Below are 64,223 nucleotides of genomic sequence, written 5' to 3' on the forward strand. Positions count from 1 at the left end.
TCACAAGGGATTCTGGAGCGAAAATGGAGTAAACCTTTACCGGGATTTGTTAAATGCAATGTGGGTTCCTCGTGGCATGGTCAATCTCACTTGTCAGGCGGTGCGTGGATTGTACGGGACGAGGCTGGACAGGTTCTATATCATGCGAGAGATGCATGTCCAGGAAATGCTTCACAATTCTTAGCGGATCTTCACTGCTTATCTTGGGCGATAGAAGCTTTGAGTATTCTTCAGATTACTAAAGTAGAATTTGCTATGGACAGCGCTATGGTCATTGAAGCGATCAAGAATCCATCAGCTTGGCCGCGGTTCAGTATCTTGTTAAGCAACATTCATGAGACCTCTCTAAATTTGTGACTTGGAAGGCCACATCAATCGCAAGTACTGCAAATTCAGTCGCAGGGGCAATAGCAAAAAGTGTTTCAAGGGATGGCAGATTACAGTCTTATCTATCACTTGGAGGGCCTTCTTGGCTTCAGCATCAAGTGACAAATGAGGCAGCATAATCGTTTGAGTTTATCTTTATTTTCTTCTCTTTATGTATAACTCTCGCTTTGTTTTGGAATTTTTCAGACAAAAAAAAAAAGTCTATATGAATACAATAGAGATGAGCTATTCTTATATTTTTGTTTTTAAATCCATGTTTTGAAGTGCAGATAATTAGCAGTCTCAAATATTTTCTCTTACGCATTTGTTTCTTTGATTAATGTTTCAAAAGCTCTGACCACAAAACTAACACGGATTATTGTTTGTGTGCTTCCGTCTCTTACGTATGAGACGGTAGACTTTCCTTCTCTAACCTATGAGACGGTAGGTATAAAAGTGAGGTGCGTAGCATGGTAGACATACAATTGAGGAGTTTTGACAAAAAAAAAAAACAATTGAGGTGTATAAAAGTGAAGATCTTGCATACATGCTATGCACACATACATTGTCAAATCCAGAGAGACTAATGAAAGTCTTAGCAAATAAGACTATATGTTTTTCAAATTTTCGATTTAATTTTAGGAAAACAACAATCACATAACTTCTCTTTTTATTTATCTTTGTAGGAGACAAAGATCCATGCTTGTGTGAAAAAGAACAAACATCTGTTTCAAGAGGCAAATAACAGAAGTGAATCCATAGAAAACTTTGGTCTAATGCACTTATCCTTATAATGTAATGTTCATAAAATTTTCATGAGCTAAAGAACTCTCATATGTTAATGAGAGAGATTAGTTCTTTATTGTCTCCTTCAGACCAAACATGTCGCAATCCATGTGCCTATATTATTTGTAGAGCATGTAAGAAACCTAGAGCCTCTACTTGTAATGATGAGTGAGTAGGTTCTAGCTTCGCACAGCCTGCCAATATTACCTTGCTGTTGCTATCTCGGAGTAGCCAACCTGTATTTCTAAAAGGTCGGTTTTGCTGGTAACCACTGTCAAAATTACACTTGAGCCATCCTTGTGATGGTGGTATCCATCAAGGCATCGACTGCATCGGTCATTTCCACGACAATATCAAGGCTATGCAAATATGTACAGTAATGTCAAGTACAATTTTGAAATTTCTATTAAGCAATTATCTGTTAAGTTATTTTTTTAAGATTAAGAAAATCTATACTAAATAAAAGTAGGAGTTATAAGCTTTCAGGTTGTCCACATAGGATTTTAAACAACCTATCGAGATTTGATATGTCACTCATTAACATTTATTAAAATTTCCAGAATTTTCTATATTAAAAATTATTTTAAAACAACCTATCAGGATTTGACATGTCATTCATTAACATTTTTTTAAATTTCCAGAATATTTTATAAAAATGAAAATTTTAAATTTATGGAAATCAAAAATTTCTTATGAGCTATAAAACATATTTTTGTGTATGATTTTATAGATGAGTTGATATTCTTTCATTAATATTTTATTTTCGGGTCTAAGGAAGAATGATTGACATCCCAAGACCTTGATTTGATGTTTGAGTCAAGTTTTGGAGTTTAAAGAAGAAAGATGGACAACAAACATACATGTTTTATTAGCTATACATAGGCATGACCAGGGTTATGGTTGTCACGATTATGGTTTATTAACCATCGGTTGTGGTTAGAAATTTTGTTTAACTTTAACTATAATCGTTTAATAAACAAATAAACGGTTACGTTTAAATACGGTTTAGGTTCAAGCGGTTACGGTTATATACGGTTACGGTTATTTGAGAATATGATATAGTTGATATTATTTGATGATATAATATATAATTGATATTATTTATTTATAATTAATATGTTCTTATAGTATACTCATATTTCTATATATCATATGATTCATATTAAATAAATTATTATTAGTATATTTTATTATGTTTTAAAAATATTATAAACCAAGTAAGGATTTTGGTTGGAGAAGATTCTAAACGTGTGGATCTAAAACAAAATAAGCATATGGATAAAATTATCAATAATTGGATGCACGTGTTGACTATGCTGCTTTTCATGAATTTTACAAATTTTATGAGAAAAGAAATAATTTTGTTCTTGGAGTTTGATGGGTTAACAAGTTTTGTGGTAGGCTTACAAAAAAGTTTTTCAGTAGAAGAATGTAAAAAGTTGACGAGAAAGAAGAAGAAAAAGATTATAACGAAGAACCAGACGGTAAAAGTAACAATAAAAATTACCACAAATTTTGACAATGAAAATAATAATATTAATTTATTTTTTTATAAGATAATATTGTATTATTGTCATCAATCATATATAATTTTCATCAAAATATATCTAATAAACACATGTGTAGCGTGGGTTCAAAACCTAGTACGATGAATATGAATAGTTAATATCTTAGAGATCGTAAGCATAATTAATCGACATAACATCGTTGACTTTGAGTTTCTAGTAGTTGATATGGATATGTGAATATCTTATGTCATTCGAATTTAATATTCGATAAATTAAACTCTAGTTTCTTTTGTTCGTACGTTTGTATAGATACTAGATTTTAACCCACGCAATACATCCCGGATAATATTTTTAAACTAACATTTAAATATTAAATTATATTTATTTGTAAGTTTTATTACTTTTTTTTTAGAGTTTGAGATCATATATTGTATTTTGATTGTTATTTTTAAGATTTAACCCGCATTATATTACGAATAATATATATCTAATATTCTAAATTTTTAATATTAATATTGATTTTTTAATCAAACAATTATTGAAGGTATGGGTTCAATTCCTAATATATTCTAGAAATCTCTCTTTTTTCTTAATGAAGGATATCCTAAATTTTAAAGGATCCTTCCTAAACATCATCTAATCTTTTCTTAATCGTTTTTTCATCTAGCGTGGTCTTTTTACATGTTTATTGTTCTATTTTCCTCAAATGGAAAGCTTGAGTTATTTGTTACGCTTTATTAGACAATTCTTAAAGGGTTTGTGGTTTGATTTGTGGCAGAGGCAAAAAATGCTATTTTTTATTTAAAAAACCTAAAATTTGAAGGATCCTTCCTAAACATCATGAAATCCTTCATGAATTTAAAGGAGACCCAAAACATTTTTTATGAATGTCATCATAAGCTCTCAAGATATCTTTCCTGAATTTCATGAAACCAAGAAATCATTCCTAAATATTTGGGAATTCTTCCTAATTTTCAAGGAATCTTTCCTGAATTTAAATTATTTATAACTTAAAACCAACTCAAACACTATTTCTAACTTGTGGCTACACAATCTGTTCAAGACTCTTCACTGTGGAATAGACATTATAACTTGTGACTATATATTATTTTCATGAAGATCATCCTGAATTGTAAGGAGTTATTCCTGGATATTATTGAGTCCTTCCTAAATTCTTTAAACATTGCTTTTAACTTAGTTGTTGTATTATACCCAGAAATAGCATGAACAATCATTATACTTGAGTGGGCGTTCGGTTTTTCGGTTTGGTTTCGGTTTGGTTTTTTCGGTTTATGGTTTTTTGGTTTTATAAAATTGAAACCATATAGAAACCAGATATATTTTGGTTTGGTTACGGTTTGGTTTTTTCGGTTACAGTTTTTTTGGTTTTATAAAAATGAAAACATATAAAAACCATATGTATCTTGGTTCGGTTTGGTTTCGGTTTAGTTTCGGTTTGGTTACGGTTTTATTAGGTTACCCTATATTTTACAAAAAAAAGTTATGTTGATTGCATAAAAAAAATAGATATAATATATCAGTTAATAACATATCCATAACTTTAAAAAATATAATCTAAATCTAGTTTCGAAAACTCAAAACTTCCAAATAATTTAATAAGTAAAATTTATAGAAAATAATTCAAATAACTATAAATCCAATAAAATAATCTTAAAGACAATATTAAATATATAATATAAGCTGCACATATATCTATATATATAAAGTTAACTTTTCTCTCTTCTCCTTCCTTCACATCATCATCCACCTAATCAATATTTTTTTTGTTTTTGCATTAAAAAATACTATTCTAAATAATCATTAATTGCTTATTTATTATTTATAATTAATAATACTTAAAAATAAATAAAACAAATTAAATAAAATTAATTAAATTTTAAAATAGTATAAACAATAACATAATTTTTTAGTAAATAATAAAAATAGTAACTTTATAAAAATGAATTAAGTAAAATAAATGAAAATTTTAAAATATTAAAAATAATACTATGAATTTGTTATAGTAATAGTGTTATTATTCAAATTATAACCAAAAAATGATCATATGCCAAAATTTATAATGGGTTAATGAGTTTTAAAATGAAAGTAAGATTTTAATGCATGGTGGAGTAAAAAAATAATTTATGTAATTGTATTGATAAAAATCCAAATAGAAAATTAAAATTGAAGTGGAACATTAGTTTCTAAAAAGCATATACTACAAAGATTTATTATTAAATTTCACTTATAAACAATAAAAAATTAGGGAAATATCTTTAGTCAAGTGGACAAACAATTTTTCACTTGACTAAATATTTTTCCCTAATTTACCCACCAGAGTTCGACTCCATTAAGTCGTGTTACCATGCGTAGTAGAGATTGGTCTCGTTGATTCAATGATGACAAAAAAAAAAATTTACTTCACTCAATTTAAAAGTTTTAATCTAAAACAAAGATATTGTAAGGGTCACATTTTTTTTTGGGAAAACTATGAAAAAACAAAATCAATGGTCAGAAAATATAGAAAAAATAAACATCTTACAAAAAATCAATTTTAGTGTGAATATGTTTTTTTAGTGAATGGATATTCATTGTCAGGTTTAAACGTTTCCCCATTTAGACATTCTTGACTTGGTCGAAATTCTATTATGGCTGATGATGCACTTGGACAACCCTATTGTAGCGACATAGCACTAAAATTGTTCATCAAACTTTGTATATTTGCATCTAATGTGGGATATCAATATGTTTAAATGGTCTCTATAATTAGATCAACAATCGACATTCGACGTTAGAACTTTTAAAAATATGTTTTCAGGGATATGATTATAGAATGAACTCTTTTAAGGATAAAAGGTTAGAAGATTGTCGACAATATTGTTTACTTTTCCAGTGAGGTTCTTAAGTCATTTTTTGTTATCACGTGATATATTGTTGATTTTTCAAAAAAATATTATTTCGACACTAGACAATATATGATATATATATATATATATATTAGTAAAATAAGTAGAGTCTTTATAGTTTAAACAGATTTATCTTTTAATCTTGAAATAATTATATTTATATTCAATGATTCTTATTTAAAAAAAAAACAAAAAAATCTCACGCAAATAGATATAACAAATAAATATTATCTTCAACAATATATCACTTAGTAAAGTAAGTTTAGTGTTTATATAGATTTATACTCAAAAATTTGAATAATTATATTTGAGTTCAACAACTTATATTGATTAAAAAAAAAAAAATCTTGCGGGTGCGTGGATCTAAATTCTAGTACTTATATATTGGTATTCCAAATCTATACTATTAATTGGGAAACACACTTAGGCAAAAAAAAATAAACAAAACAGAATTTCATATAATGCCCCCGTTAGAAAGGGTGTATCCAAACAGATTTAAAAACATAATAACCCGTTTACAAAACAAAAGATGCAGATCTTATGTTGGGTCGGATTTTGATCCGTTCGGATCTTGATTAAAACACACGGATCAGGAATAATGACATGTATTGCTTTCCATTTGCTATCACATTATCGAAACTAAAAAATAATAAATTCTATATATTCGATTAGAATTATAAGATACCATAAAAATCGTGCTCAATATTAACACAATATATTCGATTACCATTTTTACATTTATACAGAAGATAACCGTTAACATATATTTAGTAAGGTACCATAATAGTGAAATCCCGAATCTTTCTGAATAGTAACTAATATGATATTAGCATTTAAATTGACAGTAAATAAAATATCAAACTTGACATAGCTACTACAATTCAACTTATAATTCGAACTTGAATTTTTTCTCCAAGTCGTGATTAAGCGATTCGAATTTGATTTTTTTCTCGAAATCTATACTAAATGCAAATCTTTCTAACAAACAAAATCTATATATGAACCTTAAAATCTGTAAAAACAGAAAATCTAATCTAGTGCCTAATTCGGCGTTAACAACATTTATTGCTAAATTTTGTGTTTGCCCACTGATCCTCCTTATAAATAAGTACTATTCTTCTCATTCTTGATTCACAAACCAAACCACCTATTACTTCAATAAAAAAAAATTCTTAAGTATCTTATCCCAAAATGTTATTTAATCATACTCTATTTAATTTCTGTTTTTTTTTTGTTATATGAAATTTCACGTTTTATGTTGTGAGTGTACTAGACATTTGATGTGTTGTGGAGATAATCTTAAAAAGGACAAGTAAACCAATTGTAAGTCATGTTCACATAGTGGACCCGATTGGATTGAGTGGAGGTCTCGCTTTGTTCTGGAAGGATATCTATCTGGTGGAGGTGTTATATTCGGATTCCAGATTGATAGATACTAAAGTCACCAAAGGATCAACGGATTTTTATATCACATATGTCTATGGTGATCCAGCTCGTCACTTAAGATCAGAGGTATGGGAAAGAATCACTAGGATTGGCATTCAGCGAGATGAGGCGTGGATGCTAACTGGGGATTTCAACGAAATCATGGATAACTCTGAGAAGCTGGGAGGACCAAGGAGACCGGAGAGCTCTTTTTATCCTTTTCGCACTCTGGTAAGGAATTGTAGGATCAAGGAGATTCCAAGTTTTGGGAATTATTTCTCGTGGGGTGGAAAACAAGAAAATGTATGGTTGCAATGTCGTTTAGATCGGAGCTTTGGGAATAGTGAATGGTTCACCCTGTTCCCGCAGGCGAATACAGAGTACCTAGACTTCTTAGGTTCGGACCACAGGCCAATTATTACTAGATTGGTTGATGGTGATGCTCAGTATAAAGGAAGATTCTGTTTTGACATACGGTTGATGAATAAGCCTGAAACTGAAAAGATTATTAGAGATACTTGGTTATCAGGAACCACAAGTATGCGTCACCCTGTTACAGAAAGTTTATCTAAGTGTCGTAAAGCTCTGTCTCGGTGGAAACGGTCTACTACAACAAACTCCTTAACACAAATCCAACTGCTTAAACGAGACTTGGAGGTGGAGTGGACAAAGCTAAGACCAAACTTTAGACGACTACAACAGATTAAATGGGCTCTAGCTGTTGCTTTTAAGGAAGAAGAGATTTATTGGAGATTGAAGAGTCGAGAGACATGGCTCCTAGAGGGTGATAAAAACACAGCATATTTTCATGGGTGTGTTAAGTATAAGAGGCTCAAGAATCGTTTGAACTCTCTGATTGATAAAAATGGTGTTGAATGCTTTGAGGAAGGGTCAAAAGGAAATATTGCTGCTGAGTATTTCTCTACTTTGTTTCAGTCGTCGAACCCAGTTGGCATGGAGGAGCTGTTGGAGGGAATGGAGCCTAGGGTTACAACTGATATGAATGATCATCTTATTGCTGCTGCTTCGGCTCAGTAAATCAAACAAGCTGCGTTTAATATCAAAGGTGATAGTGCTCCTGGTGCTGATGGATGGACTGGAGCCTTTTTCAGACGTTACTGGTCGGTGGTTGGCGCTGACATTATTACGGAGGTGCAAGGTTTTTTCTCGTCAGGTGTTATGCCACAAGATTGGAACCACACTCAACTCTGTTTGATCCCAAAAAAGATAAATGCCACGCAAATGTCAGATATGAGGCCTATAAGCTTGTGTTCTGTACTTTACAAGATTGTTTCGAAGGTGTTGTGTACTCGCTTGAAACGGTTTCTACCGTCTTAGTGTCTGAAACTCAAGGTGCCTTTGTAGCTGGGAGGTTGATATCGGACAACATCCTAATAGCTCATGAGAATGTGCATGCGCTTCAAACGAATGCGAAGTTTGACAAGGATTTCATTGCGGTGAAGACAGACATGTCAAAAGCATACGACCGGGTGGAATGGGACTTCTTAGAGCAGCTGTTCTGTAAAATGGGATTTCACCCTCAGTGGATTCAATGGATTATGACATGTGTGAGATCAGTCACCTTCTCGGTTTTGATCAATGGATGTGATTTTGGGTTTATCAAACCAGGGCGTGGGATTAGACAGGGTGATCCACTGTCTCCCTTTCTTTTCATTCTCTGTGCAGAAGCCTTAGTGTTTGCATTAAGGAGAAGTCAACAGCAAGGTCGGATTACGGGCTTCAGTTTTAACGAGTCATGTCCATCGATACAAAACCTGCTCTTCGCTGATGATAGCTTGTTCATATTCCGGTCAAATAGAGAGGAATGTGAGGAGCTTATACACTGCCTTCAACTTTATGGAAAGTCATCAGGCCAAGTGATTAACTTTTCAAAGTCAGCGGCGACTTTTGGGAAGAAAACAGATGAGGCAATCAAATACATGGTAAAACAGACACTCAATATTCATGTAGAAGGTGGTACGGGGACATATTTGGGATTGCCGGAATGCTTTAGTGGTTCCAAGCAAGCTCTTCTAAGTTTTATTGGCGACAAACTTCAAAACCGGCTTCAAGGATGGTTTGCCAAGTCTCTCTCCCTGGCTGGTAAAGAGGTGCTTTTGAAGGCTGTGGCGATGGCGCTTCCGGTGTACGCCATGTATTGCTTCCGTCTAAGCAAAAATCTATGTAGGAAACTGACTAGTGCTATGTGTGAATTCTGGTGGAGTAATTGTCAAGGGAAGAGGAAGATTGCCTGGGTGGCCTGGAAAAAGTTATGTAAATCTAAATCAGAAGGTGGCTTAGAATTTAAGGATTTGGGAGATTTCAACCAAGCACTGTTAGCGAAACAAGCATGGTGGGATGTTGAGTAATCCGAGATCATTGATTGCAAGATTTTACAAGAGTAGATATTTCCGGAAGACATATATTTTAGATTGTGGTACTAGTTCTAGACCATGATATGCGTGGAGGAGTCTGCTTTATGGTCGAGAATTATTGAAAGCAGGGTTGATGACGTTTGTGGGTGATGGTCATAACACGTTGGTGTGGCGGGACAAATGGGTTTTTGATACACACCCCCGTGCTCCATATCGGTCCCAGATTTTCTTTGAGGTAAACCTGAAAGTGGCTGCATTGCGTGAACCAGGACAAGCTACATGGGATGTTGGAAAAGTTCAGTCTTTATTCCCACCAGAAGATGCAAAACGGATTCTAGCAATGGAATTAAAGGATGGACATGGCGACCGTTTCATTTGGCCGTACACTAAGTCTGGGTCGTATTCTGTAAAGAGTGGATACTGGCTGGTGTAATCTTTATCCACTTTGTATACTCCAAGTGATGATAACAGTCGCAAACACAATGAGCTAAAGGCAACGGTCTGGAATGTGAAAACGGTTCCTAAGATTAAAACGTTTCTTTGGTGCATGTTGTCTGGAGCATTGGCGGTTTCGGAGCGTTTGGCATCGCGTGGCTGTAGTAGGGATGTATCTTGTTTGTGGTGTGGATTCGATGCAGAAACCATGTGCCATATGTTGTTTGTGTGTCCAATAGCGAGACAGGCTTTTGCCTTAGCTAACGTCCCGAGTCCAGTTGGGGGGTTTTTCTACTGTGGATTTGGGTAAAAATTGGGAACATCTGTTAATGGTGCTACAGGATGACACGATCCCACATATGATCCGAGCTCCGATCCCTTGGATACTATGGGGGATATGGAAACACCGTAACACAGTTGTGTTTGAGGGGAAGAGTGGTGATATTCGTGCTTTAGTTTCCAAGGCATATGAGGATTGGAATCAGTGGCAAGCACTCCAAGTTGTACCTGCTGAGGATACTTTGCGTCACTCTCGTTCACAAGGGATTCTGGAGCGAAAATGGAGTAAACCTTTACCGGGATTTGTTAAATGCAATGTGGGTTCCTCGTGGCATGGTCAATCTCACTTGTCAGGCGGTGCGTGGATTGTACGGGACGAGGCTGGACAGGTTCTATATCATGCGAGAGATGCATGTCCAGGAAATGCTTCACAATTCTTAGCGGATCTTCACTGCTTATCTTGGGCGATAGAAGCTTTGAGTATTCTTCAGATTACTAAAGTAGAATTTGCTATGGACAGCGCTATGGTCATTGAAGCGATCAAGAATCCATCAGCTTGACCGCGGTTCAGTATCTTGTTAAGCAACATTCATGAGAACCTCTCTAAATTTGTGACTTGGAAGGCCACATCAGTCGCAAGTACTGCAAATTCAGTCGCAGGGGCAATAGCAAAAAGTGTTTCAAGGGATGGCAGATTACAGTCTTATCTATCACTTGGAGGGCCTTCTTGGCTTCAGCATCAAGTGACAAATGAGGCAGCATAATCGTTTGAGTTTATCTTTATTTTCTTCTCTTTATGTATAACTCTCGCTTTGTTTTGGAATTTTTCAGACAAAAAAAAAAAGTCTATATGAATACAATAGAGATGAGCTATTCTTATATTTTTGTTTTTAAATCCATGTTTTGAAGTGCAGATAATTAGCAGTCTCAAATATTTTCTCTTACGCATTTGTTTCTTTGATTAATGTTTCAAAAGCTCTGACCACAAAACTAACACGGATTATTGTTTGTGTGCTTCCGTCTCTTACGTATGAGACGGTAGACTTTCCTTCTCTAACCTATGAGACGGTAGGTATAAAAGTGAGGTGCGTAGCATGGTAGACATACAATTGAGGAGTTTTGACAAAAAAAAAAAACAATTGAGGTGTATAAAAGTGAAGATCTTGCATACATGCTATGCACACATACATTGTCAAATCCAGAGAGACTAATGAAAGTCTTAGCAAATAAGACTATATGTTTTTCAAATTTTCGATTTAATTTTAGGAAAACAACAATCACATAACTTCTCTTTTTATTTATCTTTGTAGGAGACAAAGATCCATGCTTGTGTGAAAAAGAACAAACATCTGTTTCAAGAGGCAAATAACATAAGTGAATCCATAGAAAACTTTGGTCTAATGCACTTATCCTTATAATGTAATGTTCATAAAATTTTCATGAGCTAAAGAACTCTCATATGTTATCTTACTATAATTACCTTTTGTTTTTCTAAACATACTTGATTTTTTAAACATGTTTTTGTAGAAGAATATAACAGCAGACCTTGATATAATTTTTGCTTCCATCCATTTTACTGAAATCGTTTTGCAATATTTCATTTCTTGTTTATCCACAGTTGAAAACTTTCAGAAATGCTTATCAATTTATTTATAATAATCAAATCTCTAAAAATGCATATGAAATATACACTGATAAAATTTTTAAGCAAACTCACTAACCATATTATGAAAATTGCATAACTACCGTCTCATAGGTTAGAGAAAAAAAGTCTAACGTCTCATACATAAGATAAGGAAGCACACAAACAATAATAATACACACTTTTTTTATTTTCAATAATACACACTTAACCTGCCCATACTGAAAGTTGGTTGGTTTTAAAAAAAAACGAATCTATGTCGACAAAGATCTAAAGAAAGAAACAAGATTGAGGGTTGCCAGGGTAAAAAAACAAATCAATGTTGACGAAGACCGGAAGAATGAGTACATGTGTGTACATTGGATTAAACCCTAAACCAGACGAGACTAAACCAGTAGGATACCAATGGAGTAAGTGGCTAAACTTTTGCATTTACAGTTCTATGTTTTTCTTTCGATAAAACCATTTAAAATTAATAACAAAAAAAAAATCATCATCTTTCTTTATAGAAAACATGTTTAAAAAAAAATTATCTATCATAAAAATGTTTTTCAAAAAGTTACATAAAATTAAATAGTTAAAAAATAAAGAAAGAAATGTAATACAATATAGATGAACCAGATACAAAATAACAAAAATAAAGAAGTCAACTAATTTTGTAATATTTTATTGTATTGTATGATACACTATGAATTATATTGTGTTTCCTATGTATGGGATTTTGGGAATTTTTGGTTCCGTCCTTTTCCGTTTTCAATCGGAAATACAAAATTTATATCATACTTGGAACGTCCCATATTGGGAATGTATTTTATTATGGGACAAGAATTTGAGAATATGTATAGTACAAAATGGGATTGAACGGGAAGGAATTATGACCGCCCCTAAGTATTTGTATTTGTCTTAAACGGGTTTTAATCAGTTGTATCGGTTTTATACTCAATCAACTGTATCGGTTTCATGATTTCAATAAAAATCTAACCAACTATTACTCCAGTTCAGTTTGATACCGATTTGATCGCTGGATCATTCTATTTTAATGTACAGGTAAAACCCTTATTATTTTTAATATTCAAACGTTAATAAATGAAACCAAACCAAAAATCAAACTAAATACTCAATTGGTATGAGATTGAGTTATAAATACTATATCAAAAAAGTTTATTTACAAAATATAATTTCGCACGAACGTGCGGATCCGCATCTAATTTTCATTAAAAACCAAAAACACCCAATCACATCCAAGGAGGACGCATAAGCCATAAGTCCAAACCAAGAGACACACTGATGTGATCATGAGACCATCCAAGACGACCCTTGAGTCTTGCTCACCACGAACGAATTCAAAGGTTAACTCTTCCAGCCAAACTACTATTTGGGATACATTCTTACCTCATCTAGAGCATATCTCGAGGTGGAATCAGTCCGATCAGAGTTCAGATGAAGAAGTTATTCATTTTACAACTCAGGTGAACTCATGGCTATGCAATTTGGACCTACGAGTATTCAAAGGAGGATTCCGACCAATTCAAAAGGATTCAAGGTATAAAACAAAATGTTCTAGAATCTTGATCCATTTCATAACCACAGAGAATTGGAATCACATTAATATCAGTTTATATGTGAAAGATATGGATATTTCAAGTCAGTGGATCTATCTCAGTCCCAGTTTTTGGTCTGAGCAAAAGACCGTGTTACACATACCAACTCAGAAACATTTTCGGTACAAAACCACTTGTAGGATGTTAATGGATCTCTTATGTTTCCAACAAGCTCAAGAACACAAGATCTGGCCAAGAAACCACAAAGTTACGCTTCATTTGCCAAAGGAGGTCAATCTAGTTTTCTTCACATGAAGAATTTTAGGTCCAGTTGGTTTATGAGCTTCCAGAATTATGTTTGACAACCAGGAGGTGTTTCTACTAAGCCCAATGTGAATAAATGGTACAGCCCATGTTGTTTCTCATCAGGAAGTTGGACCAAAGAGTAAAAGAGAGAAAAGATCAAGGAAACCCTTAATGGGTCAGTTCAAGAGCTTATGGCCAAAGAGAGCATGGGAGATACTATTGGGGAGATGATACCTATCAAGTTCAGCCTACTTTGAGCCTAATTCAAGTTCAAGAAAGCCCAAAATAATCACTTTATTTTGTGGTCAAAGAGGGATGACGAAAATGGAGTTCAACTCACTTTGGGAAGGACACCTTGGGAAGACAAACCTTAAAGAGTTGAATCTTCATTCAACTATCTATTTTTATTGTGTTTTAGTTTTAAGAATAATATTTGGCTTTATGACCAAGTTTTCTATCTCTATATAAACTCATGTAATCTCATTTGAGAATAATCAACCAATTTTCCTTTTCATTTTAGAGTCTATCTTTTTGTTCTTTGTCTAGAACATTTCTTTGTTTCTTGGTGTGTAATATCCAAGCAACAGCCTCCTTTTGCTGGACTAGTGTGTCATATCTAGCAGTGATTGGAATTGGGAATATTAGCAGCCTTCCGCAACTGATGTGCGACCCCTCAATCCATCAAATCTCCCTTGTTACACCTTGCACCTTGGCGAGTTTCTATCCTTTTTAGTCCGGTTGAGTGATCCTCGAATTTTGGGCGTATCACACACCCATAAGTAAGCTTAAGAACAACAACACCACAAAACGAAGCTTGTTGTCTCACACTTCCACCATTATCACTACAAAGTGACATCATACACTATCTTGCTGCAACAACTGATGTTGATCTTAAGTGATAATGCCATTGTTATAGTTTATATGTGATGCCAATATTACTATTTACTAGTGAGTGTTGTGTTTATCTACAAATGGGACAACGAACAAGATGATTCTCATTACAACTACAGCATCACAAGTGAACAAACGCTACACATGGTGTTTCCTAACCACCATTGATACATCTAAAGCCCCCCATCTTCTCCAATATGGTATAAAACAACACATAATCGTAACAGTTTTAACTCATCTCCAAAGATCTAGAAAAATAGTAGCTTTGTTCAAAAGGAGAAGTTGACAAACATCAAAAATTATACAAAGTAATGAATTTTGTTAAGAACCCATCACCAATTAAACAATTTCAGAACTCAAAACACATGAATTTGAACGACTAATGTCAAAAATGTGGAATCTTTCCGGGAATAAAAAAAAAAGATGAGAGCTTTAAGATTAACTACGTCAAAAAAGGACCTAGAAGAGGATTCTCTTTCACAGGCTGAAAAGCAAATTACCAACGGCGTGCGATGTCAAATCTGAAACTTGCAACAATAGCTTTTCTGAGAAGAAACCTTTGAAGATCTTTGTTGGTTACAAATCCACGGGAAGATCTTGCCTACCAATTTTGACGTCACGGTAAACCACCACAACCACCGCCACAATGATCTTTCTTCCTTAGAACCTTTCTAAGTAACTCACCAGGCAAACCTTCTTCCACGAAACTCATCACTACCTCTGTTCCACCAATGTACTTCCCTTTCACAACAACCCTTGACGGCAACACTGCCGCCAGATTCGAAAGCACTTCTCAAAATCCTCTATCACAGCTCTTCGCCTAATCATCAACACCGTTGACATATCTCTCTCACATACCACCACACCAAATTTCTCAATCGCAGCTCTCATGGTGTTACACGCCTCCAACGTCCGCCCCACAACAACGTCGTGTAAATCACAACACGGTTCTCTCTACTGTCACACAATCTCACAGACTCCTCTGCGGATCTAATGGTTCCAAATCTCGTAATCGCTATTCAAATCTCTAAGGTTGGATTTGGAATCATCGGAGAGGAAGAAGTGAGGGAGAACTCGCAATGTCACGATTTTGTTTTAGTTTTATTATGTTTTATTTTTTTTTATAATATATCAATTTTTGTGCTATCTGGAACATTTGAAAATTTATGCTAATTTTGAATTAAAAACTTAAATTTGTGCTATTTTTGAGAATTATCCTATTAATTATAAATAATAAATAAACAATTAATAAATATTTAAAATAGTCTTTTTATGCGGAAACAAACAAAATATAGATTAGCTGGATGATGATGTGGAGGAAAGAGAGGAAAGAAAAATGAACTTTCTATATATAGAATTATAGATACACACCAAGAAAACGTATAAACATAATAATCAGATCATATCGTATTAACCAAAAATCGCAAAATATTCTAAATGTCAAGTTAGATTAGACAAATATATCCCTATGTTTTTTGTGGATTTCTAAAAAACTAATCGACACCAAATGGTATGAATCTCGAACAGAATCGACACCAGATCTTTCGTTATTTTCCCTTTAGTAAAATATCTTAACCTTATACCGTTCGAATATTAATTGAAAAAATTAAACACTATTTTTTTTTTTTTAATAGGGTATATTACGAATAACATAAAGATAATATAATCTGCTATTAATGCACCAGCGAGATATAAGGAGATGCGGTTAAGTTCACATGGTGCCATTACCATGAAGTATCTAACCCATCCACACAAGATGCACATGAATCAACCCAACTTTATAAACCAACCACATTAATATTTATCAAATAAAAGCTTATATTATAGTAATTAGGTCATCGATCCGATGTACTCTCTCTCTCTTTAAATAAAAGAAAAGAAAAAAATATTAATTAGGTCATCAACACTTCCCTAACATTAGGTCAGAGCCATTATTTAAAAAAGTAACTTGTAGATTCTTCTAAATTTAATCGATAAAACCTATAAAATAAAATTTCTAATTAACCTACTTAAATTAAATTAAAAGAGATTAAAGAGATTATGAAATTCCATATTTACAAACATAAATAAATAAATAAAAAGATTTAACTTCAAGCTCCACCATTAGTCATCATCTTCTTAAACTCATCAAAATCAACACAACCATCACCATCAGAGTCAACTTTACTAATCATCCTCTTACAATCTTGAATCGAACACTTCTCACCAAGATTCTTCATAACCGAGTGCAACTCATTAGCCGAGATCCGTCCGTTACGATCCAAATCATACAAATCAAAAGCTTCTTTCAAATCCCTGATCTCACTATTGTTGTCTTCACCGTCTTCTTGTTTTACTTGGAAGAGTGCAACGAACTCATCCAAATCTATGTATCCATTACCGTCAAGATCGAACTCTTTCATCATAGATTTGGTTTCTTCTTGAGAAGCATTGGGAGAGAGAGCTCCGATCACGTCTTTAAGCTCATCAATAGAAATTTTCCCATCGTTATTCTTGTCGAACCGTTGGAAAACTTTCTTGATGTCTTCCATTGAACCTAAGCAGTTTCTTGAACCGTTCTTTGACATATTGTTTACAAGTGAAGGTAGAGAGATTTTGAGAAAGTAGAGAAATTGTGAGAAGTTTAGGTATTGGTTTGTTATAAATAGGGTTTGATGGTGAGGTGACGTTTTAACGCGGTTTAAAGACGCGTGAAAGATTGCGTGAGTAGGAAGTGTGACAAGTTTTTTTTAATTATTCTGATGTTTTAATACTTTACTTGTGTTAGTTGTGTATCTCTTGGGATTTACTTTTCTAAATTATTAAATTTACGTAGCATTAATGGTTACGATTGTGGAAACTAATTTAATTTCATAGGATATGATATCATTTTATATATATTTGATGGCGTGTATTGATATGAATATCTTTAAAACCTAATTTAAGTCCATAGGATATATATATGATATCTTTTTTTTTCATTAAATAGCATTTAAGTCAATTAAAAAATTGTAGAAAATAAACTAATTTTTTTTTTCTAGCTATTACCAATTATGCATATCAATATGAAAAAATATAAGTTAGAGAATATAAAATTTACGTTTTAATACATAAGTTTAAACGAACAGGAGTGCAAAAGCATTAAAAAGGAGCAATTCTCAAAACTAAGTTGAAGCCAAAAAAAAAACGAATCTAAGTCATCAAATTTTTAAAAGGAAAAGATATGGATACAAAAATCGTGAGGTTATTAATTACATAAAAAGGAAAAAAAATAAGGCCAAGATTTGGGGGAAAATTAGGAAAACCACTAAACGGGAAACATTTATTACAATTCAACAATTATATTTAATAGGAACATAGACTAAGAAACTATTCCAAATTTATGTTCTTCTTTCAATAAAATCGTTAATAATGGATACCTTAATTATCGATAATAAATTACACGAAATCTCAGGAAAAGATACAATTCATGTATGCTCATTTATTTGCAAATAAATAGTGTATAATGTTACCTATATTAACGATAGAAAATTTTACAAAATTTCAAGAACTTACCATATTTTTGTTTGATAATTTATTTGCAAATATATTCTAGATCTATTCTAAATAAATGAGTCTCGAATTATAAATATATGGCTATGCCATTCGGAGTATAGCGTACAAGTATACACTCCATACAAATTCAGACCTTCAAAAAAAACTGCTGCAAATAATGGAATCACAAGTCTCACCAACATTAAACCTTTCAAGACGACTTGAAAAATTCAAGTGCGGATTATTCATTCATGGAGGCAGTATACTAATCTCACCAGAGAAACCTTAGAAATGATCTTAGCAGATGTTGAGGTAAGCTTATATTCGTCTATATTAATCCGGACATGAATCTATATATTATGTATGTGTTTAAAACATTGATGATTAGTCTGATTAACCAAGACTGTAGGCAACTCTAATCCATGCGACTGTAAAAAAATATCAAGTTAACAAGTTCCACAAAATGATCGTGGATGGGGAGTGGAACATTGATGATTAGTCTGATTAACCAAGTTTCGATTGATGATTCAATTGTATTTGATTTTGTCGTATAGGAAGGAGGAAGAAAAAGCCTCTTCAAGAATCTGATTTTTCCAGTTCTAAAACTGTTTGGGTCGGGGACGGTGAGTTCCAGAAGTGATTTTTTTTTTCTCTTTCGGTGAGTGTTTGGGAAAACAAAAAAAATGCTGATCGGTTTAGAGAAATTGACTGGACATAGCAATTGGATTGGTTGTTTGGGCTAAATCAGGCCCATCACATATTTGTTAGGCCAAGAGTTAATAAATAATAGAATCAAACTATACGATTGAAATGTTTATCTTTTGTATATTGTATAACTTTTTATAGGAAAGATCATAGATGATGATGTCGTAGTTTGTAGTGAATATGGATAGATTTTTCTTAGAAAATTTAGAAACATAATTTGTTTATATTCAAAAAGTGTTTGAGAAAATATTTAAACAAAAATTATTTGAATCATTAGTTCCCCTACTATATTAATCAATGTTATTAAGTAGAAAATTAAAAGAAAACTAAAAAAAAAACACACAAAAAAATAACCAAAAAGAAAGGACAATATGCTTGACTAGTAGTAACATGACACACCTTAAATATTTTATGTTGAAGCAACTATGACTAATATATATCTTGACGTGTGGATGACAAATGATTAATATTTATCTAAGACTATGACCAATATTTATCATAATTAGAGGTACAATCTTAAGTCATAGTTGCTTCAACATAAAATATTTAAGGTGTGTCATGTTACTACTAGTCAAGCATATTGTCCTTTCTTTTTGGTTATTTTTTTGTGTTTTAAATTTTTTTAATAGTTTTACTATGATAAATATTTTATGTTGAAGCAAGTCCCTTTCTACAATTCTTCTTAAGTGACGGTTGGATGACAAATGATTACCGCATTTATTCTGTTAAATAAATTAATTCTTTAGGTAGGTAACCCATATTGTGAGAATATTAGGATAATATTTATCTAAGACTTAAGATTGTACCTCTAATTTGTTTTTCTATAAAATTTAGGTTGCAAGTTTTTCATTAGCGCTCTGGCTGTGGAATTTGTTACAAACAAAAATTAAAATGATAATTAAGTATTATCGGAAGTTTTGTAAGTTCTCCCCAAAACCATTTTTTTTTTTTTACAGGATTAAAGCCAACCAAATCATGCTGTAAAGTCCTACACGTACAGTCTTAAAGGTTGAATTTTAATTTTGTATAAATTCTTTTACTGGTTTTCTACAATACCTACCAACAATACGCTTAATCATGTAAATTGAGTATGATATTTTTTATACATAGAAGACATTTAATTAGGATGCAATATTTATGTAAAAAATAACTTTCGTGAAAACAATTGTTATTTATAACAAAATGACATGCTATTTAGTATTTAGAAAGCACATGTTTTTGTGTGTTTCTGGAAGAAGACGTCATACTCATTTTACTTAGCTGAGTGCAAATTATTCTAAATGAAAAGGATTGACTAGTCCAATTCCGGACTTGCAAGTAAGGTTTTGATGACGCAATTAAAATTCATATTAAAACCTTTGTAAGACATCTATATAATATAGTATGACATTCTCTACATTATTATTACCTCCTCTGTGATTACGATGTGTATTTGTCAACTTCTCTTTACTATTAAGAAAAGGGAACGTTAATACAGTAAGTTATATCATCTTCTGATGAGTCCATCTTACATTGGCTCTCGAGCACACCACACATGATACGCCACTTGACCAACATTTGTAAAGGGTTGCAAGCGAAATCAGTCATACTCAGCCAATTTCTTACTTACTTCATCACCTAAAAGGCTAAAACTTAAGTTACATCGCAGACTATTCCCCTTTCTAATCTGTGGTTGTCCCAGCTGTGTATGGCTGCAGTTTCTTTTTAACTCTCTTGAAATTCAGTTGATCATGTTGTTGTTACTACTGTTTAGCTATGTTATTGCTGGCCCTGTCACTAACTCCATTTAGATCACCCCTCCCACTGCATCCCTTTTCTATATGCACTTTGCGTATGAGTTTGTGTTTTATATGAGTTCTACAACAACAATATGCTTGTGAAGCCTATTTGAACTGAACAATATAAACAAGATCGTAGGCATCGCAAGTGATATAACTTTTTCCCCATATAACAATGCTTTTTGTGACCACTCTAGTTACCAAGATCTAAACATGCAATTATGCCATTAAGAAAAGACCCACAAAATATATATAAAAAAAAAAAGGTAAGTCACAAATTCAGTCTGTTAAAATCTTGAGAACTATTAGGCTCAATCAAACCCAAAACACTAGAGGTCTGAATCTTTTTTTTTTGTAGATAGTAAAAGCCTAAACAGATCATCACATCACTTTTATTCTTCATTTTCATCTGATCATCACTTAGCCATCATAATCTTGACAAACTCCTCGTAGTTTATCTGACCGTCTCCATCAACATCAGCTTCACGGATCATCTCCTCGACCTCTTCATCAGTCAGCTTCTCTCCTAGATTCGTCATGACATGGCGGAGCTCTGCAGCGGATATGAAACCGTTCTGGTCTTTGTCGAACACCCTGAATGCTTCTTTCAGCTCTTCCTCCGAGTCTGTGTCCTTCATCTTCTTAGCCATTAGGTTAAGGAACTCGGGGAAGTCAATGGTGCCGTTACCATCAGCATCCACCTCGTTGATCATGTCTTGTAGCTCAGCTTCTGTTGGGTTCTGCCCTAGAGACCTCATCACTGTTCCCAGCTCCTTAGTGGTGATACAACCTATTCAATCAGTAAACAATTCACATTAGAGAACATAAATGAAACAAGTCTTGTGATAAATGTATCTTAAACAAAACTTTTTGAGTTACAAAAACAAACACATTCATGAACATCAATGGATACCACAAAAAGAACTCGAATCTGAGAATGATAGGGGCTAAACACACACATGATGGTTGTTTGTTTCTCTTATGAAACTAAACAGTATCAGAGAACTTTAACCTGTGGCAACATACCTCCTTGCAAGTAGATTCCATGACAGAATCAAACTATAATATACACATATGAAATATGAATGAAACCACGTCTTGTGATAAACATTTTTTAGCCAACAAACACCAAATACATGAACCAGGAAATGGATGCATGCCAGATAAATCACTTTAATCTAAGAATCTTCCATTATGAAAATACCATGATCGATGCTAAAACTAAAGATTATCTTATAACTTAAACCTGTGACCAGCATACCTACATAAACTACGCAATAATGACAAACTGAGACTTGATTCAGAACAAGATACCAAACCTATAATGGACAAAGCTAAGCAGCATTAATGCAAGTATTTATTTCATTATGAAACAATAAACGAATAAAGATGAAACATACACCCAAAGACCACCAAAAATTTGTTTCTCTTTCACAATGTTCCAACATTAGTATTTGTAGTTAATATAACGTACAAGATATCTTTTGTAAACGATTACATGATCTTACCTAATACCTAGCAATGACAATGGTAACCACAGTCTTAGCATACATCACACGAAAACTTTGGTTTCTTGGCATTAGTACTCACACCACTGGCTCATGCATTAATATGATTCACCTTTTCGTTACAAATACGCTAACTAAAGTAATATCATGCCACATCAATGTCAATAGCATAAGATCATAGCACCCTCTATAGAACATTATATGAAATCGAATCTGAGAATCTTTCACCATTCTTTCTCTAGATTCAAGAACACAAAGAGAACTCAGATACTTACTAGAACAAGGATCCTCAATCTAATACAAAGCAAGCTTCAAAGAAACACCAAAACCCCCTGAAATCGATGCTAAGAGATATAGAACAACACGACGACATCAAAGGAAACAATCAATCAAATTCAACACCGGCGCAGCAAAACCACACAAATCAGAGATCGAACACAGCATAATATCACCAAATCTAAAAGCGTATAAATGAATCAGACTCTAAAAATTCCGAATCTGAGACCGATCATACACGAAGAAAAAAAAGCGAGATCTGAAACGGTTTTAAGACTACGATCAAGAGGGAGATTTGAAAAAGAGGAAGAAGATGAGATTGAGAGTAAACTAACCATCTCCATCTTTGTCGAAGAGGCTAAAAGCTTCCTTAAACTCAGAGATCTGTTCATCTGTTAGCTGATCCGCCATAGCTTCTTCTTCTTCTTCTTCGATTTAGAGAGACGAAATGAATTTTTTTTTTCTTTTTCTTTTTCTTCTGTACTCTTTGTGGAAGCTGTGAAAAACAATATCTTAAGCAACCGACAAAAACAATTATACGACGCTAAGAAAAAAAACAAAAAAAAAGTAAAAAGGAAACTAAATAAAAAATTAAGATATAAATTAGTTAATCATGTGATTAGTTAACGTGGGACTTGAGTTGACGGGAAGCCCAACAAAGGCCCTTTGGATACACCTAAGCTGCTAAAAGGCTTTAAATTGATAATTCCATACTTGTAATCAGTGTTTTAAAACGCGCTAGGCGTTCTCTATACAGTAGTAATCAATATTCTAAAACGCGTTAGGCGTTCTCTACACAGTAATAATCAATATTCTAAAACGCGTTAGACGTTCTTTAGGCGATAGACGAATACCTAGCGCTTAGCTGTATATGCGGGTGTTTAGGCGGAGCCTAGGCGAATATTTATATATACTAAATAATTATATATATATATATATATTAGTGTAATATATATATATATATAAATTATAAAATAACTATATTCTTAAAGCAAATATTTATGCAGTCAGAGATCATAGCAGCTGAATTTTGATGATAATCTCCTCCAACTTTTACTGAAAAAGCAATACGAAAAATATAAACAGAAATAATTAAATAATCAAATCATGACAGCAGAACATGATTGTAACTCCAACAATCAATCTTATATAAACATTTCACAAGGAATAGCCACGAACAATAAACCAAAGGTACGAATAGAGACATCAACAAACTATTACTAGTATTGTATAATATTAAATAATAAAGAAAAACTGTACCACAAAGACTACGATACACGAAAGTGACCATGAAGCAGCAGAGTAGCTTACGTTGGGAAGAAGGTCAATCGGAGTAGAGAGATAAACCAAAGAGGAATACCGAATAATAGATAAGAGCAATAGAATTTAATGAGCTATGAAAACGAGATGTATAGCCAGAGAGATATCAATATTACTTGGGATTGTATTTAAGGTTTTTCATTAACTATTGAGAAACTAGTTTTTTTCCACTTAACAAAACGTACGGAAGACGTCTCGGCGGAGTTGTATCGTAGACAATGCGGTGCCCAGGCACCCGCTTTATAAGAAAACGCATAATAAGCCGTATAAGATGTATTCGATATGTTACGACACCGAATAGAGAATATGCGGCGCATATACGGTCAAAGCGCACGCATTTTAGACACTGGTAGTAATACTGCATATATTTTTCAGAGAAGATTTTTTTTTCTTTTTTTTTTGTCAACTCATTATTTTTGGGTAAAGAATTAAAATCCGTGTTTTTTTTTTTCAATTACAAATTTTGTTCTAAAATCTCTGATTCATTACTTAATTCGTTATTTCATAAATAGTCACAAAAGATGGTTTTGAGCTCATGACCCTTGGTCTCGGTGAGAGTCTTTCATCTAACCCTAGATGCTGGATTATAAAGTCGGAGGAAGTGTTTCCTAGCCGGAAAAAGGCAACTATGGGTTGCGATCTCTTTAGGTTACCAAAAGATTTACAAAATCTTCCAGTTCCGATGGATATTGAGCGAATATTCTCGCAATATTCAGATCTCACTTTGGAAAATTAGGGTTGTTCCTCAAGCCGCCGAGGATATTACCAGCCTTGTGTTCTCTAGATTTCTCACAAACAAAGATTGAGTTATTTCTATTGGTAATGGAAGCGAACCTAAATTTAGCGATGAGTTCGATGTCGATAGCAGATGACACACCGATCATCCTAACAGAGGACGGCAATTTTGGAGTGGCGGTCGAGTGCAAACTGGGCCTATTGGGAAGACTGTTCAACTCGGAATGCCAGAAGATGGCAAAGATGATTATGAAGATGCCACGCGTCTGGGGAGTCTATGAGAGAGTTCGTGGTATTGCTTTATCCCACAATACTTTCCAGTTCATTTTTCAACTGGAGAGTGATTTGGAAAGGGTGTTGAGAACCGGTTTTTGGACCTGTGATGAGTGGGTTTTAATCCTAGAGAGATGGGTTGAATCTCCGCCAGCAAACCTCTTAAAGGCATTCCCGATCTGGATTAGAATAAGCAACATACCAGTCAATTATCTTACCCTCAAGACTATTGAGGCGGTTGCAGGGCGAATTGGCCATGTGAAAGAGATAGCTTTCGATCCGGAAAGATCTCAGTACAACGCCTTTGTCCGAGCTAAGGTGATCTTTGATGCTGCAAACCCTTTGATCAAATCAAAGTCGGTCCAACTACCTAAAGGTGGATTCGCGTTGGTTAAACATCGAGTATGAGAGAGTCCGTAAGTCCTGCTTCCACTGCCTCAGGCTTACACATGATAAGCAACGATGTCCCTTCCTGCAATGCGATAGTAGAAGGCAGGTGTCTGATATAGAGCGCTCGCGGAAGGCTTCGACTAGGGAAAACCTTTACCCCAAGGATCTTGCGAATTCAATATTACCCTTATTGGAACAACCATTGGCTACAGGTGGTTCTGCTCAGTCTAATGTGGTTGTACCAGAAGTCCTTGCTGAGATGAAGAAGTTTCTGCAATCAGGAGATCCTGCCTTGGCGGTTCAGAGAGAACAAGCACTCCGGGCAACCTTAGACTCTATCTCCTCAAGCACTCGTGCTCAGAATTTAATGCTTCGTCTGGAAAGCCCTCCTACGTTAACTCCTGATCTTAGTAAAGGGAAAGGACTGGTTTTTGGATATCTGCAGGCTCTGGTGGAAATCCCAACCAAACCTTTGTCTCCTGTGATTGGTGATAGTGGAATGGAGGATGGTCCTAACAAGACCAATGCACCCGTGGTAGAGTCTAGTAAGCTCATGGCGATGGAACAGGCCGGTTCTATAGGGTTCCACATGGGTGTACTAGCTGGTATCCAAGAGACGCTTAGTGGTAGTAAGAAACAGTCGCATAAAAAGACTTCTTCTTGGAAACGTAAATCAAAGAATGAGGGGACTTTGTCGAGTAGTAATTCAATTAGTACTTCGGAAGAGGTGCTTAAGGAGCAGATGTTTGGTCCTGCTATCAAAAGGAAAGCCTTAGAGGATGGTGAAGTCTCATCTAAGTTTTTAAAGACTGTTCCTATGGTAGGTCAACAAGTACCGGAGCAAATAGATGGAGTTTTTAAACCAATGGTGGATACTGCAAGTGTACATGGTGATGTGGTTTCTGTTGTTGATAAGTCGGGTTCGGTGGTTTTCCAGAAACCACCCAGTTCTCAATGAGTGTAATCAGTTGGAACTGCCAAGGCATGGGGAGCACCTCGGCAGTTCGACGTCTGAAGGAGATGCGTTGTGAGCATTATCCGGATTTTCTGTTCCTCCTGGACACTAAAAACTCCAGTGAACACGTTATGGGGGTGAAAGAGTGGCTGGGATATGATAATGTGCACATTGTCGATCCGGTTGGGTTGAGTGGTGGCTTAGCTCTGTTCTGGAAAGACATGTTCCGAGTCGAAGTATTACAGTCTGACTCAAGGGTGATTGACACAAGGATATGTCAGGGTTCTACGGTTTTTTATATAACATTTGTCTATGGGGATCCGGTTAGACAAATGAGAGAGGTTGTCTGGGAACGCATTACACGAATTGGTATCCAAAGAGATGATCCATGGTTACTTACATGCGACTTCAATGAGATAATGGATAACTCTGAAAAACTAGGTGGTCCTAGGCATCCAGAGAGCTCGTTCTATCCATTCAGAACCATGGCAAGAAGTAGTCGATTCAAGAAAATACCAAGTTGCGGTAATAGACTCTTGTGGGTTGGACGTAGAGATAATGTATGGGTTCAATGTCGTCTAGATAGAAGCTTTGGCAACAATGGTTGGTTTACACTGTTTTCCAAGGGCTAATACAGAATATCTAGAACTGATGGGATCTGATCACCGTCCGATAATCACAAGACTAGTTGGAGATGATACAAAGTTCAGAGGGAGGTTCATATTTGATAAATGATGGATCAGTAAGCCAGAAACATCAGATATAATTCGTGAACAGTGGGCTTTGGAAGATGTGAGTCATAACAAGTGTGTGCTCAGTGGACTTTCCCGGTGTAGAAAAGCTCTGTCCAGATGGAAGAGAACTCATCTTACTAACTCTGACACTCAGATCCAGTTATTGCGTCGAGATTTGGAAGAGGAGGCTACTAAGCAATTCCCTAATTTCCAGAGATTGTGTCAGCTTAAATGGGCACTCACAGTTGCTTTTAGAGAGGAGGAAACCTATTGGAGGTCTAAGAGTCGAGAATCCTGGCTTCAGGCAGGTGACAAAAATACAGCTTTCTTTCACAGGAGCGTTCAGTATAAGAGACTGAAGAATCGAATCAACTCCTTAGTTGACAAACACGGTTTCGAATGCTTTGAGGAGGGGTCTAAGGGTAACATTGCTGCAGAGTATTTCACAGAGTTGTTCAAAAAATCCAGTCCTGGTAACTTTGAGGAACTGTTAGAGGGTATGGCACCAAGGGTACCAGCTGGGATGAATCAACAACTGGCGGCTCCGGTGACAGCACAGGAGATTAAGCAAGCGGCGTTTAATATCAAAGTAGATAGTGCTCCGGGTGTTGATGGATGGACTGGCGCTTTCTTTCGTCGGTATTGGTCAATAGCTGGTGATGATATCGTTAAGGAGATTCAAGGTTTCTTTGAGGATGGAACTCTCCCACAAGACTGGAATCATACTCAAATATGTCTCATTCCCAAGAAGGACAATGCCAACCAAATGAAGGATATTAGGCCAATCAGTTTGTGTTCAGTCCTCTACAAAATTGTGTCTAAGGTTTTATGCACAAGGCTCAAGAAATACCTTCCGGCTCTGGTCTCTAAGACGCAAGGTGCTTTCGTCTCTGGAAGATTAATATCTGACAACATACTGATTGCACATGAGATGGTTCACGCGCTGCGGACGCATACTAAATTCAACTCGGATTTTGTGGCGATTAAGACAGATATGTCAAAGGCATATGATAGAGTTGAATGGGACTTCCTGGAACATCTTCTCTCTCGTATGGGTTTTGCCTCTAGGTGGATTCATTGGATAATGATGTGTGTTCGTTCTGCCACATATTCAGTGCTTATCAGTGGGAGTCCCTTTGGCTTTGTTACACCAGAGAGGGGAATCCGACAAGGTGATCCTCTTTCGCCATTCCTGTTTATCCTGTGTGCGGAGGCTTTGATCCATGTTATGGAAAGGAGGAGATCAATGGGGAGTCTGACTGGCTTCAGTTTTAATGACTCTTGTCCGACTGTCCAACATTTGCTATTTGCTGATGATAGCCTATTGTTTTGTCGTACATCCAAGGAGGAATGTGAAGAACTCTTGACTTGTCTACACCTATATGGTAAGGCATCGGGACAACAAATTAACTTTGAGAAGTCTTCAATTACATTTGGCAGCAAGACGCCTGACTCAAGTAAACTGCTGGTCAAAAACACTCTGGGGATTACAGCAGAGGGTGGAGCGGGGTCTTACCTGGGCTTGCTAGAGTGTTTTAGTGGCTCAAAACAGGCTCTTCTGGCTTTTATTGGTGATAAACTCAAAAAGAGACTACATGGTTGGTATGCAAAGACCCTTTCTTTAGGGGGAAAAGAGACTCTACTCAAGTCGATAGCAATGGCACTTCCGGTATATGCAATGTCATGTTTTCGTCTGAGCAAACATCTCTACAGGAAACTCACAAGTGCCATGCAGGATTTTTAGTGGAATAGCTGTCAGGGGCAGAGAAAAATTGCTTGGGTGGTTTGGTCTGAAATGTGTAAGTCCAAAGCAGATGGTGGTTTAGGTTTTAAAGATCTGAAAGATTTTCATCAAACCCTCCTTGCCAAGAAGGCTTGGCGGATCCTCAACAACCCTGAGTCACTGGTTTCTCGTTTTTACAAAATCTGCTATTTTAGGAAGTCGACTATTTTGGAATGTGGTTCTGGCTCAAGGCCTTTTTATGCGTGGAGAAGTATACTTCATGGTCGTAACCTCTTGAAGCAAGGGTTGATGAAGACAATAGGGAATGGCATAGATACATACGTCTGAAAAGATAAATGGATTTTTGATAAGCATCCTAGAGCACCATACTGGAGCGACATTTTCTTTAATGTCAACTTGAAGGTGGTGGAGCTGCGTAGCCAGGTGGATGATTAATGAGATGCTGCGAAGGTAAATGCTTTGTTTACGCCTGATGATGCTAAACAGATTCTCGCGATGAAAACTGCTGCAACAAAGAGAGATCGTTATATCTGGCCGTATATGCCTTCTGGTGGTTATTCTGTCAAAAGTGGGTACTGGCTACTTCGGACTCTACCTTCACTCTATGAACCTCGCTTGGAAGATAAGGTCAAATTGACAAGTATGAAAGCGAAGGTGTGGAAACTGCAGACTGTACCAAAGATACCAACGTTCTTATGGAGAATGCTCTCTGGTGCTTTAGCTGTTTCAGAAAGACTTGCTTCACGGGGATTAGCTGTCGACACCATATGCTCAATATGTGGTCACCAGGAGGAGACAATCTGTCATATGCTATTCTCGTGTCCTGTTTCACGACAAGCATGTGCCATTGCTAACATCCCTCCGCCTTCTGGGGGTTTCTCTGAGTCAGATTTGGTGGGGAATTGGGATCATTTGCTGATAATAATGCAGGACAAGTGGGTTCCGGAGGAGATTAGACATATGATTCCATGGTTGTTGTGGGAACTATGGAAATGGAGGAACACATTTTTATTTTAAGGAAAACAGGGAGATATAAGGGAGCTGGTGGATAAAGCGTTTACGCATTCTTCATATTGGTTTGCTGCACAAGCTCTAGATAGAAACTTGGATCTACTGGGGGTAGCGAGACATCATTCTCTCGAGGGTACATGGAGGAAACCAATGCCTGGAATTACGAAATGTAACATTGCGACGTCTTGGGGAAAGAGCTCTCAAATGGTTGGTGGTGCGTGGATTACTCGAGACAATCAAGTTCTCCATCATGCACGCATTGCATTAGAGAGATCCAACACGGAAATATTGGCAGGTCTTTGGTGTTCCCTTTGGGCTCTGGAGGCACTGCAGATCCTACATATTACTCGGGTTGAACTGGTGATGAATAATGTTGCATGAGTTGCAGCTATTAATAATCCGAGGGAATGGCCGCGTTTTGATTCGTTGTTGCAAGATATATATATGATATTATCGAGTTTTGACTATTGGGAATGCCACCATGTGCTTAGCTCGGCAAACAAAGTGGTTGTGGCTATCGCCAAGAGTGTAACACGAGAGGGGAGGTTTTAGTCCTATTTATCTTTGGGAGGCCCTTCTTGGCTGGAAGATCAAGTAGGCAAGGATTTTGAAGGGTAAATTTGTTGAATGATCGGTGTGGTATGTTTTTGTTCTTACATGTTTTCACTTGGAGGGTCGAGTGACCTCAGTATCAAGTGTAGGTAGTGGTTGTTTCTTTTATTTTTCTCTTGTACTCTTTTCAGATTTTGTTTTTATCAGACGACAAAAAACAAAAAAAAAATTCTGATTCATTAATTAATTTAAAAAAAAAACATTAACTACATGTTTCTCAATTGCTAAATTCAATAGAGTGATGGTTTTCCTTAATTTATCTAAATATTATTAACAGATATAGATGCCTAGGCATGTGGAGAAGGTTACTATCACAGGAGAATCAAAGAAAAAGGTGAAAGATTTGTTGGATTCTTTGATTGCTCTCTTCTCTTGTATCAAAAAGAGAATAGGACCCCAAAATTGGGTTCCACTAATTAACTATAGTCCTGCCAAAATTCACCATTCTCAAAATCAAAATTACTGTTTAATTTTGGTTTTTAGCCTATCAATTAATTACTACATCTAAACAAATGTTTAAAAAAACTTATCATTGTGTTAATTAGCGCTATAATGAAAATGACCTTTCCGATTACCTTCGGTTCCTCCGCTCCTCCCTCTGTTACTGTCTCTACTCACTCAGCTTCTTCTTCGTCTCAGAAGCATACAACACACAAAAGTAGCGTCTCCAAAACGCGGATCTCTGCGTTTCCCGTTTGCATTTTCCGACCACCATGGCTCTCCAAGCCGCCACTTCCACGTTCTGTTTCTCCGGTCCATATCTCCGATCAACTCCGTACTCACTCACTTCAAACCGTCGTAGCATCTCCATCAAAGCTACTTCTTCTTCTTCTTCTTCTAGACTCTTCAATTCACGATCTAATCTCAAAGGTTCCACACATTTTTTTGCTTTTGTTATCTCAAATTCTCATAAAACTCCGAAAAAAAAAAAAAAAAAAAAAAACAGAACAGAACTGTTCTTGAAACCGTTGTTAAATCTATGCATTTCTTTAAACTACTTAGATTAGTTTTAAAATCTAATTGGTTCTTATTAATTCCTTAAATTGTATAATTGTTTTTGTTATTGTTTTTTTGAAGGAAGAGCATTGTCTAGTGAAGGTTCAACAACACAAGAGTCACCTTATGTGGTTTGTTTTGGGGAAATGCTAATTGATTTTGTACCAACAACTAGTGGACTTTCATTAGCCGATGCACCGGCTTTTAAAAAGGCTCCAGGTGGTGCACCTGCTAATGTAGCTGTTGGTATTGCTCGTCTTGGTGGTTCTTCAGCTTTCATTGGCAAGGTTGATTACAAAAACAAAACCTCTGTGTGTTCTTTGTTTTGATTTGTTTTTTTTTTTTAAAGATTGGTAACTGTTGTGCTGCACAGGTTGGTGAAGATGAGTTTGGTTATATGCTAGCGAATATTTTGAAAGATAACAATGTGAACAATGAAGGTATGCGGTTTGATCCTGGTGCAAGAACTGCTTTAGCTTTTGTGACTTTGACTAGTGAAGGTGAAAGAGAGTTTATGTTTTATCGAAACCCGAGTGCTGATATGTTGTTAGAAGTGTCTGAGCTTGATCTTGATCTGATTAAAAAGGTAACTCTGATGAACATGTAACAAACCACATGTCGGTTTCAGTTTTCATTTTCTAACAGTTTTTTACCTTTGATCTTGTGCTAGGCGAAAATATTCCATTATGGTTCGATAAGTCTTATCACAGAACCGTGTAAGTCTGCGCATATAGCTGCCTCAAAGGCTGCTAAGGAAGCTGGTGTTATTCTTTCTTATGACCCAAACCTTAGGCTCCCGTTGTGGCCTTCTGCAGACAACGCTAGAGATGAGATTCTGAACATTTGGGACACTGCTGATATCATAAAGGTTATCTTTATAGGATACATTTGTGTATATTATCTTTTTTTTTTTTCTTTCTCAAGTACTGAAACTTGTTGTCTCTGTTTGATATAATGTTTTCAAGATAAGCGAAGAGGAGATAATTTTTCTAACGAAAGGAGAAGATCCGTACGATGATAATGTCGTCCGCAAGTTGTTTCATCCTACGCTGAAACTACTACTTGTCACTGAAGGCCCTGAAGGCTGTCGGTACTACACCAAGGTGTGTATTCGAATCAGAACTAAGTATCCATAGGCTTCATATTTAACGTTTAATGAAGATACTACATGCATAGAAATCTTTTCCGATGTTCAGGATTTTAGCGGGAGAGTGCATGGATTGAAGGTGGATGTAGTGGACACAACAGGTGCTGGTGATGCATTTGTTGCTGGGATACTATCACAACTAGCCAATGATCTCTCCTTGCTTCAGGTAACCTCATTTCTCATTTTAAAACTAGATGTAGCAGTTTGGTTAGAGAGGGTTAGATTTATAAGGCTGACTCGGCAGATTGTCTAAGGTGATGGATTTGGTAAAGAGTATAGTACCACTCATTAATCATAACTTAAGATTGTCATGAGAACAAAAACACATAAGCTGAGAAAACCGAATTGTTTCAGGACGAAGAGCGACTGAGAGAGGCGCTAATGTTTGCGAATGCATGCGGGGCATTAACAGTTAAACAGAGAGGTGCAATCCCTGCTCTTCCCACTAAAGAAGCTGTACATGAGGCTCTACTCCAATCTGTTGTTTAACCATGTATTCAATAACACGTCACCAATATGAGTAACGCTTGCTTTCTCCGCAGCAGATTTTGATAGGTCTGCATTTTGTTGTTGTAAAATTGTTGTATAATGTTACTTGTCATTGTTTGTATTCTAGATTTCTAGTAGCTTGTAGAGGTAATAAGCCTTTGAAATAATTCGTAATCGTTGAGCCAAGCACTTCAATCTCTCTATTGGTCTTTGTAACTCTCGGTAATTCATATAACCAATGAGAAGATGCAAACTGTTCCACAACGAAAATATTTGGTTTTTTTTTTTCTGTTAGTCTACCTTGATGTAGATATAAAATGGGTAGTATATTACAAGATTCAATATGAAATCGAAACGCTTGAACAATTCCAAGAAAAAGAAGAAGAAACTTTCTAGTCAAGAACTTGATAATATATGATATTTAATAGAACACGTAATTAAGCTTTGGATTGACCAAACACAAATGAGATATCTTCTTGATTTTATAGGACATGAGGGAACTAAAGGACAAGAAATCATGAGTATTCAGTAATCAGTTCAGTGGCATTATAACTTGTTTGGTTAAACTATACATAACTATCACATTGCATCTCCAAACTTGGTATTCGTTCTCGATCGAAGTCACCTGCATTTACGATTTTGTTCAATTACAGATCATACAAAATTCATTCTGTCAAACAGAACAGTCTAATGGTCGGTTGAATATTCAATTAAAGAATTGTTGCATCCTAATGCAAGAAAACCGCGTTATGTTATATAAAAAATGAACTATGTTGTTGAATTTGAAATGTATGCTTTAATTCTCTAGTCTACCCTTAACTTCATTTCTCTATATAAGTACAACAACTTAAAGATGCACAAAGTGTAATCGAATAGGAGCAATGGCAATGAAGAAAACACAAATAGCTTCACTTCTTCCAAGTTTGCTTCTTATACTTTTATCTCTATCCTTTCATGATCCAGTCAAGGCAGCTAGACTCCACCACTACGGTCAGTTCTTTTTTTTTTTCGAAAATTTAGTATATATTATGAATTCGGAACTTTTAATAATCAGAAAACTGGATGCTTCATTCGTAAATTTAAGTTTGAAGTATTGCATGCTTTCATGTTTTACATTTTTTTCAACTTACATATTGATGAGAAATGTATTAGTGAAATTAATTAAAGTGCTATGTTTGAAAACAAAGTTTAGCTAACAAAAAATTAGTTAACGTTTATATTAATTTTAAATTAACCCTACATATTTTTATAAAAATTTGGAACTAATTTTGTTTAGTTTTCACTTTTAAAAATCACTTTTTTTCTAAACATAAAACTCAAATAAATTCACTTCCTATATAATTTTCAAAAAATAAATCAAATTCACGATTTTTATTTTATACTTTTCTAAAATCAAAGTTAGCATTCACCTGCCTATATATATATTTAACATCTGTCAATTAGAATATTACAAGAATTCCTGTAAGCTTACATGGGTTAAGTAGAGTTTCATATTTTTAATATAATATGATAAGTTTATTTATAGTTTTTGGCCTCATATTTTAGCTCTGATAATGCATTTCAGTTTCTTTTTTTTTTTTTTTTAACTTGATCTCATTTTTAATTTGTGCTATTTTTACATATTGATTCTTATGTAATTAAGTTCGCGTCCACACTGACACTCCACCTTCTCCGTCGTGTGGAACGGAAATTTACCACGTTACTAGAACAACAGAGGACCCTTGTCGACACCCTGAAAACCCGTCTGCTGCAGATCCTTGAGTCATACGTTGTAAGACTAATCGAGTAAGCAAATTTGAAGAAGACGACCAAGTAACATATGCTCGAAACATCAACTGACATACAACTTTTTTTGCGATAATATTTTTGTGTTTTAATAATTTCTCGAATTTTGATTAATTTGTGGGTTATATATGTATATCATACTAGTATTACATCCCGCACTTATGCTGGGGGCATAGTTATTATTTATTTATACATTCAATAAAGTGAAAAGAATTTTATTAATATGATATATTTTTACATAGTCTCTTACCTTTCATACAAAAAAAAGATCATCATCTTCAAATTCAGTTACTCAGAGCATTGCAAGAGCAAGATGACCCTTTCACCGCTTTTTAAGATTGAAAGTATCTCCTTCGTCCTCATGAATCACACATGCGGTTGCAGCGTTGGATCATATACGCTTGATTATGCTTATAATGGTCACATTCTTTTCATTTTTATTAATCTTTTTCCTTCGTTCGCTAGAAAGAAAAGTATTATTTTGCGGAAAAAAAAAATACAAGAATGGGCCTTACTCCTAATTCAAAGCCCATCTAGATATGGCCTATAGATATCAAAATCTAATTACATTATGTCACAAAACTCCAGAACGATCAAGACGTTTCCCAAACACCGAAGCACTCTCTACATTTCTCTAGAAAAAAATCTCTATCTCCCACTCCTATTTATATCCCACAATTCTCTATGAAAAATCAATCAAACCAAAAAGCCAAGAATCATAGAATACGAATCAAGAAAGCTAACGAAACAATCTACAATGGATTTGATAAGGTTTCCAATAATCTCAATCCTCGAAAACATGCTCGAAGTCCCCGAAGATCACAACAACGAGGAAAGCCACAATAATCCATCAAGAACCTACGTGCGAGACGCGAAGGCAATGGCAGCTACACCAGTTGACGTTATCGAGCACCCGAACGCGTATACTTTCGTTGTAGACATGCCTGGAATCAAAGGAGATGAGATCAAGGTTCAAGTAGAGAACGAGAATGTTCTTGTGGTGAGTGGAGAAAGACAGAGGGAGAAGAGCAAAGAGAACGAAGGTGTGAAGTACGTGAGGATGGAAAGAAGAATGGGTAAGTTTATGAGGAAGTTTCAATTGCCTGAGAATGCAAATTTGGACAAGATCTCTGCTGCTTGTCATGATGGTGTGTTGAAAGTGACTGTTCAGAAACTTCCTCCTCCTGAGCCTAAGAAACCAAAGACTATTCAGGTCCAAGTCTCTTGAGTTTGGTCATCAAGATTGTGTTTTTTTTTTTTTATCTCTATTTTAATTTAAAGAATAGGTTTGAATGTCAGAATGTAACAATCTTTGTGTGTCCTAACATGAAATAAAGTTGTGTTTTCTTTTCTAAAAAAAACTCTTATATCACACCAAAAAAAAGAAAATAACAAACAAACAAACGGAAGTCTCTTATATCAAAGAATGGATTTGTAGTGGATAACCTGACTGTAATCAAACCAACCCGGACAAAATTAATTTCTGAATAAAACCGAACCGCCTATTTTTTTTTCTAATTCAGTTCTATTCGGTAGAATTTTAAGTAACTAAACAAAAAAACTGAATATATATACCACACAGTTTAAACCAAGAAAACCGAATGCCGCCTAAGGCTACACAAAACAGTTAAAAGAAGCTAATCTAAGCTAATAGCAATAAGATGGGTTGGGGGTTTTCTCACCAAACCTAAATAACGTCTAAGTAACTAAAGTAAAAATAAAATAAAATTGTAAGCAAATGAAACTAACAGAACTCAATCAAACTATAAAGCCAATTAATGTGATGGAACCATGGATGATGAATTAGGACTTGGGCAGCAAGATAAAATGTTCGGTGAATGATCATAATGGACTAAAACACTAACATATACAAAACCATGGTGGTGTGGCGAAAGTCCCTATACTTGGACCAAATTTAATTACCATTATAGGCTACATAAAACTCGATAAAATGCTACTTAATTTAATGATAGCTTTTAACTTGTTTGGTTAAAACTGATAGTATTTCTCTCTTAATAATTGATTAACTCTTGCATTACAGCTGCCATGAGTAGTACTAAGTCTTCGATTGTCATTTCTCATTCTTCTTCAAAACTTCTAGAGACCTTTGCATTTTCGTTTTTGTTCCATATATATCATAGAAAATTCTTCACGTGAAAAACAAAAACAAATCCCAATGGTAGAATTTAAGGAAGTCTTCATTTCAGTGTCAAAGATAAAAGGGTAAGCCTTCGTTTCGTACTAATGATGTGTCACATCAACTCGTAAAAACTTTATTCAACTAAAAGTAAAAGTAAGTGTTGATTTTTCATGCTTTACTTTTTCTTATTCACCCTCAAATTCAGTTTCCTATATGTATGTACAAAACTAAAACCAACCAAAGTTGTAGTAAAAGAAGAGGAGCAATGGCAATGAAGAAAACAAAATCAGCTTCACTTCTTCTAAGTTTGCTTCTTATACTTCTGTCTCTATCCTTTCATGATCCAGTCATGGGGGCTAGACTCCTCGGCTCCTCCATTATGTCGGTGAGTATCACTTTATTCCTATAAAATTGCTAAAAATATTAGTTAACTTGTTAGTAATCCGAACAAAGTAAATAACAAGTTATTTTTATATAATTTTCAAAATATTTAAAAGAAAACAGAGAGTTTACTTACCAGTTTACCAAACATAAAATTATTCTTTTGGTGACTCTAAATAAGTTTATGAATTAATTTTGATTTTTATCTTCTATAAATTTTAATTTTCATATACTTCTTTTGATCAAGAGTTCACAATTTTCATTTGGTGTTTTTTCTTAGAAATAATGTTAGCATTTACCCTTTTTAATATTGTTATTTCATACTTTATTTTAACACAAAACATGGGATTATATATGGCAATGTAACTGATAAATTTAAGTAAACTTGTTTTACTTTTTGATTTGGATTTCATATTTTTCACATATCCATTGTTATGTATCAAGGTTCCAGCCCCCTTCACCGTACAAGATACACGCCGCCGTCACCATGGTGTGGAAGTGGTATTTATAACGTTGACGACGAAGCACCAAAGAGGTTGTGTAGACACCCTGAAAGACCGTCTCCTCCGAATCTTTAACATTTCTCGTAAGAGTTGACAAATTTTATGAATACAAATTAAGTATCAAATCCCCAAAACATCAAAATGTAAGGAGTATATATTTTTCTATACTTTAATGTTCTATCTAGTATCTAGTAATCTTTATTTGCTTAATTTTTGAATAAATTCTTACAATTTGATATGTGGATTTCGGAGTATATACGAAAAACTTGTTTTGGTCAGAGAAGCTTCATTCTAAATTCTAATACCAATTTAAACAAGGTTTTTTTTGGGTTGAATAAATTTTACATTCATTCAAAAAAAAAAAAAAAAAAATTCTAATACCAATTAATTATATATGTCAAGTTGTGATTATAAGGTGATATTGACCAAATTTATCGTCTTTTATTTTATGATTATGAACCAAAACCGGAAGAATCGGATCTCTCAAAAGCCAAACCGGTAAAATAAAAGTCTAAACCGGGTTACTCAGTAAACATTTACATGATATCTACACGTACGTACGTACCATTTTCTTATAGTTTATTAAGTCTGTTACCATTTTCTTCGGACTGTTACCTTCATTATTACAAAAGATCATCTTCTTCAAATTCCGGTACTCCCAGCATGGCAAGAGCAAGATGGCTCTTCATCTCAGATTTTGTCCGTTGAAACTGCGGATAACAGTCCAATATACCCGGAAGGTTTGACTTCTTCCGGCTTGAAAACGTCCTTAGCTCTATCCCTTCACTGCCTTTTAGGATTGAGAGTATCTCCTCCATACCCGGTCTTCGCGATTCCTCATTGATCACACACGCGGCTGCAGCTCGGATCATACGCTCCATCGAAGCTGTGTTTTTTCTTGTACATTTTAGCCTTGGATCAAGTAACTCATCTATAGCTTCAATCCCTCTATGCAGCAACGGTTTTGCCTACACAAAAACATAAAAAACCAATCCATTGATGCAAGCAGAAGTGAAGCCAAAATGGTTATTAGGAAAAGCCTAAACTGCATTTGACCATCACTCTTTTGTCATAAAACGTTTACCGTTTAACCAGAATTTGTAGCTCAACCAAGGTTGACCAAAACCCCAATTTAGAAGGCCGAGTTACAAAATTCAAAAGAATGTATTGAGAAGCATTTATTTCTTGGTTGGAAATTAGAATCCCCTTTCCATTTTTGGGAAAAAGGGGCTTGTAGAATTGTAGTGCTACAACTAGCTAAAGTCAATGGGTTGGTTTACTAGTTGTTAAAAGAAAGAAACAAAAATAAGATAAAGACTTACCCAAACTACCAAATTTTCTTCACCAGATGGTCTTCTTTCTTCAATTGGTTTTCGACCAGTTATTAGCTCAAGCAACACGACTCCAAATGCGTAAACATCGGTCTTATCAGATATTTTGCCGTGTTGGAAATACTCAGGAGCTAGATAGCTGCAAGAAAGTTTCCAAATTGTTTAAAACTTTTAGATCCATAAAAATGACTTCATGATCATCAAAAAGTTTTCAAGTTAATTAGATACCCAAAAGTTCCTTTCACGGTCTACAGAGGAAAGGAACCGAAGGTGCAGCGGTCCAAGTCGCTAGCCCAAAATCACACAACTGAAAGAAAAACTCGGAAAATGAATACAGAACACACTTATGCTGATAATATTACCTAAATGTGGTTCAAAGTCTCTTTTACCTTTGGAATTTTGTTTGAGGAAAGAAGAATATTTGAGGGTTTGATGTCTCTATGCACAACACATTGCTCCGTTCCATTATGTAAATACGCTATGGCATCTGCAATACCTAAGGCAACCTTGTACCTTGTTGACCAAGGCAGACACAAGGGACTCTTCCTACCTTTCTTCTTCTTTTTATCTAATTTGGAACCAAGTAGTATAAAACCCGTCAATATATACACAACCAATGGATAAAGAAAGAGAGGAGGTATTGTAATTACCATGTAAAAAGCGTTCAAGGCTGCCACCAGAGACATACTTGTACACCAAGAAAAGCCCTTGATCATGATCGATACAGAACCCTAGCAAAGGCACAACGTTAGGACAATGAAGAGAGCTTGCAATCATCAATTCTCTGCAAAACGACTTAGGAGATTCTTTATCTTTCTTATCAAGTCTTTTGATGGCCACGGCTTTACGCCAAATCCCGATTCTTCCCTTAAACACATAGCTACAAGCTCCTCTTCCCAACACCCTCCCTAACCAATTTCAACACAGATTTAACATATCAAATTACTATAAAAAAACAAAGGAATTTTTTCGGGTTTAGGGTTTACGTTTTGAGAAACAGCGCGTGGCGGCGAGGAGTTCACTGTAGCTGAATCTGACCAAAGTATTCGTCACCGGAGAAATACTCTTCTCCAACGAAACAGCTCTAGACCAATTCATATCATCCTTTGTATCTCCTGTCTCATTCTCCAGATTCACAAACAGAACCGTCTCTGAAGACGACGAAGGGTGCTCTTTTTTCGTCTTCTCCAACTCCACTAGCGAGAAAAGACTAAACCTAAATGAAGACTGCAAGGAATGTGGCTCTGAGTCTATAAGCTTCGGAATCGGCTCTGTTTCTTCCAAGAGCCAAGCTTTGTTGTCCTCACGGGAGCTGGTTTGAGGAAGAAGGAAACAACCAAAACCCAAATCAAGAACCATTCTTTTCAAACGAGTTTTGCTTTCTTGATCGTTTTCTTGAGGATTTGTCTCCGGGTCTCGTTGATTAACACAAAAACCCATTCTAAAGAAAATGAAAAAAAGCAGAGAGAAAGTGACAAGAACAATTCTCTTTTAATTTTTTTGAAATGTGTAAAGTGAGTTCTTTGGATTTTAGAAATCAAAAATATTACGTTCAAGAAGAAGAAGAATTAGATCGTCAATGTATTGTTGTTGGTGTGATGTTTGAGCACGAAAAATACGAGGGGAAAAAAATAATAATTGTGAATTAAATTTAAATTATTTTTGAATAATTGGTTAGGATCACAGTTGGAGGTTATAATTGGGTATGATTAATTATTTGAAATATTGTTAGAGCGATTAATTCATATTTTAATATAAGAAGATTAGTTGGTAAAGTTGTTGTTTAAATTGCTCAAAGAAGGACAAGACCATAGCCGACGACCCACAAAATAGGTTTCTTTTGTGTGAAAGAAATTGGAGATGTTGATGTCTGTCTGTTCATTTTCTCTATTGATGTTAGGAGTAAATGATCTTTATAGCTATTCTACATCATAATAATAATACTTAGAGGAATCGATAGTGAAAGATACCTACAAGCTTGATAGAAAATAGAGTTACGAAATCTTACTCCTAAAAGTAAAGAATAATTTATCTAAAAATGGAATAGAAAGACCAGCAGCTGCTTTAAACATCTACACTATACAAAAGTAGAGTTTAAATCTTCTAACCTAAACGGGCTCAACGATTTTAGATGCCTTATGCCGATTTTTTTAAAAATTGCCCTCTATTTTTAACAAAATTACAAAAAAAAAAACTGTAACATAAAAAGTTTATGAAAATAAATTTTGTCAGCTTTTTGGCTGCTCATTTTCCTTCTTTTGCTTTGAATTATTATGTTCATTTATATATCCATACAAAAATAAAATATTATATTACCTAATCACTCATGTTTTTAAAACTCAATCATTATGGAAACTCTTCGGTTATAGTTTTAAATTTGTTTTTTCTAAACCATGTTTTTTTTTTAAATCCAAACAGCAAACTTAACTAACATTAATTTAATGCTCGGGAACATAGTTAGTGAAAAACTAAAAAAATTGGTTTAGAATATGTCCTCCAAAAAATTAGATGTCCTAATCAATTGCTTCATTTGATTACCTCTTCGGCCGGGCCTAAACCATACAAGTAGGAAGCAACAACAAAAAAACCCCAAATTTTCAAGAATTTGCCAAAAATACACCAACTCTTGGTCTAGCCAAATAAACACTCAACTTTTATTTATTTTCAAATTTAATAACAAACTTTTCATTGACTTGCCAAATTAACACGGCGTTTATAAAGTTAACAGAAAATTTAAATGTCATTAACAACACGTTTACTGTTGGGGTTAAATCATACAGATGGGTTTTACCACTGAACGAATGACAACTTTCTAACAATAATGCAATATACTTGCATTTATTATATGAGTACACAGAATTAAAAAAATCAGCTTTACCCAAAATCAGACATTCTCGTCGTCGGGAGAAGAAGACCGTGAGGTAGATTTTTTTTCCTTTTCAACCTTCAATTAACAGAATAAATAGATTTACTGGATTGATTTTTTCCCAACCAAAATAAAATAAACTGCAATTTATATTCACTTACAAAACCAAAACTTAGAATTGTTCAAACCAAACCTGCAACTTAGTTCCAAAATCTAGAAATTAAGTAACAAATACCTGCAACTTGAAATGGACTAAATAACAAAACATAAAACAACTAGGACAACCAACTACCCCATTCACTTGCTTGTAAGGCTTGGTATTGTGAACTTTGGTCCCATCTTGAGGAATGTGCGGATTGAGCTTGTGAGTACTGAGCTTGGGAGGACTGATCTTCTGGAAAGGAGAATTGTGACACATCAAATATAAGTCCCTGAAACAAAATGAAACAACAAACACAATTAAATAAATCTGAAACAACAAACACAATCAAATAGCTATGAAACTCATACACTAACCTGATTCTTCTTTGGTCTTCCTTTTGGTGTTTTAGGTGGAATTTCAACAGTTTGATTTGAACAGGTTTTCTTGTTATGCCCTTCCTCTTTGCAGTTTGAGCATGTGATGATTCTGTTTGCACGGCTTAACTTGGTCTTAGAACCTGTTTCATGCTTAGACTTCATCCTATCATAGTTTCTAGGCCTACCAGGATTACCAGTTCGATTAGGTGGTGGAATCACACCTAATCTATTGGTTTGAGGCCACTCCATTATCCCATTCATAGGTTTGATGCCAACAATGTAAGTCTCACGCCACCTGATTGCAAAAGACACAATTAGAATAACTATTAAAAGAAGACGCATTGAGAAAACTAAAAATAGAAGACACGAACCTGATTGTTGTGTAACAATCAGCAACATATTCAGACAGCTTCTTCCTCAGTCCAAGGATGACCTTAGCAGCATGAATACAAGGAATTCCATTCATTTGCCATCTTCGACAAGCACATGTTTGTTCTTCCATATTCACAACATATGTATTATCTTTGTACTCAACATCTGTCTCTGGCCCTATTGCCCAACGCAAGCGGCATGGTTTTGACTTCTTCTCAACTCTATATAACTCCTTGTGTGTCTTCTTGGTAAACCTTGTCTTCAAATCATTTGCTAACTTAGACCTACTATAATTTCTGGTCATGCATTGTTGCCTAATATCTTCTAACATGTCTAGCAAAGGTTTCTTCCTAGCTTCTCTGATGGTCTTATTGAAGGACTCACTCAGATTATTGAGATTATCATTGCAATAAGAACCTAATCTGAGGAATGCTCTAGGCAATGTCTCTGGTTTGGTGAGAACAAGAGAGTCAAATGAACCTGGGTCGTATTCCTTCAGTGCGCCCATGTAGTAATTATACTGACCCGGAGTGTAGCTCTTTGCAATGTACCAAAATAGTTTCTGTAACCTTAGATCCTTCCCACCTTTCCTCCAGTTCTCATATATGTGTCTACAACACTGCCTATGCTCTGCTTCTGGAAGAACTGTGGTTATTGCTTTCACCAAACCCTACAAGTAAAGAAACAAACATATTAGAAACAATATGGAAGCATATAAGTCTATAAGTCTTTTTCCAAGATTCTTTCTGTGCATGGAAGCATATATAAAGCCTATAGAACCTCTGCTTGCTTCCAACTGTAGTTCCTGGGATTGTCTCAATTTCAAAAGTGGAACCTGGGTTTTTCTTCAAAACTTCTGCTTGATAATCCCATATTCGATCAAAGTTAGCTTCATGGGTTTTTCTTCTTTCTTTCATCACCTTTTTCTTCGCTTTGATACATGAATTTTCCTTTGCTTCCAAGTGATACTCCCTCAGGATCTCTGCTTGAATCTCCAATGGTTTGAGTTTTGGATTCAGCCTCAACCTCTCTGAGAACAGGTCTGCAATAGCTGAACGATTCAACATCTTGGACTCACCTGATATCTCACACCGATGGACATTCACATATGTATTGATCTGTAATTTCTGTTTACTCTTCTCATAAGAACAGTAGATCTTCCAAGGACATGGATCCTCATCTTCTCTCATTGTCGCAGCACACTTTGCAGCCATCTTTAAACTACTGCAACGATAAAACTTGATGTTGTACCTGCAAAGAGAAACAAAACATATACAGTTTCTTCTATGTTGTTAGAACAACATATATATATATATATATATATAGCTCAGATTTTGAATTCTTTGAAGATGGCAATAAAAAAACTTTAGACCATTACTTGTATAAACATCTAAGGAAAAACAGACATAAGATATAAGATTTTACCTGGTTTTCAATGTGTATCTAAGGCAAGCATGTTTGAAATCAGCAGCATCAAAGAATGTCTTTCCCAATTGAAGCAGCTCCTCTGGATCAACATCTTCTCTGTAAACTTCTGAAGGTCTCATTTCCTCTTCATTCTCCTCGTCTGATGACAAAGGATCCGGGATTTTCTCCTCATCCCAGGCGTATACATCCCCAATGTCTTCGTCAACTTCACAATCATCGTTCCTACCATCCTCTCCGAAAAACACACTTAAATCTCTACATGTTTCTTCCGCAATGCCACCATAACCATCATCATCATTGTCACTTGGAGGATCCATCTCATCTCTGTCACTAGGAGGATCCATCTCATCTCTGTCACTAGGAGGATCCATATCAACTGTCTCTGAATCCACCATTAGCTTACGTTTCGTCGAACGCTTCTGAGAAGATCGTTTCGATTCACCAACTCTCTTCTTAGACGGACGCAAATTCGATCGACGAAAATTCCGACCAGGAGGATTCCCTTCAACAACGTTACTCCTTGTCTTAGCCATAGATATGTTTATTCTGTGAATTGAAGGTTGAAAAGGAAAAAAAAATCGACCTCACGGTCTTCTTCTCTCGACGACGAGAATGTCTGATTTTGGGTAAAGCAAGTATAATAAAATCTGATTTTTGTTTTTTTTTTTTAATTCTGTATACTCATATAATAAATCCAAATATACTGCATTAATGTTTGAAAGTTGTCATTGGTTCAGTGGTAAAACACATCCTTATGCACTCTGAGAACCCAGGTTCGAGCTTTGATAATGCATTTTTTTTTAAAACTAAGAATTTCAAAACGACATCATATGATTTAACCCTAACAGTAAACGTGTTATTAATGACGTTTAAATTTTTTGTTAACTTTATAAACGGCGTATTAATTTGGTAAGTCAATGAAAAATTTGTTATTTTATTTAAAAGTAAATAAAAGTTGAGTGTTTATTTGGCTAGACCAAGAGTTGGTGTTTGTTTTGGCAAATTCTTGAAAGTTTGGGTTTTTTTTGGTCGAATTCTCTTAATTTAATGCTCCCGAACATTGTTAGTGAGAAACTAAAAAATTTGGTTTAGAATATGCCCTCCATAAAAATAGATGCCTAATCAATTGCTTCATTTGATTACTCTTTTGACCGGGTCTAAACTATACATGTAGGAAGCAACAACAATTATAACCCCAATATAGAAAAGAAAATAAAAAAATACTGATGAGTGCCACAATGCCGTAATATTCGATACGATCGTTTGCGTTTTAGTAAAATTGTCTGGTTAACATTAACTTATGTTTTTAAAATAGTGATAGGTTAAGAGGTTAAGGGATGGTCTAGTAACACTTCAGTACCCGAAAATATATCGAGATCAATGATAGATGACCATGTGTACGTAGTCAGGCTAGCTACTAAAATCAGATTTGGAGAGAGGATTTGAGAAGAAATGGAATAAAGATAGGAACTTATTAGGAGGCAATGTAAATGAGTTAACACTTAGAGGACAATATATGGAGATCATAAAAGAAAAAAAAAATAGAGATAGAGAATTGAAGGAGCAAATGACCGAGAAGGAAGAAAGAGATCGGACTATTGCCAAGTCCGTCCAACCGCAACTAAGATGATATTCAAAAACCATTTTCTAAGGTTCAAATAAATCTCGATAAAACTTAAGAAGGTGAGACTATATACAATTGGAAGGGAAAAAAAAGAAGACGAATACGCATAGAAACATATATCTATTTGCGGGTACGCACAAAAAGCAAGATTTGATGCTTGTTTGGTTGCTCACTAAAAGTCTTGTTTACGTTTTATTTGATCTTTATTTTGGATTCACTTTTTTTTTGTGTGCATAAAATCCAAAAAAAAAAAAAAAATTGATTGGCCCTCTCACTATAAGTTAAGTTAGAACCCTATTAACTTTTACATATTACAAATTTACAAGTTATATGAGTTTGGGCTTCTAAAATATTGGCATAAGAAAATCTCTATCTCTCAGATTTTGAGCCTTTGGGTTTGGGGGCTTTGTTGTCTCTATCTTTTTGGTCGGTCCATAAGGTTTCCAAACTAAAAAAATGAATTTCTCAAGTACAAAAATGCTTAAACAAACTACTTTCAGCTAAAAACTAATTGATTTAAATATAATAAATATAAAAATAATCAAAATTATAGTACATGATTTATAAAGTTAAATGGGTAAGTGTTAACCGGTTTGGGTGGATGCAAAATGAAATAAATTATTTTCCAATAAAGTCAGATAGTACCAAAATAAACCATTCCAATGTATGACATGAAATTAATAAATCTATTTAAATTACAAAAAATGCGGATAAAAACCCATAAAAATCTAATTTAACCTGCAATATAACCATCGGCCACCAATTTTTTTAATTAATATAAAAATATATCAAATGGGAAATTTCCACCAATGATATGATCTTACGATCTCTACAAAAATACATATAAAATTGTAACTTATATTAAATTCAACTTCAGAGATTCAATCTACCATTTTCTGTTTTTTTTTACACCAATCTATTATTTGGAAGGTAAACATGACCACGTCTCGTACTAGAGTTCCACTGAAAGCAAAGAAGACTGTTTTACCATGTTTGGGTCGGCCCCTAATCCAAAGAAGGGACGACGATCCGGAACTAGAAAAGTTTGATCCAAAGATATTAACGAAGATAAAGTAAAATACAATTATGTTATATGGAGTATATTACTCCTAAGTCGACGTGTCGGCTTAAGTAATGAAACTAAGAAGCAGCTTCATATGAAAAAAAAATATGAATCATGGGAACAAAATATAAACAATAAAAATGAATCATCGAAACAATTGATATATTAAAATTTGATCATCATATTAATTCATATATATGGGAATCAAAAAGACGTGTAGATTAGCGTAAGATACGGCGATGCTTTTGCTTCTATGTTCTTTGCTTCTCTCTTAATTAACAAATATTTTTTGGGGTTATAAGTCTCAGTCCATTAATTTCACCTTACTGCCAGCTAACAATCCCGATGAGTTTACTCATAAATATTGTAATACAAAACTCTAATTTACAAATTCATTCGTTTTCAATATTTATATCACTCAAAAAGATAATGATGTATATATGATATGAGATCCATAATTTTCCCCCGACATTTAGATTTTTTCCTACCCAAATTTTAAATTGAATTTCTAAGTTTTACAGTGTTGTATCATGTTTTTTTTTTTTTTTTTACAGCACCAAAATTAATCACTAAACCTATATACAATGAAAATAACTTAATGATAGCTTTTTGTCACAGCAGCTTAGCGGTTATATAAGAACTTGTGTATTAATTATGATTTCAAATGGTAACAATGGAACACACTCTACGGTGAATAAATAGTGAGAATTGAGATAGATGCAAAGACCCAAACTAAGTGTAGTTAGTATGAAATGGAAGCATATGTAGATGTTTCATAAAACATGTACGTACGTAAGGTAAAAAAAAATTATAATAACTACAAATTTTAGCTATTTCTATTTAGGTAATCGAAAATGTATCATAAAACATGTACAATGTTTATGATTCATCTATTAGTAAAATGGTTGGGATTATCTACAAGTATCATAACAAAAAAAAAAAAAAATAGCACGCATGCATGATAGAATTACGAATACGCTGTGTAGTGTCATTCGACAAAACTTTGGAGTTTTCCTTATAATCTGAACATTGATATATTGAAAGAACATAGATGTATGAGAGTCCATACACAAAGTAAAACATTACAAGGATTGAGATTTGAGACAATGAATACAAAATTACAAACCTTTTTAGTAACCCCATACTGTACATGCTAGTCCAATATTGCAAGTTAAGGGAAATGTACACATAGAATATGTCTAGCCTAGAGTTCTATGCATTCATGACTTCGAAGCTTAAAAATTGATACGATTAAAAAATGATGATCAAATATAGAGTTTGATCTTATGCCAGCTTATTTTTCTAATCAGTTTAATCAAACTCAATAAAATTTTAAAAAATTAAGAAATCTTATAAAGAATACGTCACCAGCTTAAATATAATATTAGACTTAACCACCTATATAAACCTTTATCATGACATAACTACTCAAAACCATTGTCTCTCTTTGTTTACCAATAGACAACCTTAAAGCCACTTCTCATCAACAAGAAACACACAAACCCTAAACAAAAACCACTCTTCAAACTTATTAGTGTCTAATGGCACTCGTTAATGACCATCCCAACGAGACTAATTACATGTCAAAACAAAATTCCTCCTCGTCCGAAGATCTCTCCTCGCCAGGATTGGATCAGCCAGACACAGCTTATGCCGGTGGAGGAGGAGGAGGCTCGGCTTCGAGTAGTAGCACGATGAATTCAGATCATCAACAACATCAAGGGTTTGTGTTTTACCCATCCGGTGAAGAACATCACAACTCTTTGATGGATTTCAACGGATCATCATTTCTTAACTTTGATCATCACGAGAGTTTTCCTCCTCCAGCCATAAGCTGTGGTGGTAGTAGCGGCGGCAGCGGCTTCTCCTTCTTGGAGGGCAATAACATGAGCTACGGCTTCACAAATTGGAATCAAAATCATATGGATATTATTAGCCCTAGATCCACCGAAACTCCTCAAGGCCAGAAAGACTGGTTATATTCTGATTCAACTGTTGTAACCACTGGTTCTAGACACGAGTCTATGTCACCTAAATCCGCTGGAAACAAACGTTCTCACACGGTAATTTCAAATATCGAACACTTTCTTAATATTTTTCATATATGATATAAGTGAAAGATCTTTAATATATATATGTTGTCAATTTGAATTATGGATATATAGGGAGAGAGCACTCAACCATCCAAGAAACCGAATAACGGTGGGAACGGGAAGGCCAAGCCTAAGCCAACATCTTCACCTAAGGATCCACAAAGCCTAGCAGCCAAGGTTTGCTTTCTTGACATTAGCATTCATTAAAATAAAACTCATTCTCTCTTAACTCATACTTTAGTATATATGTTTTATTTTGTTCAGAATCGAAGAGAAAGGATAAGTGAACGTCTCAAGATATTACAAGAACTTGTACCCAATGGAACCAAGGTACGTACACATCCATAAAAATATTTATAACAAATTTTTAAAATTATTATTTCTGATAATTGTATGTGTTATTTCATTTTTCCAGGTTGATTTGGTGACGATGCTAGAGAAAGCTATTAGCTATGTCAAATTTCTTCAAGTACAAGTAAAGGTATATTAATGATGACAAACATCCCTCAAAATATCCCTACGAGTTTGATTTATCATATTTATATATATATATATAAACATGTTTAGTGAATTGTACGTAACATGAGTGAATTGTACGTAACATGATATATTGATTTGATCTTCTTCTAACCTAACGTTAATTTATTAGGTACTCGCGACCGATGAGTTTTGGCCGGCCCAAGGAGGAAAAGCTCCAGACATTTCTCAAGTTAAAGACGCCATTGATGCTATCCTCTCCTCATCACAACGAGACAGGACTTCGAATCTGATCACCAATTAATGCAGAGTTTAATCATTACTTTAATTACTCAACATTAATTACGTACGTTGTAATAACATCGGGGGAAAACAATGATTCTCTCGATTAAATCCCAAGTAAATTTTTTTAATACTATGTTATGTTTTGAATTATATATGTGAAAATCAAGAAGCTCTTAATGCATCTATTAACGAAGAGAAGACAAGAGACATTGAATTCACCGAACACCGATGATCAGTCCAATATGGTCCACACGGGGATGGAATCTTTAACTAGTAAATAAATACTTTTAATACATAAATAAGTTTTGTTTTGTATTGTGTGTTTTAGTCTACGGAATACAGATCTTGTAATGGAATTTAAATTCGAAGAAATGAATAATAAAATTCTGCACTTTTGGATTTTTCATGAGCTTTCAGTTTCAGAGAATCTATCTGTTTTGTCACCATTCTAGTCTATTTGAATTTTGGGCTTTAGTAGTAGTTCATTTGAGCGACATGCCTTTTATTTAAAATCAAGCAAAATTTTTACAAATAGCTAGTATTTGTGCCATGAATTTCCACATTCTTAGCTTGAATTTTCAAAACATATGTACAATACAAATATCCGTAGATGAATATATTTTAAATCTAAGATCTAAAGGAAAAAAAATAAAAATCTTAAGTTTAAAAATATCCACAAATTTTTTACCGGCATTTAATTTCTATAAAACATATTCTTACATATTAAAAAAATATATGTAATAAGTTCAGTTTTAGATAATTGCCCTAAAATAGAAAGTACAGCAACACACACAATACAATAGTTTTTTTTTCCTTTTGGTTTAAATATAAAAGTAGTTTTCCTTTTATAAAACTTTATACATAGGGAAACTATTATTCTACGTACATATATGTTTGTAAACTTTTTTTCTACACTGGCTAAGTAACTAAACAAGGACCTCTATTTTTTTTTACATAAATAAAGTAACTATATAAATATAATGGTGTAAACTAATTTTTACAAGGATCTTAACTGTGCTTGTTCATATGTATACTTTTAGCTATTTAGAGAACGTACAAGAAATAGAGATAAAGAGATATCATAAATTATGTCACGACATATATAACTCTAATCTATCACTATACAAGCATATATGATTAACAAAATAAGTCATACAAATTTTCATATGGACAGAAAAAATTGTTGGCAATAACTTAGTAAAATAATTTTTACATACGTAATTATTGGAAAATATCGATTTTATAAATTCGTTACTTTTTTTCCAACATTTTCAACACTTTTTTTTTTGTCAAAGACATTTTTCAACACTTTTAAGACAAAAATATCCATCTATAAATTTTCGGCTGGTCGTCAGCGATAACATGCATATGTATTCACCACTAAATAACGATTATATATTTAGGCTATTTACAACACTAGAACCAGCCTTTTAAACATCTAGTAACTAATACAATTTGACAGTAAATTATTGGTAAGTCATCGGTAATTTACATGGATAATTGGTGATGAATTATTATATATGTAAACAACTCTATAATAATTCAACAATAAGATGAAAAATCCGTAAGATCAGTTTGAATTTAAATTTTATTGGCAAGTTAATTAACGTGCAGAATAGCATATCTTTAATCAATTATAGGATAACCACACACTGATACACATCAGCACCTTTATGGTAGACGAAGATCATTTTTCTAATTAACTTAAAAATATACTCCATCTGTTCCAAAATATAGAATTGTTTGGCTAAAAGCACGTTTATTAAAGAAAATTTTAACACAAAATAACTCATTAATTGAACACATTAATTGACCACAAAAAAAAGAAAAAAATAGAATGGATAATTAAGAATATTAAGAGACACGTTTTATTCCACTTAAATAGGGGTTGTTAACAAATTACAAGAAAAAAATTTCAGATGCGAGCCATTTTTTTGTAAACACTTTGAAACTAAAATTCAAATTTTTCACTATGGAGCCATACGAACCAAGAAACTCCAATTGTTTATCTCTATATAATTTCTTTGGTCTAACAATGATTTACCAAATTTTTCATGGATTACAATATTGATTTGAATTTTCCAATCCTAAATCATGAGGCAGAAGTTTTGATTGATTTAAACCAAATTCCAAGGATAGAAGAAGATGATCCTAGTCACGGCGATGAAGTTTTTGATCATCCTATTAATCATAATCCAGGTGAGAATCTTTTTCCATGTTTTTAAATTAGTTAATTTAAAAGTTTAAATAAACCAGAGATAATGCTTTTTGTATACGCATGAGTTTTTAGAGTTACAATAATTTTACAAGTGCTGTTCATTTTCTACGTAGTTTTGTTAAATATTTTCTCTTACATACGGTAATTTTACAAGTGTTGTTTTTGTAATTTTAATTAGATTGAGTTACGTAGCATGACGGTGACTTTTTTAATTATTGCAGAAAATGATGATCAGTTTCAAGGTGATACGATTCTACCAAGCGGTAGAAGAAATGTTTCTAATCAAGAGAGATGGGCAATTTTCAGTGCTTTGCTAGCAAGAAGTGATAATGGTAATCTCAACAGATATCATACAAAAGAAGTTTCAGATCTTTTTTCAGTGCCTATACAAATCGTACGGAAGATTTGGCGAAGAGCAAAAGAAACAGCTAAAGATGGAAAAGTTGATGTATCTCATAGAAGAACTGGAAATTGTGGTCGTAAGAAAATTGCACTTGATGTGGATAAAGTTGCCACCATTCCATTAGAGAAGCGCACAACTTTGAGAACGTTTGCCATAGCTATGGACATGAGTCTTGGAACATTACATAGGCGTAAGAAAGAAGGAGCTATTCGACGTCATACCAATCCGATCAAACCACATTTGAAGGAAGCAAATCTGAAAGGTAGACTAGAATTTTGCATTTCTATGCTCGATAAGAATACTCTACCTCATGAACCGAAGTTTGTTGATATGTACAATATTGTGCATATCGATGAAAAGTGGTTTTATATGACGAAGAAGACCGCGAAATATTATCTACTTCCAGTTGAAGACGATCCACATCGTACTTGCCAAAGTAAGAATTTTATTGGGAAAGTAATGTTTCTAGCGGCGATGGCTCGTCCAAGATTTGATGAGGAAGGAAATGAGGTATTTTCTGGAAAAATTGGTATCTTTCCATTTGTTACTTTGGAAGCAGCTAAGAGGCGGAGTAAGAATAGAGATGCAGGAACTTTGGAACTAAAAGCATCAACTTCTGTTAAGAGGGAGGATATAAAGGCATGCTTGATTGAAAAAGTTCTTCCCAAAATTTATGAAAAGTGGCCAAGAGAAGATAGGGGAAAGACTATTTTTATCCAACAAGACAATGCGAGGACACATATCGCATGCTCGAATACAGATTTTTAAGAAGCAGCGTCAAGATATGGCTTTGACATACAGTTGAAGTCTCAACCACCGAACTCGCCAGATCTAAATATTTTAGATCTTGGATTTTTTAGTGTCATTCAATCGCTGCAACATAAAGCATGTCCAAAAACCATAAAAGATCTTGTTTGTGCAGTAGAAGAGTCATTTGAAAGGTATCCTACAAATCAGGTAAACCGTATCTTTTTGACTCTTCAATCTTGTATGCTAGAGATCATGAAAGTTGGAGGATCAAACAAGTACAAGATACCGCATATGAAGAAATCTACATTGGAAAGAAATGGTCTTCCTTCCAAACAATTAAGTTGTGATGCTATGTTGCTGGAACAGGTGTTGAACATTCTCAGGTCGTCAAATTAGTAGAAATGGCCTTCTTTTGTCTATGTTTTTTTTCTGTTTGTGAACATTCTCAGATCGGATTTTATTGGTTGTAAACTCTTGATGATACCTCTGCAGTTCTAAGGATTTTATTACTTCAGCGACACTCTAAGGATTTTGTGTTCTTTTGTATACATGTATTGGGTTGTGATGAGTGAGAGAAGCTTATCCAAATATAGAAAAATACTCCACTAGTCCTCTACGTTCATAGCAAGTGGAACAATATCCAAAGAGAAAAAACAAAAAACAAAAAAAGATGAGAAAGAAAGAAGCATAGCCATCACACGAACCATACTTATTTGTATTGATGCATAACTACAAGTCTACACCAATAAAATCACAGTAAAAAAATTGAGAAATAAGTAGATTTCAACTACTGTGGACTTGAATTGAAAAGCTATCAGTTGTCTTGAGAAATATTTGATGTTGATTTCCCCTGTTTCGATCCAATACAAAATCTTCAGCAATACAAAAGAAAGCAAAGCAATTTATCAACGGACTAGTCACATTTTCTGCAAAAAAAAAATCAATAAGATTATCTACTGCATCAAACTGCATCACATGAAATTTTAATTATGATACAAACCTTAGAATATGCAGGGAGCAATATCTTCAGCATATCCAATTTAATTTCTTCCCATGACTTTTCCAGATGAGAGGCTCCTTCGTCGTAATACGGTTCGTTCAGATCGAATTGATGAATGGTCCCATAAACTGCCTTTTTGATCGATTTAAGTTTTTTTGCTATGCTTTCTTTTTGTTCTGGTATTTCGGTGGGAGGAGTTTCTTCTTCGTCGTCATGAAAATATTTGTTTAAATCAAATTTGTGAGGATTTGATTTGCTAATGGGTTGAACTTCTTTTGATTTGCTTTCTCTTTTTTCCATTTTTTTGTCTCAGATTTTTTTTTTATATGAAAAGATCAGTTTTTAAACCCATAAATTTGGAAGACGATAAGTTTTGCAAAAATGGAATAATGACACGATAAGTTTCACATAAAATTGTTTGACCAAAATTGTTTTAATACTTGCACAGAAATCTGAGAAAATTCTATATTTTGGAACAAAAAAAAAGCTAAACAATTCTATATTTTGGAACAAAGGGAGTATATAAATTGGTTGGATGACATACCTAAGATCTCGATTTAGCCACCCTTGTCAGCATGTGTCCTTTGGGAAAGATTAGGGATACGTGTTCGATTAAATTATTTACATTATTTTGATAATTTTCAATTGAGCTGATATTTTTAAATGTAAGTCCAACATTATAAAATTAATTAACTACATGATTAGCCACATGGATAATCCCACTTTAAGCGCTGTACTTGTATTTATGTACTTTACGAGCTTCATTTAAGTCAATAAGACAAACGAAGTTATTGGAAAGTTCAATAATTTATTTCTTTTATAATCCGTTACCTGATTCCGTATTTATCTTACTAACTAAACTGGCATTGTGTAGAGAGTTGAATGAATAAAATATTTTCTATCATGGTATTATATCGCAAATGAGCTCTATATAGAAGCAAACAAATTTATATCACCATTAAAATGTTCTATTCTCGTAACATTTTAATTAAATTTAAGTTAACAAAACCAAAATCGACGAACATTACCTAACAAAAATCACACAACAATACAAAATAACTAAATAAAATATTTTCTCTATTTTACAAATTTTGATACAATTTCACAAAAAACTAAATAAATTATTACATTATAAATGTATGTTCTTATTTATTTTTAATTTTGACATCAAAAACACTATATTTTATTAAGCCGGTTCAAATAGATTAACTTCGTGAACTAACCATTCCGGAACATGTGAGCTTGCATGAGAAAATGATTAATGATTTAAATTCATAAAAAATTATATTTTGGTTAACATTAAACTAGAAAATTTAGTATAAAGATTACATTAAATATATGGAATGACATTGTTTGTAAAATAGATGGAGTAGTATATTTACATTAGGGTTTATATGGTTAGTATGGTTAGTGGGTGAATTATAATATTTTTTTAGGTTATTGTTGCCAATTTGCCTTTACATTATTTAGAACTATAGAAAGCTTGAAAACGGATGCTATTTCTTGTCGTTTGCATGTCAATTTTGTATTATCTGATTAGAGATTATAGAAGTTGTACATGCATTTATCTTTAACAAAAACACATTGATGGCTTCTCCATGTTATAATTAGGCCGACCAATATTTGCTTTCTACATGACAATCCTCAAAAATAACATCCAAGTATGACAAAAAGTCATATTGAGTGTAACGTCATAATACCATAGCTAAAAACTTTTGAATGTTTTACAAAGCATCCGCGTTAGGGATGTTTTGGTATTTCAAATACCAATTCATAATTTTTTCCTAAATAAATACGTTCACTGATCCATATTTATCTACAAAGACCCCGCAGTTATTATTTTTTGTTCGTACTAGATATTCTAATCAGTTTTTATATTACAATCCTCACTGTTCACAAACTCAAATTATGAGTCATCATTTAGACGGTGGATACCAAAAAAACTGCTAGACTTTAATGGTAAACTACTTTTGTTCTACTACGTATTCCCTATGTTTTATAAATAGTGTCATTTTGACACATTATACACAAATTAAAAAAAAATTGAATTATACATATATGCTCTTATTTAAAGAGTAATTTATCATTTAAATTTAATAGAAAAACTTTGGGCTAAAAGTAAAATAGAAAATTTGATGTAAAAATTACATTGGAAATATAAAATGATATTATTGTGAAACAAAGAAAAAACTTCACAATAACTCTTTTTGTGAAACATAAGAAGTATTAAAAAGGATAGGTGTTTTCTTAATAATATTGAAAAGAGAATTTTCTAGTTTCTAGAGCTTGAGCTTGTTGACTACGGCCCTAATATCATACTGATACATAATTATACGATTTTTGCATCCCAACAAATATAGTTACAACAAATAAAAAAAAATATACGATTAGAAAACCCAATTAGTTACTAATAGTTTTATAAGAATCTAACTACGTCATCAGTTGATCAGTTTTTGAGGATATACCTTTGAAGATTCTCCTTGTATATAATGGTTAATAATTCCCTCCTTTATTGTTTGTATGTCTCCATAATTAAGAACATGAAATTTTCATTTGCTATTTTCAAATATCGTCATAAATGCCACTGTTTTACATCCATTGTTTACTCGATAATTATTTGTTGTATTATACTCGAGTTTGATGGTTTTATAAAAGTATATATGAAGCTGAACAATATGTGAGAGCTATGTTGTCATGACAGTTGTTCCATGAATGATTTCGTTAGCCATTGATTAGGTTGACGAGAGACAAATGTTGCATTTTGTTCAAAATAAAGACTTTATGATAATTAGGGTCTTAATATTAGTATCACTGATAAATTAATTGATGCTTCATTACATACTAATATTTGTTTGGTGTAGATCGATGAGTATGACAACAAAATTGTCCTTTCTTTCTAAGTTAATTTACATAATGAACATTTTTTCCCCTTAAAAGTTACTGTGAAAACAGTAGTTCAAACCATTTTAATGCATTTATGTATTTCGCAAAGAAAAATTATCTCTTGAACTATAAAAAACAAATAAATGGAATGGTACCTACTAGTTATATAATCTCTTTTTCTTTTTGATCAAATACCTATTTTCTTTTTGAAGTATATATTTTTCCATTCTACTCTTTAGAGGTTCTTAATTCAATTCTATCTACTATGAGCACTAAATAATTACTAAAGTACAAATAACTTATATTGTTAATCATGGAAAGAAATTAAATAAAGATGAAAATGCACATGCTCGAATTTAAAAACCGAAAATTATTAACATTATATGAAATAAAGAGTAGAAAATTATGTACTTCCTCCAAGTCGTATCCTACATATCGAATCACATACAATGTGTCATTAAGAGAATGGCAGGCTGGATTTTGTTATCATAAAGTATGTTTATTTGATGAATAAGTATGATTAATAAAAATACAGGAGGGATCCACGTGCACATAGATTTTATTAATACAACGTGAGGTTCTTTATATATATAAAAGGTTCTTCTTGGCATTCTTATCTTTGTTTTGGCTTCCTAGCTGATTCATTTATTTTAGTGATATGAACAAAAAACACATAAATTTATCCAAAGCTTTCTTTTTTTGAGGTTAGTAGGTTATACCATATTACCATAGAGACTAATATTCATGCTATACACACATTTAATTGTCCACTCTTTTACGTTAATCGAGAAGTTACATATACATTTCAATGAATACACTCTAGATCAATCAACAATGGTACAAATTACTATAATCCAAAGCATATAAGTCATTAGGCCAGTAATGCTTTCTCTGAATAAAACCAATGAAGGGACCATTATGTATAATTAGTATTGTTTCAAGTTTATAAAATTTGATTCACATGGCTAATCATATAACAATCATAGTGTATATATGTAAATACGTATATAATTAATAGTTTCGATGAATGTGAATGGTCCAAATCTTTTTATTTCTTTCTGTAGTTATTGTCATTAAGATCATTTATACTTTCCCGATTCCATTTATGAAGATTTCTCGTCTATTATATTTATACATATCAAAGGACATGACCTGTTTTTTTTTATATAATAAATAATAAAATAATAATAATAATAAATAATTTCAATTAGTGGATCCATATCTACTAGCCACCTAACCACAAACACATTCAACAACAGAAATAACAATATCAACAAATATCCAATCATCCAATAACCATTACTCCATATATTCCAATAATCAATAATCAAATAATAAAAGGCATAGAACCGGCAACCTAGCAATGTTCTACAGACCCAACTCTAGCAACCTAGCATACTCAGACAACATCCAATCGAGTCCCTAGAACATCCTCATCTTCATTGCCTTGATTCCACGATCACACTTTGCCTTTACCTGCACCACAAACACAAATTGCAATGCATGAGTATTTTATAAACACCCAGTAAGACAATACTCCCATCTACTGGGCTATACACACAAGAAATAGAGATACTCTAACCATCAAACAACAGTCAACCACAAACTAGACTCTGCATCGACTGACAAAAAGCTTGCAGCGACCGACACCAACAGGGAACATCATTGACCGACACTGGATATGCATCGGTCGACACAAGGTTCACTTGCATCGACTGATGCTTCCACTTGCATCGACCGACGCATGCTCGACATCACGCGAAAACCCTAATCGCATCGACTGAAGCCTCCACATGGCATTGACCAATGCTCATAGGTCAATCCGCGCCGTCCTTGCACTAGCATTGACCAACGCACATAGTGCATCGACCGATGCACATGTCGAGCATCGTTTTCTCCGAAGCTTCTCGCCGGATCTTCGTTCCTGCAACCACAAGACTCTATCCCAAGCCACAAGAAAGCGTCCTAACGCCTCAAATAACATTCTAACAAGCCTTACAACACATAAACAAACAGATCAGAGGAATCTCCAGCTTAGATGAGCCATGGTCATGCACTTACCTTTGCCACAGAAGATTCTGAACCACAAACAAGCAAGAACACGCTCCTAGGAAGCTCCTACAACGATCTCAGTTACAGATCTCTACAGAAACGCCTCCAATCTCTCAAAACTCACCAAAAACACTTAGAACTCTTTTCTCTCTTCTTTCCTCTCTGAAAACGGCTAAAACTCGTCGAATTAGACAAACATATGACTTAAGGGTTTTCCTTTTCCCTTTGCCCAAAACGCAGCGTTTAACTTAAGTCAAAACGCAGCAAACTGAACATGCATCGACTGATGCTCCTCCAGCATCAACCGATGCACATTCCCAAACCGAGATTTCGGTTCGCGGATGTTACAACATATTTCTGCATAATTAATCTCATTTTTTTTAAATGAAAATTTTCTTGTATGACTTATTAGTTTCTATAATTCTATAAACTAGGTTTTACCCCATGGTACACCACGGTTCTATTATTTTGTTGATATGATGTTACAATAGTTTAGTGGCGCTTGTAGTCGATGTTGAATTGCATATATATATACTATTAACAGTTGTAAATAGGTTTTGTATAAACTCTTGATTCGTAAGTTGAGAATATATATTTTATGATTTGATTAGTTATGATTTAAGAATGAATGATATGACATATTCTTATTTTCATTCTCAATTGATATTATTGGATTAATAGTGTACATTTAAAGCTAATTATAACTTACCAAATATGTAATTGTTGATTAAACACAAATTAGATATTTCCTAAGATGTATTCATCTTGAATTAGTTGTTATATTATAGGGATGTGATTACAGAATTTTTGTTATCAATTCTTTTTGTCAAACTCAGCACTAAAAATTCGGCATGGAAATTAGATCTTTCCTAAGATACAATGAGCATTAATTGGCATTAATTGGATGTAAATAAATATGCTATAGATTAAAAACCGGCCCAAAATATTCGGTAATCTTAAAGAGGATCCGGATAATTGAATCAGTTATAATTTTAGTTAAAAATCTGACCCAAAGTTGGCAAAAATCCAAAAAATGATGGCACCCTATTGTACTTCAAAAATGTATTTCGAGCTCTATATGTGGATATATTTGTTTGGTTATAAATATCCTAAGCCATTTTAAAATTTATATCCGTTTATAAAAATTCAAATCACATCATATGCTGAAAAAAATCTAAAATTTTATAAGATTAAATAAAAATGCAAGGAGAATTATATTTTAATCTAACATATTAATTTAAATTAGGTAGATAATTTTTAGGAAATTAATATTATCAAATAAAGAAATGATTGTGTTTGGTTGTAAGGATTGTAGAGAATTTAGTTAAGACTTGTTTGGATACAAAGATAAGAGAGGATGACACAATAATGTACTCCAAAAATGTTAAGATAGATTACTAGGTGTTCAACAGATTCAATTTAGTGATCCAAAATAGATACTCCGATTTACTGCAATTATGTATTTTTTTAAAAACATTAATTTACTAAATTAATTAAAATTGTTCAAGTTGCATTTATCATTTTAGACAACCCGCATTGGTTACTCAAGTTGACATTTCTAAGTCATTCTTTCTAGTTTTGACCAATAGAATATGTTGGTAAATCTACTAGTACTTGGTTAATCACATTAATGTTCAAGTACAGTTTTCTAGAATTAGTCCCTCAATGATGGGAATCTCTATTCTTATACTTGCAATTGGACATAAACATAGATATGTTAATGTATCTTCATGATAATAAAGGAAAGCATTTTACTAATGTCCTACATAACAACACTAGAAACTACTACATGATGTAGATATTCACTGTTGTTCAAAAAAAAAAAATGTAGATCTTCATTAAGTAGGCTCATTATATATATAGATTTTTTTTTTATGTTGTAATTGTACACAAATACTCTATCTGCTTCATAAAGAGTGCCATTAGATATTTTTCTTTGTATCACAAAGAGTGTCACTTTACAATTCCAATTTTTTTTGACACTATATTTCTAATTTACCTCTTAACTGCGAAGCTCATTTTCATTTAATTTAAATCATTAAACATTTAATAAATAAGGGCAAACATGTATAATCTTATATTTTCTTTATTTGTGTGAATTGTGTCAAAATGACACTCTTTGTGAAATATATATATATATATATTCACGAGTATATTTGTACGTATTCATTTTTCGAAAAAATGATTTTATGTTTTCCAAAAAAAAATACTTAGGTTCACTCCTAGGAGTGAATGCTTGTATTCACCTCCTCTCTCAACCAAGAAGAATCTTCTATCTAATATTTCATTTAAAAAAATAATCAAAATTAAATTAAAAAGCAAAACAAATTATGTATATTTTTCATTAAGAAAAGTTAAATATTGACTTGGTTTAAATTTTACAACTAAGCGAGATTATATATCGGTTTGAGTTTATAAATAAGAATTAGGGTTTAGATTTTACAATTTAGAAATTATATGTTGGTTTGGGTTTAGAAATGAGATGGTTAGAGTTTAGATTTTACAATTAGAACAAAATTATATGTCGGTTTGGGTTTACAAAGAGGTGGTTATGGTTTAGATTTTACAATTAGAACAAAATTATATGTCGGTTTAGGTTTACAAATGAGAAGTTTAGGGTTTAGATTTTATAATTAAAACGACATTATATGTGGGTTTTGGTTTAAAAATGGGGTGGTTAGGGTTTAAATTTTAAAATTAAAACGAAATTATATATCGGTTTGGTTTATAAAAGAGCGGTTTGAGATTTTTATTTTACAATGATGTACATAAATTTTGTTTCCTTATTTTATAAGAAAGTGAATGAAAATGTTTATCCCTACGAGTGAATCCAAGTATTGTTCTTTCGGGAAACTGACATATCTAGATGTAGATGGAAAGAGAAATAGTTAACGAAAAATTGTAGATGGAAAGAAAAATAGTTAAGGAAAAATTATAAGAATATCTAGTTTTTTTTTTTTTTTGGACATTCTCTTGATATTAATTAGTTTGGGTTGAGGGTCGACTAAATTAAAAACAATTAGAGGCCAAAATGATTTTGTAATCCATATTTCTTCGTTCCATTACACATAATATAACCATGAACTGAACAAGATAGCCGAAATTTTGGTATAGGTATAAGAGAACGTGGCTAGCAAAAACTCTTATGGAAAGAATGAGAAGAGACATGTGGTTTGTCCTTTTCTGGCTTGACACTTGCGCGTGGACCAACAAAATCTCTCCTCAACCTTCTCTTTTTTACTAGTTCGACTCAGGGCGGCTCAACACTTACCAAAAAACAAATGATGGCCCTGTTCAATAGCTGAATTATGACTTCCAATATACTATTACATGTTATTTTTTTAAAAGAAATATATTATGCCCCTAAAAATACAATAATATGTTTTTGTTGGTTCGTAAAATATATTGTAAACAAGTGTCCTGATTATTGCGTATAGCAGGTATTTAAGTATTTATTGAACATCCACGACAGATTAGTCTAAAGTAAGTTGCAATCAAAACCGTTTTAGACTACATATATTAGAAGTTTAAGCGTTCGAATGTTGCAGAACTATTCGGACCCTAAATTTACAATAGTGCATATAGTTAAATTTACGAATAGCGAGAAAATAAGATATTTATCCATATAAAAAAAAGTTGATTATTAAAAGAAAATTAATTGGTGAATTGCGGCAGATTTGTTATCCATCGTCAAACCGAAGAACATGAATTTCGCTATTATAGCGTAAGTGAACTTTTACATATATTATAGGTAACTTTTTTCCCCGACAGTCATTACAAGCTTAAACAACCTCATGATCGACATGAATTAATGATGTGTAGTCTATGTTTGTTTTTTTTCGATTGCTTTGGTAGAGAGACTACACATCATTAATTCATGTCGATCATTGAACATTTGTAGTGCATATGTTCTACAAATGCGACGTTGGTAGAGATCGAATAGGACAAATAAATACTTTTCTATATGGACTCTAGCTAGCTCGATTTTAGATTATACACAGGTCCGGCCCACAAGGGAAACCACTGAAGCCAAAGATTCGGGCTTCAAATTTTGAAGGCTTTTTTATTTAGAAATAAAAAGTTTTTTTTTTGTTGGATACGTATAAGAGCTCATATGTAAAAGACTTAAAAAAAGTATGTAAAAAGCTTTAAAATGGCACATTTTTAATTTTTTGCTTAGGGCACTCCTGATTGCTGGGCCGGCACTTATTATACATTCAGTTCAATGTATTTATTACAAGAACTACGTGATTCCCATGCATATATATATCCATGTACATGATTAATTTAAATATAATTTGAGAAATCAATGTCAAAGGAAGACAGATAAACACGTACAAGTTCGTATGAATGTGTTAGTAAAAGAGGGCTTTATACGTGCACATGGACGATCCCTTATAAACCGGACTTCATACTTTCTCCAACTTACTTCACTTTAAATGCATCTTCGGATCTTCCCATTATACACATCATTACATACTTTGATTGTATGAATAAATTTGAAAGTAACACACTAATACTTTAGCATATAATTAAACTTTAAGATGTTAATATATTTAGTTATCAACGGGATTATATTACAAGGAAAATAAATCATATACAGACATGATAGGATGGAGTTCAAGGAGAGTTTAATATATCTATAATAAGAAAATTTAATAAATTCCCTCTTATTACTTATTGTTTCTAGAGAAATTGGGCTGTATCCAAAAAAATACTATAATTTAAAAACTAACCATATATACACTATATACTCTATATAATAATACAAACACTTTTTACTTCTCCACCACCTTACCTCCATCCACCACTAATACCACCTCCAGCCACCTATTTCCGGCCGCCGACCTCCAGCCACCGACCACCTCCTCCGACCTCTGGCCACCGGCCTCCTCCACCGACCGCCATTCTCCGGCCACCGTTTTCCGGCCACCTCCTCCAACCGCCTTTTTCCGGCCACCGTTTTTTGGCCACCACCTCCAGCCGCCGTTTTCCGGCCACCAGCCTCCGTCCACCTCCTCCGTCAGCCGGCCTCCAACCGCTGGTCACCTCCTCTAACCAACAGCCACTGTTCCTGTCCACTTCACAAAACACTAAACTGGTAATTTTTCTTTACCCTTATCCGGATTTTCTAATTTTTTTAGATATGGTGCTATATTTTTCTATTATTTTTTTATTTTGGTTACTGAGCTAGTTCACCCTTGTTTCTATACATCCTACTGTAAATGAAATTCAACCTAAACAAGCATAATGTTATTTGTGAAGGATTCAACACTTGGCTATATATACGAACACAAGCCATCGTTTATATCATCATTATACGGAAATGCGAAACATCATTTATGTCATCATCATTATTTTTTTGTATACTCATTTAGATAGAACCATCTCTACAAAGATTCAA

The 64,223-nt window shown here is 33.8% G+C and overlaps 7 protein-coding genes, 1 long non-coding RNA gene and 3 pseudogenes across 10 annotated transcripts; 7 read left to right on the forward strand and 4 right to left on the reverse strand.

Annotated features, from left to right (window-relative positions):
• Positions 1-16,394: 16,394 nt before the first annotated feature.
• On the reverse strand, positions 16,395-17,174 carry LOC104750421 (putative calcium-binding protein CML23). The gene has a single exon (XM_010472213.3). It carries the CDS (start codon positions 17,025-17,027, stop codon positions 16,551-16,553), a length of 477 nt encoding a protein of 158 aa, XP_010470515.1. The 5' UTR covers positions 17,028-17,174; the 3' UTR covers positions 16,395-16,550.
• A 903-nt stretch (positions 17,175-18,077) lies between these two features.
• Positions 18,078-18,951, forward strand: LOC147925559 (uncharacterized). Its single transcript, XR_015583594.1, has 2 exons — positions 18,078-18,285; positions 18,528-18,951. It is a non-coding gene; the product is annotated as an uncharacterized LOC147925559 (long non-coding RNA).
• A 1,732-nt stretch (positions 18,952-20,683) lies between these two features.
• LOC104750422 (calmodulin-1) lies at positions 20,684-22,897 on the reverse strand. Its single transcript, XM_010472214.3, has 2 exons — positions 22,576-22,897; positions 20,684-21,246 (listed from the first exon to the last, which is right to left on the reverse strand). The coding sequence occupies exons 1-2, from the start codon at positions 22,649-22,651 to the stop codon at positions 20,873-20,875; spliced, it is 450 nt and encodes a 149-aa protein (XP_010470516.1). The 5' UTR covers positions 22,652-22,897; the 3' UTR covers positions 20,684-20,872.
• Positions 22,898-25,942: 3,045 nt separating this feature from the next.
• Positions 25,943-29,783, forward strand: LOC147925560 (uncharacterized). Its single transcript, XM_087492671.1, has 5 exons — positions 25,943-26,401; positions 26,496-26,629; positions 26,750-28,316; positions 28,878-29,330; positions 29,418-29,783. Exons 1-5 carry the CDS (start codon positions 25,943-25,945, stop codon positions 29,781-29,783), a joined length of 2,979 nt encoding a protein of 992 aa, XP_087348797.1.
• A 652-nt stretch (positions 29,784-30,435) lies between these two features.
• Positions 30,436-32,916, forward strand: LOC104750423 (putative fructokinase-6, chloroplastic). Its single transcript, XM_010472215.3, has 7 exons — positions 30,436-30,884; positions 31,092-31,297; positions 31,384-31,596; positions 31,681-31,878; positions 31,976-32,113; positions 32,207-32,323; positions 32,512-32,916. The coding sequence occupies exons 1-7, from the start codon at positions 30,728-30,730 to the stop codon at positions 32,644-32,646; spliced, it is 1,164 nt and encodes a 387-aa protein (XP_010470517.2). The 5' UTR covers positions 30,436-30,727; the 3' UTR covers positions 32,647-32,916.
• A 600-nt stretch (positions 32,917-33,516) lies between these two features.
• Positions 33,517-34,672, forward strand: LOC109129636 (uncharacterized). Its single transcript, XM_019238141.2, has 2 exons — positions 33,517-33,636; positions 34,289-34,672. Exons 1-2 carry the CDS (start codon positions 33,528-33,530, stop codon positions 34,405-34,407), a joined length of 228 nt encoding a protein of 75 aa, XP_019093686.2. The 5' UTR covers positions 33,517-33,527; the 3' UTR covers positions 34,408-34,672.
• Positions 34,673-35,023: 351 nt separating this feature from the next.
• LOC104750425 (17.6 kDa class II heat shock protein pseudogene) lies at positions 35,024-35,792 on the forward strand (annotated as a pseudogene). Its single transcript, XR_015583832.1, has one exon. The product of XR_015583832.1 is annotated as a 17.6 kDa class II heat shock protein pseudogene (transcript).
• A 2,144-nt stretch (positions 35,793-37,936) lies between these two features.
• On the reverse strand, positions 37,937-40,402 carry LOC104750426 (putative serine/threonine-protein kinase PBL7; annotated as a pseudogene). The gene is made up of 6 exons (XR_015583595.1): positions 39,773-40,402; positions 39,437-39,694; positions 39,176-39,354; positions 39,015-39,093; positions 38,778-38,925; positions 37,937-38,423 (listed from the first exon to the last, which is right to left on the reverse strand). The product of XR_015583595.1 is annotated as a putative serine/threonine-protein kinase PBL7 (transcript).
• A 1,096-nt stretch (positions 40,403-41,498) lies between these two features.
• On the reverse strand, positions 41,499-44,599 carry LOC104753612 (uncharacterized). Its single transcript, XM_087492672.1, has 5 exons — positions 43,969-44,599; positions 43,296-43,794; positions 42,543-43,213; positions 42,169-42,466; positions 41,499-42,083 (listed from the first exon to the last, which is right to left on the reverse strand). Exons 1-5 carry the CDS (start codon positions 44,502-44,504, stop codon positions 41,928-41,930), a joined length of 2,160 nt encoding a protein of 719 aa, XP_087348798.1. The 5' UTR covers positions 44,505-44,599; the 3' UTR covers positions 41,499-41,927.
• A 3,489-nt stretch (positions 44,600-48,088) lies between these two features.
• LOC104750428 (transcription factor RHD6) lies at positions 48,089-49,694 on the forward strand. Its single transcript, XM_010472221.3, has 5 exons — positions 48,089-48,721; positions 48,824-48,928; positions 49,016-49,081; positions 49,167-49,232; positions 49,401-49,694. The coding sequence occupies exons 1-5, from the start codon at positions 48,200-48,202 to the stop codon at positions 49,530-49,532; spliced, it is 891 nt and encodes a 296-aa protein (XP_010470523.1). The 5' UTR covers positions 48,089-48,199; the 3' UTR covers positions 49,533-49,694.
• A 1,873-nt stretch (positions 49,695-51,567) lies between these two features.
• Positions 51,568-53,280, forward strand: LOC104753613 (uncharacterized; annotated as a pseudogene).
• The last annotated feature ends 10,943 nt before the right edge of the window (positions 53,281-64,223 follow it).

Source organism: Camelina sativa, chromosome 16 (genome assembly GCF_030686135.1).
Source record: "Camelina sativa cultivar CO46 ecotype springtype chromosome 16, ASM3068613v1".
NCBI lineage: Eukaryota > Viridiplantae > Streptophyta > Magnoliopsida > Brassicales > Brassicaceae > Camelina > Camelina sativa.

Bases quoted from the DNA above. Each gene is read 5' to 3' on its own strand.
- LOC104750421 (XM_010472213.3), bottom strand. From the start codon at position 17,027: ATGTCAAAGAACGGTTCAAGAAACTGCTTAGGTTCAATGGAAGACATC.
- LOC104750423 (XM_010472215.3), top strand. From the start codon at position 30,728: ATGGCTCTCCAAGCCGCCACTTCCACGTTCTGTTTCTCCGGTCCATAT. The intron at 31,298-31,383 runs GTTGATTACAAA...TGTGCTGCACAG, and splicing joins CTTCAGCTTTCATTGGCAAG to GTTGGTGAAGATGAGTTTGG. The intron at 31,597-31,680 runs GTAACTCTGATG...ATCTTGTGCTAG, and splicing joins ATCTTGATCTGATTAAAAAG to GCGAAAATATTCCATTATGG.
- LOC104750422 (XM_010472214.3), bottom strand. From the start codon at position 22,651: ATGGCGGATCAGCTAACAGATGAACAGATCTCTGAGTTTAAGGAAGCT. The intron at 21,247-22,575 runs GTTAGTTTACTC...CTGATTGAATAG, and splicing joins CTTCGACAAAGATGGAGATG to GTTGTATCACCACTAAGGAG.
- LOC147925560 (XM_087492671.1), top strand. From the start codon at position 25,943: ATGGGGAGCACCTCGGCAGTTCGACGTCTGAAGGAGATGCGTTGTGAG. The intron at 26,402-26,495 runs GCAAGAAGTAGT...AATGTCGTCTAG, and splicing joins TCTATCCATTCAGAACCATG to ATAGAAGCTTTGGCAACAAT. The intron at 29,331-29,417 runs GTTCCGGAGGAG...TAAGGAAAACAG, and splicing joins TAATAATGCAGGACAAGTGG to GGAGATATAAGGGAGCTGGT.
- LOC104753612 (XM_087492672.1), bottom strand. From the start codon at position 44,504: ATGGCTAAGACAAGGAGTAACGTTGTTGAAGGGAATCCTCCTGGTCGG. The intron at 43,795-43,968 runs GTAAAATCTTAT...TTCTCTTTGCAG, and splicing joins AGATACACATTGAAAACCAG to GTACAACATCAAGTTTTATC. The intron at 43,214-43,295 runs GCACAGAAAGAA...CTTTACTTGTAG, and splicing joins GGCTTTATATATGCTTCCAT to GGTTTGGTGAAAGCAATAAC.
- LOC104750428 (XM_010472221.3), top strand. From the start codon at position 48,200: ATGGCACTCGTTAATGACCATCCCAACGAGACTAATTACATGTCAAAA. The intron at 48,722-48,823 runs GTAATTTCAAAT...ATGGATATATAG, and splicing joins GAAACAAACGTTCTCACACG to GGAGAGAGCACTCAACCATC. The intron at 49,082-49,166 runs GTACGTACACAT...TCATTTTTCCAG, and splicing joins TTGTACCCAATGGAACCAAG to GTTGATTTGGTGACGATGCT.
- LOC109129636 (XM_019238141.2), top strand. From the start codon at position 33,528: ATGGCAATGAAGAAAACACAAATAGCTTCACTTCTTCCAAGTTTGCTT. The intron at 33,637-34,288 runs GTCAGTTCTTTT...TATGTAATTAAG, and splicing joins AGCTAGACTCCACCACTACG to TTCGCGTCCACACTGACACT.